This window comes from Parambassis ranga, chromosome 13 (genome assembly GCF_900634625.1).
Source record: "Parambassis ranga chromosome 13, fParRan2.1, whole genome shotgun sequence".
NCBI classification, from domain to species: domain Eukaryota; kingdom Metazoa; phylum Chordata; class Actinopteri; family Ambassidae; genus Parambassis; species Parambassis ranga.
The window spans coordinates 9,749,054-9,820,495 of NC_041033.1; the positions used below are offsets into that span (position 1 = coordinate 9,749,054).

The window sequence follows — 71,442 nt, forward strand, 5'->3', positions numbered from 1 at the left end:
CTCTTGTCTGATGCTGCTGTTTCCAACAACCAAACAACATGTATTAGTGTGTTTATCGAGGGTCTTACTGTGTTCCCAGGTGAAGCTGCTGCTGCTGCTGTGGAGCTGCTGCAGGAGGGGGCAGGGGACTCATGATGGTACTGCAGAGAGACCGGGAAGATTGAGCAGACATGACACACTCAGAGTCTGCCTTATTTTGATGTGGAAATAACTAAATGGTCAATATTCAGACTTTTGTGTGGGTCAGGTGTTTTTGTCTCTGTCCCTGACCTCCACTTTGTGTCTTACCTGTCCCTGGCTGGCTCCAGTGTCCAGCTGTAGGTGGATGTCCGGTGCAGCAGGCACAGGAGGAGGAGGGGGGTCGGATGCACCATTTTGAAGCAGATCCAGAACCGCTGCTTCAAGAGTGGACACAACCTCCTCCCACTCCATCTCCTGCAACATGCGCTCCACTATAGGCCAGAGGTCCATTTTAAACTTTGCTGGTAACATTTGAAACAATTTGGTTGATTTTGGTTTTACATATGTTCAAACTATGGATCAATGAACACAGTGAAATGTATTATAATTCAACAACTAGAAAAGGGCTTTTCCTGAAGAAAATGCAAGTTTGATTGCTGCAGCTGATGTAGAATAGAATAGAATATACTTTATTAATCCCCTTGGGAAGGTCCCTCAGGGAAATTTGGGTACCAGCAGCAATACAACACCGACAGTCAGAGCAAGAGTTAAATAGAACAAAATAAAGAATAAAAGATAAGAGGAATTATAATATGTATTATAATTCCACAATAATATCATTAAGTGGCTTCACCTTAACTTACAAATGAAAATGCTGCATCAATAATACTCCAACATGGTTTAAGAATTGTACATTATACTCAAAGAATATATTTACATGAAACATTTAGGGAGAATATTCATGTACATCAGTTTTAAGAGTATTATTTAGCTGTTACAGAGGTCACATCAGCAAATGAGTCTGAATGAGCTGAAAGTGTCTGTTAGTATTTACCAGATGTGGTCAGTGATGGCTGGTCACTAAAGGGTCTTCTGTCTGTGATGGCCTGTTAAATATATAGACAGTGTGATGTGTTATTATTCAAATAAAATGCTGTTAACATTGATTTTATCTTAATCTGCTACAAATCAAAATGCTGTATCAATGATAATAATCCCATATTTTATTTTATTTTTAGTGATTATCCATAATACTCAAATATTGAACCCTTTCTGTTAGGGATGTCCCTCAAGTCCGAGTCTGAGTCATTTGATTTTGAGTATCTGCCGATACCGAGTCCCGATCCGATACTTTCAGGATTCTCTATAAAGGCATTATAGCTCATTGCAGCAAACCCCGTGTGTGTCTGTGTGTGTGTCACACCGGGAGATTTGACAGACGCAGCAGCTCATCGAGGTCTCGAACCCAGCACCTCTCGCACCAAAAGCAACTGTCATACCCCTACACTACAAGACGCAGCGCCACCCTGCACAGAAGGCATTAACTTTGACAGCCCTAATAAATATATATCCGAGTCCTGATCGGGAGGTAATGTCCGATCGAGTCTGAAATCACGTACTCGGGCCCGATTTCCGATCACGTGATCGGATCGGGACATCCCTACTTTCTGTACTCTTGCATTGATTTAACAGCTGTAGTACAGTTCCTTTGCTGATACAGACGTTACATTATATTAAAAACCACCAGCAGCACTTAGGAAGAATATCTGTGTGTACCATCAAAGTGCATCATTCAGTTGTTACAGAGGTCAGATCACTACATTAGTCTGAATGAGTTTAAACTATCTGTTAGTATTTACCAAATTCAGTTGTTCTGTGGTTGTCAATCTGTTGGGTTTTCTTATCTCTGCAGGAGCTTAAAAAAGCAGCTTCTCTCTCTGTGTACTTGCTGTGGAAATGAACAATATTCAAAACATAACATAACAACATTCTATGGTTACTGTGCTGCTGTGACTTTTTAAAACTTCAAAGCAGTTGCAAGGCAACAAGTCCTATGACATCATTACATAGAATTATTGTACATTATACACAAAAACTCACAGTTAAGAGCAGGAGTGAAATCTGAATCCTTCTGTTTTATGTACATTTTCAAAATTAATGAAGAATTTGTCTTTATAGTTATTCATATACACAAAGTGTTTTAGCTTTAGCTACAGTGTGTAGTGTATGTGTGCATTACTTTCAGCTGGGTTTGCCTGTCATGATGAGGGAGAGTTAACTTAAGTGAACTTCAGGAACTTTGCGAACCAGTGCAGCCAATATTAGGAAAGTGTCACTGTATAGGCTCATAATGCTCAAATGAATAGAAACCTGATGGACTGAAAGGGGTGTAGTTGTGTTGGGGGAGCCCAAAGGATACCTATCAAAATTAAGTTGGGCGCCAAACAACATTTAGCTTGTCACTTTCAAGTTAACTAGTCTAGTCCCACCCCTGCCCCACACTACAAACAAATTTAACAGAAAAGCTGGACTCAGGAATGCTGTGAGCAAGTTATTATTTTCAATATAACAAATAAATCCCAAAAGCAGTAAATAAACAGGCTGACTCAAAATTAAGTCACAAACTAAGGGAGAGTCCAAACTGTTTATTTACTGTTTTTTGGGATCCAAAGGGCCTCCCTCCCCAGGTATTTTACAACTTGTAATAAAAATTGTATTTTTATTCCCACCAGTTTCCATTTGACTAATTTCTTAGTTTCAGTCGTCCTGACCCACCGACACACAAACTCCTGATTCCTGGGTTTCACCCCCAGGTGGTGTTGTTGGGTTCCCAGTTTTACTTAGTTTGGGTGTAGATGTATCTCTCCCCCCAATGACCTCACCACACATTAAAAGCTGAAAAAAATCATCACTTCCTTAACACATCTTTATTTTACCACTGCTACAGCCATGGTTTAAAATAAATAATATGAGAAAATAAACTGACGAAGAATTTACCAGCATTCTGTGTCCAGCACTAGAGAAAATAATCATTTGTATTTGTTGTCCATTTCCCTGCTCATATGTTGAACTGTGTATTCTTATCATGTGTCATTCAAACATGTGTGTATAATTTGTCACCATGTGTTGCGAGCCATATATCCAGCTATAGTCATATACTGTGTGTTTCTGCAGTCTGTCTCCTCAGCAGTTAAGAATGGAGTTGGTCCTCTGGATGCGAATGACCTTCCTTGAGGTGTAACTGTACTCATACTGCACATGTTCATGGAAGAAATACAAGTATCCTGAAAAAGAGAAGAAGAGTAGAATATCTGTTACAGAGCTGAAGAAAAACACCTTCAATTTCTTATATACTTTGCTGAAAGTTCTTGAATACCATAGTGATAAGCAGCAGCATCAACCTCATCATCCATTCCAGGAAAGTCATCCTCAATGGATCGTGGGTAGCCGCTGTCCATTGTGCTTGTTGCTTCATCATAGCTGTGGGTGACACATGAAAGAAACATTGAGATACATAAAACCATGAAGCAAGGTCCTAAAGAAGATTGTAAAACTGACAAAGGTTGTTAACAAAAAATGTGTCCATATACCTCCAATAGTCTTCATCAGTGAAGAGTAGAGTCTTCCCTGTGTCTTTGATGTACACAGCTGCATCTATTTTCCTTATAGTTTTAGGAAGACCAAGTTTGTGTATGTACTTTGGGTAACCATCCACAAGGTTATACCCATTCAAAGCCCACATGCGGATCCCTGATGAGACACATTAGATTGATAAATGAAGTCCACCAATAAAAAACTGCACATCTACAAAAGTGAGACAAAAGCCCAAATTCACAGCAGACATAAACTCACCACTAAATATGATGACTAAGTCCTTCTCTGGGTTCTCGTAAGCTGCATCTACTTTGTTGGGGATGGAGGGCCATGTGGACTTGATCAGTGTCTGTTCAGGCTCTGGCATCTGAGGATGGATACGCCAATAGAATCTGCAACAATGGGCAGCACGTTGACAAACTATAGCCCAAGCAATGATTAGAAAATAACAATAAGAATATTACACACCCAGGGTCTAACTGTACCTGTCTTTGAAAATGATGGTTTCCCCTCTGAGCTCTGTGACAGCATCAAAACTCAGCATAGGGTCACATTTGTTTGGTGCATCAGGCTTTGGCTTCACTTTCCTTGGGTTTGGGTTGGGACCTGTGATTGACATTTGGCATTAGGGTTAGGGTTACTTAGGGTTAGGGGTACTTCACTGATTGTGTGGCCTCATACCATAGAGCGCTTGAATGCCTTCAATGTCATCCTCAGACAGAGGGTAGCCTGTAGCGTATGAGTAAACGGGGTACATCAGGGCACCTGGATCCGTGGAATGTGACATACCAAGGGCGTGGCCCAACTCATGAGCCGCCACAATATATAGGTTGTAAGCTGCAAGGAGAAGATATTCATAAATCATAGTTATTTATTATTTGAGCACATTTTGGGTGACATTTGTAAATAAAAATTACCAGAAGAATCTTTGCTCCAGTGTTCATCCTCATCAAAGTGAGTGTCTCCTCCAATGCCTTGGCCAGGAGGGTAGGCATGAGCCAGCAGACCATTGGGTCCATCAAAAGGATTGTAGTCTCCATGCTCTATTAGAATAAAAGGCATGAAGTAGTAAATACTCTTCTCAGATCCAGTGTAAATCCCTGAACTCACAGTTCACACAGAATGCTTCACACCATATATTTAAATTGTAACTATACATGTAGCTACTCTATCTGTACAGAGTATATTTAAGGTATATATTGCTTTTTTTTACCTTTTGATCCAAAGCTGATCATAATGTCAGCATTGCCCTGGTGCAGCTTCTTAAAGATCAGAGGGGTGACGTCAGCCCAGACATTCAGCGCATTGCGGACGGCTCTATCTACATCAGACTTCGCCAGATCTGGTGTATAATTCAGTATCCTGAAACACCAGGGGAAAAAAGACACAGACACTGAGTGGACAAATGACACTGGTGCTCATTCATACTATATGACTGCATTGTTTAAACGCATACCTGAATGTGACAGTATTGTTGTTCCATTTTAGGTGTCGGGGGAAGTGGTTGTACTCCCCAATATCTGGCACACCACATCTGGCTTGCTTCATCACCTCCAAAGTATTGTCGTCCAGATTTCCAGTCACCTTCCAAAAAAGAAGACACTATGTCACTTCGGCACATCCCATAAAATAGTATAATTATATAGTAATATTAATTTTCCCACAAATTTTAAATTCACCTTGAGGTTGAAAAACTTCTGCATTTCCTTGATCTTGGTCTGAAAGGTTCCAGACATCTTCTGTGTACCTTGGAGACCAGCTGGAAGGGCATAGAAGTGACGAAGGTATTTCTGTTCAAGAAAAAAAATACAGAATTACTTAGTGAAAAATGCTTTCGCTGTTTGTGACAGCCAGCTTACAATAGATACAAATTTACTCAGAGAACTTACCTCTGCTAAAAGCCAGCTGTCTTTGTCCTTAGACAGCAGAGGTAGACCAGAGGAGGGAGCGACCAGCGCCAGCAGCAGCAGCAGCAGCAGAGCTATCATTGTTGTCTCTGTGTTGTCCAAACCAGTCATTGATGTCAAGAAGCTCTGAACGGTATTTATAGTGTTTTAGGTGTACTTTTTTTTTTCAAAGGATCCCAGTGATTCATGTAAAAGCACCTAGCCACTTCCTCCTTGAGTCTGTCAAGAATGTGCTTGTATTTGTGAAACTGCAGTGACTGTGGTTTCAGGATACAGATTTGAACTCAACACAAATGCTCTGATAAAACATTTCCCAGATAACTGTATAAAATGTGTAGTAGTAAAAATAAAAATAGTAGAAAGGATAACGTTGTTGGCACATAGTACCCTAACCTTTTTTTCTTCTTTTAAATGAGGACATTATATGGACATCACATTATAACGTATTATCTCCTACATCTTTTAAAAGAGGATAAATGAATACATTTCTATAAAAAACAGGGAATTTGGGGGAATTCTCTTAAGCTGCTGCTGCTGGTCTCATGATAGTCTGTCTTATTTTAGGGTGAATGTGTTTTAGGATACATGACTAACAGGCACACATCAGAATAAAGAACAAAAGACATGATAAATGTAAAGTTGAAATCCCATAAATGTCATGAGGTTACATTTACTCTGTTCAACATAGCTGTACTCTTTAATGGGAAATAAAATGCAAACTCATTTCCTGTTTGGTTCAGTACTAATTAAAATCAGCTGTCCCTGACATTGCTTTTTCCACATGTTGCCATTTATGTGATTCAGTATCACCAGGATTACACAAAGCCTAAATGACAAATTAAACACACAAAGGGCTGTTCTGTTTGCAATTTTGAGCAGCTGCCTGTGAGGGTTCTGGTCACAGCAGAGAGTCTGAACACACAGAAGCAACTGAGAAGAGTTTGATCACACGCAGAACATTCTGACAACATAGATTCTAAACCACCTAAAATTGGCTTTGTGCTTGCTAATGAGCTTTTGCATCATGTGGTGTTTGCATTTAGCTAAAACACTGCTGTGGCTGAAAGTGCTGCAAGTAAGAGCACAGACTTTTATTTTGAAGTACCGTAGTTGTGGTTCATATACTTGATTAAATTAAATCCAGGGAACCTGCAGGACCTGAACAGATTTTATTCTATAATCCCATGTTCTATAAATACCAGTTTTACTGAATATATTGCAGACAATCACAGAAATTGTAAAGAAATGCTTTGGCCTTACAACAATAAGGAACAGAACTGTATAGGTGTCTGTAGGTCCTCTGGGCAGGTGAAGACATGCTGTCTATTATTGCTCTAATGTCTGCAAGACGACATATAATTATTTGGTCCTGGAGCCACAATGGAATCTTTTACGTCAATAAGTGAAATAATCCAGCTGGTAAATGACCAAAAATATTGTGGCTGTAAATCCTTCATATAACCTTCACTGATCAGTTTGTAAACAGCCCACAAGTGGCAAAAAGGCAATGGCAAATTAGAGTAATATGACAGTGTCACAGTTCCAGTCATTATCAACATAGTGCTGTTACTGAGTAGACCGAGCGGCGCTGTCAAACTGCCGCATTGCCAAAAAAGGGCAACACCTTTCTCTCAACGAAAATGCATGATCAGATCAAATGTAAGACTGAAGTAGTCAATTCCATTAGTGATGTCATGTGCAATGAATGACAGAAACAACAGACACACACCAACATCTCATGGAGACAAATATCTTTGGCATAGCAACATTGTTTAGGTAGTGGTTGACAGTGTCCTTATGACTCATGCCAAGGGAAGTCAGCCGTCAGGGGGATTTTTGTTGTTATTTTAAAATGGTCATCAACAAACACACACACAGATCTGTGTTTTGACCTTCTTTGAGTGGAAAATCATGTTGACCTAAAGACTGCGGTGCACTGAATGACATTTCTGTTTCAGATGGTTAGCATAAACAGCACTGCCAGTAACAGAATCTAAAAAAGTTACAGATGGTCTTGGACAGAAACCTGAGTTTTTAATACTCTGAACCTTGTTTGGTGGAGGAAACATTTTCCTGAGGTAAAAAAGATCCTTGTGGATCAGAATCAGCTCAGCTCACTGTGCATAAGGTTACAATCTTCCTGCTTTATCTGCTTTGGCTCTCCAAAGTCATGACTTAACTTAAAAACTTAAGGACCTTTTGTAAAAACATCTTTTAATCCCATTATATTCTTATGATTTTTTTGTGTGTGATTTAACCTGTTTTTCTGTACTACAACAACCATAATCTGGCTGTGGTTGCTTTGGCTAAGTGGCTTCATTCATTTTTGAGAGATAGATGTTTGTGTCTTCTTATCAGCAGTTTAAATTGCCGGTAAGGACGTAATCTCAGAGAAAAGCTGACACAACAGCTGCGATGAACACTAATAACTTGTGTGTGTTCCTGGAACGTTTGAGCTCATGTAGTCAGATAGATTTGTAAGCTTTTAAAAAGAACAATATAAAAGAAATGTTACCATAATGGTTGATGATTAGAGTTTCTTTGTACAAAATGATCCACCATTGAATGTATGAACATTTTAGCAGAACCTCTATATAAATCAAAATTTTAAGCTGTAAATTAAAGTGCATAAACAAAATGTGTCCACAAAGGAAATGATAACATTCAAACCACAATGACTGCTGTGGTGTCAGGTCAGGCACACTCAGAAAGGCCCACCACAGAAATGTTAAATTCACCAACCGGACACCACTGGAGGGCAGCAGAGTCTCTCAGCAGGAGATCTGAGAGAATAAATGGAGCTCTTTCATTTTTTCATCACATTTTCTGCATTTCTATACAAATACAAATCACATTTTGAGTTGTTTTTTGAGTCAGAACACAAACATGAAGACCCTACCCACCTAAATACAAACTACATTAAAAAATAATGTGGCATAAAGAAGCATGTTTGACAGAAATAAAAAGAAAAATAAATGTCTGGTTGCGTTAATAAGACTCTTTGCCAGCTTGTTTGAAAGTTATGATCCCAGTGATTTATGACTGCTATTTGCAGAGTCTTCACACATAATTATGGATTGTAAGGTCCCAGTTTGTGTACTGCAGTGCAGAGCCGTTTCTTGCTATATGCGGACCATGCAAATGCATAGGGCCCCTTTGCCACTAGGGGGCGCCAAAGCTGCAAGTTCAGCCTCATCTGAGGAGAATTTAAATGATCCCTGTCCGGGATTTGTGCGTCAAACGATTGTGAATGAGTCCCAATGAGAGCAAAATCCCTTCTGGCGCGCGCAAACAGGATTCTATTGTGCACAAGACGGTGAAGAGCGCACGCTTGAAGCACAAACTTGCGCGCCCCCGACTCCTCCTGCGTGCTGAGTGGACTGTCCTGTGAAATATCAGGTACCTTATCATATAAAGCTTGCTTAAATCATATACTTTTTATGTGATACGTCACATCTCTGGCACCGAGAGTAAAACTTTGTCTTTGAGCAAAACAAGTATGTTTCTACGTGTTTAACTACCACAGTGGTCAGAACGGTCTCCCCCAGCCTGTAACCTTGCAGCACCAAACTTCTTTCTTAGTCATCACTAGTGCTTAAAATGACTTCATTACTTCGTCTGTACTTGGCCATAAAAGCCAGAGCGCCACCATTTTTTCTCGTTTTTCTGAGAAAGAGTGGAAAAGTTGCAGTTGCCCTGCAGAGAAATGCTGTCGGTCCTGTAACACTCCACAATGACCAATCAACAGTAATTGTAGCCTTAATTCACAGCAGCACCACCCTTGAAAGGCTAGCCGTTATTTTATTTTGTAAAAAGGCCTTCAATCCACCCCTGCAATTTCACCTCCTTTTCCAGCAGCTCTCTCTTATTAAGAACGTCTTACATGCATTTGCTAAAATGGGACAAGAATGGTCTTTGATGGTGATATTTCTGGAAGCCTTGCAGAATGCGTGGGATTGAGCAGCGCCACCCAGCTCACTGTGTTGCATCAATCTGAGTTTAGTTGGTTGGTTCTACCAACAGAAGTTGTGGAAGTCGTCTAATCTGAGCTGTCTTGTTTTTCAATGATCCACATGTTTACATTCATAGTGACAATAATGAATTCACCTTGGGGAATGATTCATAGGTTGTAGCTCAGTGCTTATTCAGGATTATGTGGGAATCAGCACCCATCATTTCTGAGTAAGGTTTTGAAACCACACACTGAATATTTCATCCATGTCAATCATGATTGGTGCAAACATGTCACATGACAAAAACTGTTCAAATGTCATTTCATTCTTTCTTTTCTTTCTTTTTTTTGGCTGTCTACAAACCCCTCCCTAATTCCATAGTACTGTCTGAGGCTTCCCCCGAAGATTTACAAGTGGCATGAGTCACAATAACCATTTAAAAGGCTTTCTCATTAACCAGAACTTCCATCTCCATGACTTTTAAGTAGGCCACTACAATTCATGAAGTGTTACGTCTATGAAATGCATGTCATGCTGCTCTCTTGCTGTGTCTTGGTCTTCCTCTTGTCCGGTCCATGTTTTACGGCACCCACGGTGACTCCGGAGGAGGACGAGATCACTCCTTCACCAGAACCACAGGTTGACTTCAAGCTGGCCACAGTAAGTGCATAATTGCATGAGCTGCCTTGCAAATGTCTGTGGAGAGGACCGTGTGAGATCTCTGCAATATGCAATAATATGGACGTTTTGAGCTCTGTGGAAAACTTAATTCCAAGGATCCATCATTCCAGGTTTTTATTCTATTTGTTTTTGTGTGGGTGGGGGGTGGAGGTAAGTAACTGCACAGCCCTCCGACTTTTTGGCACTATCAGAATGTTTCCTCATCTTTTTTTCACCCTAAATCCATAAATCTCTGTATTATTGTTCTTTGTAGAAAGCTGCTCGCTACATCTGCAGAGTTATTGTTTTGTTGCTGTGCATGGAGTGGTGCTGCAGACAGAGACAGTGTCATTGGAAGTGATGATTGTTCAATCACTGTAGATGGAGGCTGTTGCTTTCTTGTTACTCATATTAATTGATGATGTGTGATGCATGAATACAGCAGTAAAGGGCTCATTAATCTACCTGGCTCTAATGTGGACATCTTACACCCACTCGTAGGACTATCTTCAGCAGTACTACAACCTGCGGAAAGATCCTTTGGTGCGCATGAAGCGGAGCGGGCCCTCCTTCACTTCTAAAGTAAAAGACATGCAAATTTTCTTTGGGCTCAATGCAACGGGCATGTTAGACTCAGAGACAGTGGAGGTGATGAGGAGCCCTCGATGTGGCGTTCCAGATGTGGAGGAGTACAATCACAGCCAGGGGTCACGGTGGAATAAGAATGTGATCACCTACAGGTACTGATCGCCTGTTTACTGATGTAGCTGCTGTCAGTTTAATTTTACATTTAGAACAGAGTATTTAAATGAAAGATATGTGTTTGTGTAACCTAAAATGAACCTGCAAAAAAAAAAATAAAACAGCATGGTTGTCACTAATATACCAACCCTGCCACTATGTGAGAAACATTTTGAGCCAGCAGGCAATAAAACCTTTGGCTGAAATAGAGAACAGCAACTGTCACAAATCATCATGACTAACTGGTTGTTAGGTTTGGGATTCCTGCCTCTGAGATTCTCTGTGGGCTTGTTGGAGTGCCAAGTTGACCATACATGGTATTACAACTTATGTAACACTGTCTGACATGTCCTTATCCATTTACATGCTCGCTCTGTTTGAGCCAAGAATGCTGGATTACATAAAGAACAAATGTATAATTTAGGAAAAACTGTTTATTGTCATGGCTTTAGAATAAAAGAAACTCAAAGCAACGTTATGTAACTTGTCCTGAGTAGCAGCAGTGCTTACTGTAGTTACAGGAACATGGTGAAATTCAATTTTTTGTTGAGCTTTAATGTGGTTTTCTGCATTTTGTTCTTCTAGGTGTAGATTTTACAACCTCTAAGAAGGAAAAAAAAGTGCTATTAAACACCACTCAATGCTGAGGTTTCTACTAAAACAACCCTGACAGTCAAATAGCACATTGCTTCTGTATGAACTTGCAGTACTGTCTGGCTTTGGTATCAGTTATCAACCTAGAAAGCACTCCTCAGCATTGTCTGTCTTGGTTCTCTGCACCATGAATGCAGCATACAGCACGGTGAAGCTGATGCATCTTAAGATCTTAAATTATTATCATTAGGAAAAACTAAAGCCTATAGCACCGTGCAACTAAAGCTTGCACGGTGCTATGTTCATATTGTCTGCATGCTGACACATATGGAGGATCTTCATCCTCTCTGTGTGGATGGAGGTACAGATTTTTAACAATACTAATAATTATAATAGCAGGAAATTATTTAACTATGTGCACCTGGAAACAACAGAGAAAAAGCTATACATCTTGCATGGATGTCACCATTTTGATTTGATTTAGTGCACATACATATATGGAGGGCACAGGCAGTGATTTGTTGCATATATGTAGCACAATTTGTGTATGTGGACTAGAAAGGACGTTAATAAGAACAACTATGGATATGCAGTGTCTGCAGCTCTGTGCATCTGCAAGTGACTGTAATTGAGGCCTTAGAAGTTATAATGACAGACTGAGTAAAGCTCTCCATCAATATATCGAAGCAACATCCAAAACCACCGTCAAAAAGGGCTAACACAGCCAATCATCTGCTGCCAATGACTAAAAGAGAGTCCAACAACCTGTCAGCTCCTTCCATCAACTTCAGTCTCTTCATGTATGTCATTATCGCAACACTTAGCTTGATTCTCATTGTACCTAAACAAAAACTAACAGTTGTCAATGTGTGATGAAAAAAGATTGAGTATAATGTCTTATAAAATAGCAAGTTAACTTATTTATGTTGCCATTGCAGCATTGGAAGGTACACCAGGGATTTGCCGCGCAACACTGTGGACTCTCTGATTGAGTCAGCTTTCAGCATCTGGGCCAGAGCCAGCAGTCTGACGTTTGTTAGGTCACACACCCGCAGCGCTGACATCATGGTGGAGTTTGTGACCAACGGTGGGTTGGTTTGTCTTTTGTTTCGGACAGACAGAAAAATAAATGACTCGTCAGCAGATTTAGTGATTCAGTTTGTTCTGTAAATATAACAGTGAAATGTATATACGTTTGAGGAACATCAGTAGTAATTTACGTGTTAAACATGGTAACGTCATCTTTCACTAAATGCTGTACTCAACAGGCTTGTTTAGATGAGGTGAACAGAGGCCTGTAATTTGCTTTTTGGCATGAAAGAAAAGGGCTTTCTCTGTGGTTTCTGTTTCATGTTTGGCCTGGATCACATGATGTAGCACACGGTGACTTGTATCCATTTGATGGACCCAGAGGCACACTGGCTCATGCTTTTGGCCCGGGGCTGGGAGTTGGAGGAGACACGCACTTTGATGATGACGAGCGCTGGACAGCAGGAGGAGCAGGTTCTGAACAGGATGACTATGGGGACGTTATATTGAAAAGACAATAAATCTAAGTGTCTTTTTCTTTGTGCTGCTGCAGGTTTCAATCTGTATGTAGTAGCAGCTCACGAATTCGGCCACGCTTTGGGCCTTAAACACTCCAGGAACCCAGAGTCGCTGATGTATCCGACCTACAGATCCTTGCGTCCAGCCAACCTGTTATCCAGAGAAGATGTAGCAAATATCAACGCACTTTACAGTAAACTGGTTTTATTGATCCAAATTCTGGAATTATAATATTTTTGACTATTTTCCTGTCATTCCTAAATGTGTACTGTTGTGTGTCAGATCCTGTCCGAATTCATCCAAATTACGTTTTGACAAGCGGCTCTTCGTTTAACCCCTGGCTGTCGGGATCGCTGTTCCCTCGATTCATGCAGGACAAATGTGCCCCAGACCTGACCTTTGATGCAGTGTCCACGGTTGGGGATGCCACCTTCTTCTTCAGAGAAAGGTGAATACATTATAACAGTAGCAGTAACATTATCTTTCAAGATAAAATGCGCATGACATGAAAAATGTAACACAATAACCAATAGACGATATTCTGTGGTTCAGATATCTCTGGATTAAACATAATGAGCAGTTTGGCATTAAAGAAGGACCCATCACCAACTTCATGCCCAAGATTGAGACCAGTATCGATGCTGCCTTCTGGATACCTCGTAGATCCACTGCTTACCTTATTCATGGTGACAACTCACAATTATTGTGTCACTATAATCACCTCTTTTGATGTATTATTCCAGAATATCTGTTGTTTTGTGTAGCAAATAATCCAAATTTATCCTGTATCAGAGTCCATGTTCTGGACAGTGAAAGGCTCCATTGTGAAGGGAAAGCCCAGAGCACTCAGTCACTTTGGATTTCCAGCCTGGGTTCAGGATGTTGATGCAGCAGTACACATTGTGAAAACTGGACGCACCCTCTTCTTTATGCACGATATTTACTGGAGGTAAGACCACAAATTAACAGCAATTGTTCAATAAAAAGATATGAGACATGAGGCGTGTGGATCACATGTTAATGAGCACTTCATAATAAGTTAAGTAAAATTATACATCACTTACTTTAGCCTAAATTAAATGCTGTAGTAAACAGAGCAGCATGGTACAGTTAAAGGGGACGTGTAGATACGGACAGTGGAAATGTTGACTCAGATCTGACTAAGTCTTACTCTGTCATACGGACCTCACACAGCAATCAAAGGCCTCAATCTGGCCTCTGAGGTTTGGTGACGTGATCACAATGTTGTGACTATAAATAAACATTTTGAATGATAAACAGATGATCCTGTGTCATGACTTCTGACAAAGAGTGTTTGTCTTTTACAGTTACAATGAAAACCGGAAGGTTATGGACTTTGGATATCCTAAGTACATCAGTGAGGACTTTCCTGGAGTCAACACCACGATAAATGCAGCTTTTTATAAAGAGGGTGAGCAAATATTACACTTTGTACAGCATGTTTGAAACTCAGTTTATTTGTTCACCTTTAAACATTTAAATGTTAAAAACAAACCGCTGACATGCATGCACATGACGCTGCTGTGCATGTCAGTGTGGAACCACACTCATATCAGACCACACCAGGAAACCAACTTCAGTGTGTATTGTTATTTTTGTAGTTATTATAACTACACTTAGTTAGTATGTAATGCTTTCAGACCCCGACCATGCGCCCTGATCCAGATGTTGCATTTTTCGGGGCCTGGCTTATTTCTGCAGAAAAAAAATACCACATCCATGTAACAGCAGTATGAATTGCACACATGCACATCTTTGCAACGTGAGACGAAGCCCCACACAGGCAGGGGAAGAATGTGCAAACTTTCCAAACAAAGGCCCGGCCGACCGAGAGGTTTAAACCAGGAACTACAACATTTACATGTTTCTTTTCTACTATTTTAATCACATGGCTTGGCTCAAAATTATTTCACTCTTTTTGTTTACTTTCTACACACACTGTGGTCAGTCTCTATTGTCTATATGTGTCTGTGGTTAGAAGGGCCTTTGCAAGTTGTGTTGTTATTAGTAGCATAGGAATGCTAATTTACATATAACATCAACTCTGTGGAGTTTTTACAGAATATGTGGTTCCGCTCTGTGATTTAAACTGTATAATTAACCACTTATTTCAGCTGCAGGATCAAAAGTGGATATTTTAGTCAATCATCAGTAAAAAGATGCCAGACAGCACAGCATCAAAAAAGGTGAAATATGTGAGTCAGCTTTATGAACATCATACTTTTTTGGTCTCGTTTTAGGTTTTATCTACTTCTTTGTGGGACCGCAAGTCTACAAATATGACTACACGCAGAAACATGTTGTCGGAGTTGAGAAAGCAAATTCCTGGCTTGGCTGTTGAAATGCTGCTTGAAATCCATGAATGCAACAAGGAAATGGATTCAACTAAACAACAACACTGTACGTCTAAGTTTAGAGTCGCGTCTTATTTATCAGTAGTTATATTTAATCAAAATAAAGAATTAAACCTAATATGTTTGTGTTTTGTGTGTTTTTTTTCTTGAGCTGTGCCATACAGTTTTCAACAGATATGCAAGTGCTGCAAACTGACATAAAGCAGACTGCAAATTTGCCTGCATGTTTTGACATGACTGAGTACAAAAAAACATTTTTATTTCTAAACTATAAAAACACAGTGTACGCGTGACTAGCATCATTACAGACAGAGAGCCCAGACGTTTCATTGGGGAGGTTTTCAACCACAAAACCTCCAGAAAATTGGGGCAGATAGACCGGGCTGTAAGGACACTCCGGATTGAGCACTTTTGTGCCATGTGATTGCCCAACAGCCTCCAGTATGCTCCCATATAAAAAATGTGAAACTTGCAGGGAATGAGCATTTAAAACATGGAGATGTTGTGGATGTGGATACCAGTTTTGGGCTCTCTGATGTTAATGGAAATCTCATGGACTCTACCCATTAATGAGGATCAGCAGCTGAGGCCTGAGGATGTGAAGCTGGCTGAGGTTTGTGGACAGATTGTGGAGTTTATATAGGAACCAGATCAATAAGAATCCCTTAAGAAATGCTGGTGAAAATACAAAATATATGATCTGTTGTGCATTTTGTTTCATCCCAAACTGTAACTCTGCCTTTAATTAAAAGCATAGTATTATGAGTCGATTGCTGCTGTTTTCTGACTGGTATTACAAGTAGTAATCTATGCACCACATGGAACCAAATATTACATCATTTTTTACTTAATATATTTATATTTATTCAGACAGACTTTATTGATTGTTAATAATCTTTATTAAACTCTAATGTTTATGGCTGTGCATGCAGTGTAAGTTTTAACACCCGATTTGATTGAAATACAACTAACACTAATACTTTCTGATCAAATTGTGGATTATTCTCCACATAAACAATCAGCATGAGGAAAGACCCTCACTATATGTGTCCATCAAATTACAGAGAAAGTGTGTCTTGTGGCAATGTAGCAAACACAAAACGATATAAAATCTTTACATTTCCACAGGACTACCTGAGCAGGTTCTACAATCTGAACCTCAGACAACACAGAGATGCAGCAAGGAGGGTCAGATCTTCATCAGCCAGGGAGGAGAAAATCAGAGAAATGCAAAGCTTCTTTGGTCTGAGGGAAACAGGAAACCTGGACTCTCCTACTCTAAATGTGATGAGGGAGCCGAGGTGTGGCGTTCCAGATGTGGACAACTACAGCTTTTATCCCAACAGGCTTAAATGGAAAAACCATACCATCACATATATGTGAGAGCTTATTGAAGAGCAGTTATATAACACTGTGACATTCAGATTTTCCTGATCCAGATCCCTCTGATGTCTGTGTGTCCATGCAGGATTTCCAAATATACTCGAGACATGAAGAAAGAGGATGTGGAAAGGTCCTTTCATTCAGCCCTGAAGATGTGGAGCGATGCAGCTCCCCTGAGGTTCATCAGAGTCAACCATGGCAAAGCTGATATAGTCTTCTCTTTCGCCCGTAGAAGTAAATCTGAAGTCAACTTGTCTTCACCAAAAAACAAATGTGCTGGTGATTTTTAAGGCAGTTGGTATTTGTGGTGTTAAAATCATTCAATATGGATCAGATTGAGGTATCCAAGACAATGGCAGAGAAGCTCGTTGCAAGTGGGGGAGGTGTGCCGGGTAACATGTGAACTGGTCTGTTATCTTTAGCAAAACAGCAGTTTATATGTAGAGTGAGGAAATACACCAAAACTAAACCAAGACTCAAATGTTGGAGTCGGGCTATTACTCCAGACCCAACAACCATATTACAAATCGATCTATCATTTAGTACATGTGAGGATATGTTATTTGTTAAAACATGTTTCAGGGAATTTATGAGCATGTAAAATCCATTTACTGTGTTGTATTGAGAGGTATCTCTCTCTGCTGTAGCTCATGGAGATTTCTTTCCTTTTGACGGCCCTCGGGGTGTGTTGGCCCACGCCTTCCAGCCAGGAGAGGGGCTGGGTGGAGACGTGCACTTTGATGAGGATGAAACGTGGACGGCGGGACGGCAAGGTTTGTCATTTTATTAAATGTATTTATTTATTTTATTTATTTTAAAACACCTGAATCATCTGCTGCATGCCTCATGGTGGGTTAGCATTGTGCCTACACCCCCCATCAGTGATGGTGCTCTGCTAAGACTGTGGTCAGAAGTACAAATGAAGCAGGAAGCAGTGTGGCAGCAATTTACAGTGCAGTTTCAGTGCTTCAATAGACATTGTTCTTATTTCAGGTTACAGCCTGTTTGCTGTTGCAGCACACGAGCTGGGACACTCCCTCGGTCTGACTCACTCAAAAGACCCTTCTGCTATCATGTACCCCAATTACAGGCATCTCAGCAGTACACAGTACTCACTATCCACAGATGATAAGCTAGGGATCCAAACCCTGTATGGTGAGGAACAGATTTAACTGTAAAAGGGATCATTTTCCCAATCATGAGCTTGTTTCTCATCTTGTGTGCTACGATTTCTCAGGCAAGCCAAACCAAAAAGTGGAAACCCAAGCAGCACTGAACAAATGTGACTCTTCATTTGACGCCGCAACAATGATTGACAATGAGATAATTTTCTTTAAAAACAGGTACAGTATGCTTTCAGTTATAAGTGCTACTCTGAATTTAAACTGCAGTTGATTGTTGTTGTTTCAATTCAGATTGATGTGGATGAGGACAACGAAGACAACTTATTGGAACCGCCTGACAGAAGGACACATCAGCACGTATCTACCGGGCATCAATTCTCACATCGATGCTGCGTATGACCTCCCTGCCAAAGGCGTGGCGTACATATTCTCTGGTAGAGTAATGGACAGTCTGCAAAGCATCACTTAGCTCTTGTCAGCATGACAGGGCTGGATTTCCAGTATAACACAGCGTTGCACCCAAATTACAGCCTTGTGCAACTTAAGTGTTGCAGTTCATGCAAGAGGCTCATTGAGTTTGGCAGCACTTTGTGGTATGTTGCTGTTTTTTTTTTCATAGTGTCCCAAAATGCAGTAACATGGCTGTGTTTTTCCAGGTCGTAAGTACTTGGTGGTTCAACAGCTTAAGAGGAAAAGTCGTGCAGGTTCCATTTATGAGTATGGCTTCTCCTCCAGAGTAAGACATGTTGACGCTGCTGTGCATGTCAGTGAATACGGGAAAACAGTGTTCTTCATAGGAGAGATTTATTACAGGTAAAACGGCAATGCTTCACATTCTAAATCAAATAGGTTGTGATCCCTTTTCTACATAATAAAAGGCACGAACAGGAAAAACTTGGCATTGATAAAGCTGTATGACACCCAAAGTGAGTTATTTATTCTTAATTTATTAAAAACATAAATAAATCACAGCAATCATTGATTTTCAAATATTTTCTCTTCTTTAAAAAATTATATTTATAAATTATAAATTTGGGCCATAAATTGTCAAAAACATTCGCAATTTTCCAAATTATGCAACATATTGTTACACTGCTTCATATCAGGGTCTATTTTTGTATTCACACATAACCCTTACACACATATGTCAATGTACAGCCTTATTTTAGTTTAGATTACATTTTATTTCACTTTCGATTTCATGTTTTATATACACCAAATAACTAAGGCAAATTCCTAGTAATGTGAAACCTCTTCACTTACATAGCAATAAAAAAAAATAAATTGTGATTCTGATATAGTATACTACTGTCTACAGTAGAATAAGTGATGGAAGGAATAGACATCATGAGACAGACAGACGTGAGACCTTAACCATTTTTTTTTTACTAATCCTAACCATGTACATTTTATTTTTATATGTAATTCAAAATTCAATGCCTAAACGTAATCAAACAGAAGGAAAGTGATGTAAAACAGCAGGACAAAGTTAAAGAAAGTTAAATCATGCATTTGTAATGCACCTGATGATAAAACCAGGTATTATAGTTACCTTGTTATGGTAATTATAAAGTCTGTTTAAGACCATATTTGTGTATAGAAAGAATAATAAAAAAAAGCAGATCAAAAAAATCCTATGTGCACAATGACATGTATCTGTTTGAATGATCCTACATCATCCCACCGTCAGGTACGATGAGCACAAGAGACAGATGGACCCAGGCTTCCCCAGACTTATCCAAACAGACTGGCCTGGAATACCACCAAAGGTCGATGCTGCCTTCAAGTTACAGGGTAAAATGCAGTTTATGAAGTCATGAACTTTGTATAATGTGGACCTGAGTGGCGGGATACAAATAGAACCAAGCTGGAATAGAAGTTGTAATTTATGTTTATACCATGTTTAGGTGGTAGACGGGTGGAGTTTACCGCACCCGACACACGTTTACACTGAAACTGCCATTTCCCCCAGTTTTAGAACAGTGTTTTACTCGAGCACAAACAGCAGAAGCAGGACCTCTGTTGTCCACATTTCATCCAATGGAGTTTCAAACAAAACTGTATGAACAACACTTAAATATATATAACTATAAAAACATATGAAATACAGTAAAAAGGTAAATGTTCATTCATGAAATGTTAAGCATAGTTTGTTTTTCTGTTAACAGGTAGCATCTTTGTCCTCAGCGGTGCAAAATCCTACCAGTATGACATCAGACAAAAGCGAGTGGTGAACATAATTCCTGGAAATTCTTGGCTGGGATGTTGATGTGACACAGTGGAGAACAAGTTACTGAAAACACATGTTATCTACAGTTATACATGTAGTTTATATTTTGAACTCCTTTTTGTATTTACTTCTGACTCTCTGGAATATGTAGTGTTTTATGTCTTACATGCAATGATATATTGTGCTTGTAATATGAAAGACATAAGTGGACTTTCTGCTCAGACATGCATTCATTTCAGATTGCTACAATAATATTTAAATACTCTTCATGTACTTGTGACTGTGTTTGTTGTAAACACATTCAGTAAATCTGAATATGTATAGACCTAACAGAGAACTCAATAAAGTAACTTTCTGTCTATCTCTGGTGCACAGACTCAGATAATTAACCTGAATTTTTTATACAGATTTTTTTTTTATTTTGTAACTAATTATCACAGATATGATGCCACTTATTTTAGGCAAAGTTTAACATTGTGAATTGTGAATTGTTCATTGCAAAGAAGTTTCCGTGTCCTGATGGTAGCTCCAGCTAAGGATCATTAATCAAAATACAGCAAAGGCACAGGTAAGCTAAATATCAGATACAAAAACACAACCTCAGAGGTGCAACACAAAAGGTTTTAACACTAAATATAAAATAAAACAAAAAATAAATATAAATAAATATAAGTGACAACAGCAAAAACTGCTATCTACAGGTGAGAGGCGGGTGACACCCTGGACAGGTCACCAGTCCATCACAGGGCAACATACACATATACAAACAACCATTAACACTCACACGTACTGGGAATTTAAAGTGAGCGAGCCAGAGTAACTGGAAACATTTCCTTGACACATAAAAAAGAGCTGTGATTAGCAGTGTCACATGTTTTCATGACGTGATGTTTGCAAAGGTAGATTTTGTGCAAAGAGGGCATCATTCAATCAATTCTGTAAATAACCTTTGAACTGTTCTGACATCGTGCTCTTGTCTAACCCTAACCCTAAGCACTGAGGATGAATGTGTTTGTTGGAATGTTTTGGATGTTTTGAATTACACAACTATGTGGTACAAAATAAGGACTTGAAATAAACTGCAATTTGACAACATCCTTGAGGCCCCATAAGACTCAAGTTGAAGGACAAAGCCAAAGCATTAGGAAACATTTGAAACCATTTGTTGTTTTTAGTGAGTTCTGAACTGTTTTATTGGGAAATACTCCTGTCATTTGCCTTGATGCTGCAATTTTAGAATTAGGACCACAGGACTTGTTTAGCCACATAAGAGGAGATGTGAATGTAGAAAGAGATCTGAGTCACTACTGTTTCCATGAACATGGATTTTAATTAAGGATTTTATAGTTTAGTGTTGCATGTGTGCACAGAGTGCTTCTTGAGGCACAAACACAAAGCACACAAACAGCCTGAGGTGAACAAGTGCAGAACACAATCAAGAATAGGGCAGTTGCAGAAATGTGTTTAGTAATAGAAATGGAATGGAATGGAAATGGAAATACTCAAAAAACTTCACATACACTGCTTTTAATAAAGAAACATGATCTGCTATACTGCATAAATTTACATAACAAATTATGACCTGTGCAGTGTCCCCAGTTATGGAAATAGAGAGATAGATGGATGACTACAGAATGTTAGTTAGGTTGATTGTTGGTGGAAAAAAAACATAAAGATCATCAGAAATGTTGCTGGTCTATTCTGGTTATATTGTGTTGGCTTTTCAGCAGCATATTTTGGTGTAATGTCATTCTCATTGTAAAAATCATGAATCATGAAATAGTCCTTTCATACAAACATATAAGGGTTGATAATATTTGGAGTAAGGATTAATAACATTAGTATATGAACGACGACAACATTGTAGGTGGTACCTTTATTTTGAGTTTCCAGTGATAAACCGGATATCCGGTAGGTGCTCTCTGTAATAATGTTCGGTGGATTCAGTTCCTTTAGCGACATACTTTTACAGTACATATGCTATACATCGTGATTTTCACCAAATTTAAAATACAAGTGAGAGTTCTGATATGCTACTGAAACATTCTGTGTACATAAAAGCTACTTCGCGACAGGCACTATTACTAGCCGTGTAGCGTTAGCATTTAGTCCTGTATGTAAACAAAGCGAAGGAGATTACTGAAGGTTCCGGTTAACACGGAAACAAACAGTCGGGAGCACGAATTGATACAAGTGTGGTTGCTGCAGTTTCATTTGGGTATGTGTGTTTTACCCGTGCGTCCTTCACTCTTACTCGTTGTAATTAGCAACTGTGAGCAGTTAGCTTGCTTTGTGTGTGACCCTTTATAACCGCGGTAATGCTGTGTGTGTGAGGTGTCTGTATGCGGATAATACACATCTCGGTGTCGTTTCTGCTCACAGGAAAGGGGCTCGTTGGTGTCCTCCATGGAGTCACTCAACACCTTTGAATCTGAGATGGAGCCTGATGGACAGGGGAACTACTCTCTGTTTCCTGCTTTGGACAGCATTGCAAGCTTGTCTGGCACCGCAGAAACTCTGGAGAGGTTGTTTACTGTAATATTATAACCTTTTACAGCCATAGTGTGGAAACATGCAGTCACTGCTTATAAATATAAAACACAGTGTCAGCAATAATAAGGTGTCAAACCACAATACAGGTCAATATAAGTGAGGCTTCACTCTTTTTACTCAAGTTCAAACAAAACTAGTGTTTTTAACATGAAATACATTTAAAGTTTGTGTCTATTTGCAGTGAACCTCCAAGTGAAATTCCAGAGAAGCCAAACCTCACATGGCTCGATGCTGCTCAGGTATTTATTGATCATAGTCCAGTGTGGTGATGGTAATGACATACTCACATTGTTTTTGTTTTTCTGTAATGTAGATTGTTTTAGAGGAAGCTGGACGCCCTATGCACATAAAGGAAATCAAACAGCGAATCATCGACAGAGGACTTGTTCAATCTAAGTACAGCAATTAACATAATTTTTTACATATATCAGTATTGGTTATGTTAGTAAATTTCAAAATATGCTCACTGCCATTGGCTAGATAATGAGTAGAGGGAGGTAATGAGTGCTTACCTTGCTGTTCTCTCCTTGCAGTGCAAAGTCAAGCCTGGAGGCTGTCATGTATCGTGAGGTAAGGAGGATGTTTAAGACTCAGGCTGACAGCAACCTCTGCTGTTGGATATAATAACTTACACCTTCACTCGTTCAGTGGATACAGAACATACCTCATCTGTATTTATGATTGTATCTTTTCATTTGTCCACGTTTTCCCATCCTCCTTCTTTTTTGATTATTTTTATCTGCCACACAATGAGGGTTGCTCTGGTTCCTTAAACTTTTTTTTCTAAGAATAATTGAATCGGAGGAGTCAAATTTAGCTCTTCCAGCCCCATGCATTCGGCCTCAGTCTCACATTATGTTTCAGACACAAAAAGGCAGCAGGAGATTCAAGAGGATTGAAAACAGAAATGGAGTCTTTGCACTGCTGGTGAGTTATCTGGGAAACTAACGCCACTTTTCTACAAAAGCTAAATATGCCATGGGATACGTAAATTCACTTGATTTTGATTAACTGTTGGTTGGGGATAAATACAGGGTCTTGTCAGCAAGAGTCAAAGTTCAAGGAAAAACACAGGTCTACCCTGTGTTGTTTTTGGCTTGGAGTACTGCACAACAAAGATTTTTTTCTTTTTTTCTTTGTTTCAATATGAAAAGTTAGAAACATGTAAAAAACAGAGATACATTCAGAGCAGGAAAAAAATTTCTCTTTATGTGAACACACTTTTTTTCAGTATCTTGTCATTGTTTGTCATACAGCACTTTAAGTGGAAGCTGCATCACTGTTATTTTCTCATCTCCATTACATTCTACTGAAGGCAGCACTAGCATTGGCCTCAGGTGATCCTGATGCATATGAACACTGTGTCTGTCTCCTCACAGAGTGATGAGGAGCGGCAGCAGGCCTTGCAAGCCTTCACTGCACAGTCTTTCCTCAGCTCTCCGCACCAGAGCGCCATGTCCAGTTCTGGATCAGGTGCCTCAGGGCCTGCGTTCCCATCTCCAGCCAGTTCCTCTGAGCATAAGGCCAAAGTGAAGAGAGGTCCGAGAAAGAACCAGAATGAAAAGTACAGGCTTAAATACCTGAGGCTGCGCAAAGCTGCTCGTGCCATGATATTTGTAAGTTAGCTGCATATTGATGGGGAAAAAGCTATTGTTTTATTAAGCATGTATTGAATGGAAAAAGTATTCATCAGCTAATGGTGTACACCCTCAGGAGAACGCAGCTCTCTGTGATGAAGTGGCTCACTTAGAAGAGAAGTTTCTGAGGGCAAAGGAGGAGCGCAGGTTAGTTTCTGTGATTTACATAATGTTTGAATAATTATATTGTATGTTTATGATGCTACACAATGGCTTCATTGTGGTAACATTCTCATGACACTCCTCCCATTTTTTTTATTTGTAGGTTCTTACTAAAGTCCTTATTGCAGTACCAGTCCCTGTCAGAGGGGGAGATGCTCCCTACACCCAGCTCAAGCTCTCATCCACCTGTGCCTCCGGTGGCTTTAAGCTCAGGTCCTGCTGGGGCTTCAGGCCTGTCTGGGGGCCATAGCATTACATCAGTGGTGTCAACAGGGGAGGAAGGACTGCTTAAAAAACCCAAGAAGGAACGGAAGGAACGAGGAAGAGAGAATGGAAAGGAAGAACGTGAGTGTTTATGTGGAATTAGTGATACTGCAGTGCTGGTATGTGGTTTATATTGTTACAATTGTACTTTTAGTCCCAAAGAAGATGACAAAGAAGAGGAAACTAGCAGATGGGTCTCGGAAACTAGTTCAGCCTATCCCTCTCGACTCATCTGGTCGGCCTGTCTTTCCTATTGTACTTGGAGGTTTAACGGTCTACAGCCTAGGAGAGGTCAGTGTCTGCCACGACTCACGGGTTAAAGCTATATCTGGCTGTTACCATCAAGAAAAACAAAAATCACATTTATATAATGAAAAACCACTTAACTAATTTTTGGACCATTCTATAGATCATCACAGACAGAATGTTGTTCCATGATGAGTGTGCCATCTACCCTGTGGGGTTCTGCAGCACACGCATCTTTGCCAGCATGAAAAACCCTGAGCAGCAGTGCCTCTACACCTGTCAAATTAAGGATGGGGGGGCAGGTCCACAGGTAGCCTTCACACAAACACGCACACAGTTGTGATTGGCATTCGTTCAGCTAAATATTTTTCATTATTCTGTTGACACTGCAAATATTGATCATTATAAATATATTGTTTACACATTGTTTGAAAACACACCGCAGTGGTCTGTGTTTTCTTTCTATTTGAGCTGGTGTGTTTGAACTTAAAGTGATTGATTATTATTATTGAAGGAGTGTAACTGTCTTATCTGGGTTTATTATAACTCAGGTTTGTTTCAAATTATGTTACTTGAACATTTTGAACACTGCCACTGTCCTTAGTTTGAGATCGTGCCTGAAGAAGATCCTCAGAATGCCATCGTAGCCTCCTCTGCCCTGACGTGCCATTCCAACCTCCTGAAGGCCATCGCATCCGTAAGGTACCAACATTCCCCACAAAGATTTGGACTGATTGTTATGTGAGAGAGATATGGTGCTCACAGTTATAGTATAACTCTGTTCTAGCCAAAAGCATACTATGCTAGACCACTTTCAGCCAGTTTTTCTTTATGATCCTAATAATGAACTCCTTCACTTTGTCCTTCCATTAGTTCCAAGTCTGCGGCCCCAATTGTGCCCTCAGGAGCGGACTTTTTTGGCTTCTCTCACCCCACCATTCAGAATCTCATCCAGAGTTGTCCTGGAGCTCGCAAGTGTAGCAAGTAAGTTCACTCTTTTATTGTACTTTTTTATTAACTGAACAGGAGCCTACTGCAGCACTCCTGCCTCCAGCCTAACCAACAAGACATCCACAAAATGGGATATTCTTCTCAGATGAATACACATCCATACAAATCCTACACATAGTGCAACAAATTATTTTTATAGACTCCAAATTATCTGTGATAACTTAAATAATGAGGTGATGGGGGTGCAACACTTTTTGCTGGTGTGTAGAAGCTCATTTCTATGCATGTAGAAGTCCATTATCATGATGATAAGTGCTCTTTATGTTGTTATTTTTTTAAATTAGCTACAGATGGATTCGTTTTGAAGTGTGTCGGTCCAGCGATGGCCAGATCCCTCACAGCCTCTCAGAGGATGATGCTTCAGTCAACTTTGAAGCTTACCAGAGACACCAAGTCTTTCAGGAGAACAAGGCAGAGCACATCACAGGTATCTGATATAGGTTTATGAATAAAAAAACATCTACTTCCTTAACAGCTGCTGTCAAAATGTGTGAGAAAAGCAGTGGATCTGCTCAGTTGTACTTTTCTCTGCTGGTTTGTGTGTTAATAACCCTTTGTGCCCCAACAACTGCTCCTCTGGGTCTGTGGTATAAATAATATATCATAAACAGACTTGGCTACATCAGCTGAAAAATAAAAGGTGTACTCTACTAGAGCCTAGATGTTATTAACATTTTACAGAATTCACTATTTTTTACTTCATGTATATTCTAAGACTGACTTGATGACTGCTCAACATGACACCGTCACTCTCTTTCTCCATCTTTCCGCAGGACAGACACCGCAGTCTCCTAGCGCCTCTCATCAGCACCACCTAACCTCCTCCTCCATGAAGCCCTCTACCTCATATTTCAGCTCATGAGATTCAGAGGAATGCAGTGTTCCTTCCCTTCTTTCCCTTCATGGTTCAATAATTCAGGAGTCTTGCCATATGTTTAGGTACCTCAGACCTAAGTTATTTATTGTGTCATCTTCTAGCAAGCTTCAGACAGCATTACTAAAGGCATGTGCTCCCATGGCTGATGCTAATATACTGGATGTGGCTGGTGACGTAGTTCTGTGCTTAACATGCCAATAACAGCAAAAACCCAACACCTGCTATTTAAGCATGTATTTAAACATACTGGATTTTACAAGTCGCAGCTTACATCATCTTATTTAATGGTAATTATGATTAAGACATAACCTGTTATGCTTTGGTGCGTACTGTTACACCGGTTTTGAACTGGTATCTTACTTAAAGTTGTTACAAGTATACCGCCTATAACCTGTGCCCAAAAACAAATTCTTTTGTATTTTGTTTTCAAATTTACTTTGTAACTAAAGTGTTGGTTTTGAATGTAATACACAAAGACAAATAAGTAGTTGGTTATTTGTCATTTATTTGTGCAAAGTATGTCATAATTGAGTTGTAAAACACCCATGTTGTTTTCAAATAAAAACATCTGTTATGATTTCCTACTTTCATGTAGTCCAGCAATTATTTATAGTAGTAATAGCAGCAAAGATTGTGTGGTTGGACTAAATCTGTGACAAAATTACTAAAGTGAATAAGACTGTCTGATCCAAATCACTCTTGTTAGTTCACTAGCTTTTCCAAACGTCCTCTTTTTCTGGATAACGGTTGATAATAAAGGGAGGTGCAGGTAAAACCCTACTGGAGCTGTAGACCGGACAGGCTTTAAAGTCGCAGGGCCAGTCTTTCCATGCGTATCGAAGAGCAGCAACCTCATCAGATGTCTGACACAAAGTGGCAAACACCTGGATAGAGGTCAGACCCGTCTGAAGGATGTGAGCTGGAACCCATCTTGACTTGAACCCGCAAACAGCCTTAATATCCGAGCAACAGACCTTTATTAAAAAAAAGAACAGGAGAACATTTTGTCTTTAAAAATGATCAGATTAAATATTAAGCGATATAATAGTGATATGCTGATGTACAGTTAATGCAGAGCTCTCTAAATAACTCACATTGTCAGGGAATGTAATTACATAGCTAGCAGGCAATTCCTTAATGCAAACGTCAACACACAGTGAATACCAGCCTTACCTCGAAAACATCTTTGGACAGTGTGACAGAGATTGCTTGGTCGTAGGTAACACTGATATCCATGTTATTGACCAGGATTTGGATGGGGAAAGGTCCAAGAAAGTGTACACCCTCTTCATTATAAGCCACTGCCCTTGCACCCAAAGTCAGTCTGTAAGCTACATCCTGCTTGTCTCTAGGATGGATCCTGAAACAGAAAACCACACTAAAAACAGGAGCTCATGTATGACACACAAAAGCAGGTCACACCATTGCCTGTATACTTTTATTTAAGACAAAAAAAATGAGCAGAAAGCCGTTTCTGTGTTGGCGTTTCAGCTTTATATTGATGTAAAAAGAGTTATAAAGCAGGGTCTTGAAAGCACGTAAGGAGAGGAGAGAGGTTCTATAGAGGCTCTGAACAAAAATATTCAAAGAGCAACTTGAAGCAAGAGCAGAAACTTTAACAGAAGTCCTCTGAGCTCTTTCCTCTGATTAAAACACATGTAGCAGAATATTTTTTAAATATATATTCTAACATCAGCTCCAACCTGTCACGGAGGTTTAAAGCAGCACTGAATATCTACACCATCTTGACTGATCTACCTGAAGGATTTTGAAATTAGTGATTTGAATCATTATTGCGCCTGGTAACCCAATCTACCTGGTGTGATATCAGACAAAACTGTCAGCTCGTTTTTTAATGATCGTTTAATGAATCAGAGTTTTTTAAAGATGTGGACTCAGGCTACTGTCTACCACCTTTAGAAAGAACATCTTCTGTGAGCTGAATCCAGGAGCACAATTCTAATTTGTATTTCCTGTAAAAACAGGAGGAATGGTTGAGACTTTAAGTGACTGCTGGTTAAATGTAGCCCTCGTGGACTGCATTCAGTCACTGTGTTACACGTGTTTTGTTGTCTGATAATAGAAATAGCAAAGTATTGACATTATAAACAACTCTAGAATAAAAAAAAATACAGGTGTCATTCCTGCTCAATCTCATCTGAACCACCTTAGTTCAGATCCTCTTAGCTGAGTTAGCATTACACTCTGATGCTTTAAGATGTTATTAATGCAAATGATTCTTACGTGCCAAAGGGTGAAGTTTCATCTGGTAAATCCAAAGCCACGGCCATGAAGGTTTTCTTCATCCTGGGGTTGGGGACAAAGCCGACGTCTGCTGTTTGGTGCCAGCGTATATTTGGGAAGCCGTCATCTGTGGAGTACTTTTTGTAGGTGGACAGCTGCACATACAGAGGAAACATTCCTCAGATGTGAAGTACAGAAACTGCCTATGCTATGTTTATTTTAGTAGTAGATGTGCCACCCAAACACACTCAGAGGGGCCGTCTGCCCCTCTGAGCCCTGGTGAAAGGCCATTCTCCAGTCATCAATCATGGCAGGGAAGGAGCAGTTGTACTTGTCTTGATGATAATCTGCATTTTGCTCACCTGACAGATGGAAAGTGTGTAACTAAACACACACACATTTGATTCCTGTGTAATAGCTCTCCTTACCTTGGTACCAGATGGCTCCGTAGATGGTCATATTGAGCAGTGGGTGGATCATTGCATTCCACAAAACTGAGTTTCTGACTTTAGGGCTGACAGATTGTGACAAAGCAACAGAAAGCAGTGACTTGGATTAAATTTTCCAAACATATATATCTGACTTTGAGTTAGGTGGACTGTGCTGTCTTTGTATCCTTACCTGTCTGTGTATTTTTCCAGTCCACACCGCTGAAGGGCTCTTGAAGATGACCAGGCTTCAACAGGTGTGCCTCCCCAGCAGGACTGCACCAGGCCTATAGGGTACTTCAACTTCTCATACATGTAACGTCCGAAGAGCCAGCACACTGCTGAAAACTCTGCCACAACACCTGGAAATAACACGCTTCATTCAAGTAATTCATAGCAAACACAGACACACACAACAAATCAGCAAGCTTCAATTTAAGGACCGATCAATTACTCAAAGCAAATCCTTAAGGGATACATTTATTGTAAAAACAAGTCTATCAATACATAAAGGAGTCATCATCTTACTGGCTGTGGGCACAGACCAGGGGAGCTCCACTTTAATCAGATCAGTTAGCTCAGATTCACTCAGGTTCAAGGCTGCCATAAAGGTCCTCACATGGGGATACTTGGCTGCCAGGGTCAGCTCTTCTGATGCATTGAATATCTGTCAGAGAAGGAGTACTTTAGCAGAAGTGTCTCACTGCGTTAAAGTGATGTTCTATGCTGGCTCAGCACACCTGAGAGGTTTTAAAGTACATGTTGCTCTGCCCTCCACACAGCCAGATGTCTCCAAACAGCACGTCGGTCAGAGTAGCTGTGCAGCCCTGAAAGGCTGCTGTCACATTGTAGGGACCTCCAGCATCAACTGGATCAAGTGTGACTCGCCAAATACCTGTCAAAAATGTCAATGGACATGGGTTGTAATAAGATGGAGAAAACAATACGCACTAAAAATGATACATGCGTAAAACTGCTGGAACTTCCAGTCCACTGCCTCTAAAACAAAAGTGGAGCTCCTGTCAGCATCACTCACTTTGACCTCTGCCTCCATTCAGTACCCTGCATATGTCAGGATACAGTTCACATCTGGGAACATCTTGCTGTATTTACCTTTTGTCACAGTGACTGCTGAGGGTTTGTGGTTTATTGGTCCTGTCACAAACAGGGTGACCTGGGCGCCCTCAGGTCCGTACCCCCACACCACAGCTCTCTCTGGAGACTTCTGCAGCACCATGTGGTCTCCATAGTAAGAGGCAAAGCGCAACGTTCCATTTACACACACATCGGAGCCTATATAGCAGTCAAGAGGAAATAAACAAACAAACAAATAATAAATAAAATATTAAGCAAACATCACACGGAAATAAAAACATAACAAGGAGTTGGTACACACGTGCTGCAAGTTGATCATTGATCTGTGTATTCAGTGTCAAAGCGTTAGCCTTAATATTAGCTAATGAGCTTTAGCGAATTCTATTAAAACATGCAAACTGTATACTCACCACTGTCGTGAACAGAAGCTAAAAGTATAAAAACAACACAAAGTATAAAAGCCATGACAACAAGGCAGCCCGCGTTAATAACAAGCTGAAAGCCTCTGTCAACAACTGCCATGCCAATTAGCCCCGATGCTCAGTGACATTACAGCAGGAAGCACTAACAAGACTTACATGACTAACATGTTGTTGTGATTTGTGTCAGACAGGGGCGCAATGACGTCATCCAGATGCGCAGCTGATTCCGAACCTTCAAAATAAAAGCACGAACGCTTGACCTATATTTTTTTTTAACGATTTATGCTATTTTGTACAGAAACTTATTCTGGTATGGAAACTCAGATACTACATGGGATTTACAGTTACTGTGACGACTCACTCACTTTTCTTAGTCTTAGTGAAAAGAATTCTTAAATTAAGATTAACTTTACAAATCCACGTGGGGAAATTAGGTCGTTTTCGCAACATATACAAGGAAGTGTTAATAAATACAGTAAATGAATAAATACAAATAAAAAATGCATTAATCATTCATCAATCATTTGTTTTTTACCTAATGGGGGCAGAAGAACTCCACAACAACACAGCTCTGCACTGGCATCCATCTGTGTCGAGCTGTGTTGATCCCAAACCCTGCCTGTATTTAAGAAATATTGTGCTGAGAATGAACAATACAGTACACCAGCAGGTTTAATTTTTATTTATTTCAGTGTAAAAATGTTTGTTATTGCAGCTTTAAAATAAAATGCACATGCCTGTTGTTGTAGGAATGCGTGAGAGGATTTGTAATTTTATTCACGTTACTCTTGTGTCAATGTTTAATTATTGCTCTTGTCATTTACCACGACTCAGCTAAGTGATGATGCTGTGCATCACATATACTGCAGGTCTTATGCAGGTACATCTGCTGTTCGGTGATTACCACTTCAGGTTCAGGTCCCTGTATATTAAATTCTTGTCTTGTCACAGTGAGCGAGTGTTCCTTTGCCTGCAGGGTTTAGCTGACCAGCATTGTTGTTAATCAGGCTTCTTGTTATGTGTCATTAATTCACATTAAAATATATGAGTGCGGGTGGATTTTAATTTACTGAAAATGTCAAATAAACAAGTATATGTTACAAATGCGGATGTATACAAATTATTATATAATCATTATCACATATTAATTTATATTGCATATGTCACCAATTAATTATTGTCTAGTAATACAACAATAAGAGTACATGGATGATGTGTGGGTTTATTGGTCTCAAACATAATCTAGAATTCATATTGTGTCATCTTTGTGTACTCTGCTTTTTCATTTTTATATTTTTTCCCCAGACATCTGTACAACTACCCAAAATAACCAAGAGAAACCAATAATACCTGATGTTGCATAGAAAAATCTAACTTAATTATATAGTTTGTTAAAAACAAGGTGGAGGTGAATCCTTAAGAAGGTCAAAGTAATTAACACCTGTAGACTAAAACAACAGCATGAAAAATGAAAGCAGATGTAACATTAATTATCCAACAGTTTTAGCAGCCAGGTGTTTACTCACCAAAGGATTTCAGTGTGTGCCTGCAGTAAAGACAAATGAACACAAAATATCAGCATTCAAAATAAGTGATGGATATAGGCAGAAAATCTGTTGTTTGGAGCATGTAAGGAGAACTGTAGAACAGTGAATAGTAATGCATTCAATACTTTCAGCTAGAAAGAGGAGCAGCTGTACTTCCATGGCTGGGAATGACGTTTGAAATGGCATCAGCTCCCACAAAGAGTGTGCACACTGTTAACTTGACTTCATACCATTCTCTCATGTATTCACCTTTAACTATCAGCTTGATTCACAGTTTTGTGTCTATCCTCTTTCAGCTCCACTACTAATTGAGACAGTTACCAGATTCCACCACAGCCTTGTTAGAACATCTGTTAAGCAGCCTTTAATTGTATGAACTTCTTGTCTGTAACAAAAAGAATTCCCCCTGGGGGACAGATAAAGGAATTCTGATTCTGAACATATGCCACTTCAGACATGATGAAAAGAAAACCGAACGGGAATTAACTCTGTCAAGTGGTGTAACACATAGAGTGCAACCCTTTGATTCCATTAGCACTCATTGTTCACACTCACTTACTAAAAATAGATTCTCCACACCACTCCAGGTTCCATTTGGTTTCAGACCGGAGGTCCATGTTTTTTATATTTAATTAATAAGCAGTGATTTACTTCTCTACATGAACTCGATCTTGTCTTTGTGGAAAGCTTAAGGTCTTAAAAACCTCATATCACAATACCAGTGACTTACAGATTACAATGTACAAATATTATAATACATCCCTCACACATTCTGTTTTCACACTATCATACAGTTAAATTATCTGTCAACATCTGTAACTCCACATCTGTAATATACCTATCACTGTTCTGCTCAAGCGGACTGAGTCTGTAACAAACTGGTGTGACGCTGCTCTCCCATATGACTAATGCTTCAATATAACCACTCCACTTCAGAGTCCAGCTCAAATTAGATTCTACAAAAATTAGGTTGAAAATGGCCGTCCCTCCTCCAGTGATCCGTGGAATAGGCTCTGGTCTGCTCCATCACATTTTACAGCTAATTTCATGTGGTGAAATGAGAGATGCAAATATGTTTGTGGTTGGTGTGTGTGGTGCACGAACCAAGATTTATGACTGCCGTCTAGGACCCTCGTAGGTCTCTTAACACATCAGCTCCCATCCATCATGTGATAAATCCCTGGAATTACCGCCTCCCTTTAAGTCACTCAACAGCTATTAGGTGCATGAGAGGAGCTTGAGCATCGTCTCTGCAGCTTGCACGGCATCGTGCTTTTACACTTTCACACTGCTGCTACCTAAATCAGTTTACACATGAGACTGCGGTGCCCTCTTTATGCCAAAACAGCCTGCTGAAGAATAGATGTTCTGTACTACCACTGCACATGGACTTTTAGTTATTAGCTAAAAAGGGGACTACAGTTTACTTTATAATTACTTATAGGTCATTTGACATTTTGGTAATGCTTTTTTTACGGGCTTAGCTTAGCATGTAGACAGGAAAACATGGCTGAGGACTAATGTACACCTACCAGCACCTCTGAATCTTATTTATTATTCCACTAGTTATTGAAATCACTGAGGATTTTCTTTGGCCCATGTGCAGTAACCTCAGAGCATCTTGTCATAACTCCAAGCCTGTCAACTCCTTTCATTGCATTTCATTCCTGCTACAAACTATTGTGCTATTTGTCTTTTGTCCAACAAAATGCTATTCCGCCTGAATTACTACACAAAAAACTACCTTTACAACAGCTAAACACCATGACTAATAATAGAAATGTGGGAATGATGCTAATAAGTGAACCACATGACTCACCTCATTTCCCTGAAGCCCTTGATATTTACAGACTTGACAGAGGTCTCCTTGTGTCAGTCCAGAGTTCGCAGTTAGTTCAAACACTAATAACAGCAGGGTGAACATTAGTGAGTGCTCTTTGACAACAACAGAGGATTCCTCTTTAGTTCAAAGTATTTGTTGTCAATGATGCACACATCACTTTGTTTTCCTGTAAAATTCAGTGTACAGTGTATGTGTGTTAAACGACCAAAGCTGACAGGAGCCCTGTTGTTTAACGCCTGTTCCTGTGCTGCACTATGAGTCTAAATAAAATACATTTGTTTAATTATTTCCATCTGATCTGTATCCTACACAGATCTAAACTGATTCTTGGCCGAGGTGGTAAAACATAACTTAATAATGCTTGTTTTATAGAAGGAAATATACATGCACACAAGTAAGTCTGACTGTTTCTGATGGGAGGTATTTAACACAAAGTGAGTGTCAATTACCTAAGCTGCAGCTGAACGAGAAACAGCTGGAGGTAGATGGAGAGGAAAATTATTATGGATAAGCTAATTCTGTTTCTGATAGCACATAACTGTGTGTACAAAAGAGTGCTCTTCATCCTCTCGCCATGATTTTTAAAGGGAAATATCCCATCTCAGAATCTGGACTCCTTGTTATATATACAGTATGTGAAAATGTTTTCACAATGTGAAAATGACAGCAAAGCAAAATGCAAATACTAAAACATCATTAATGACCTTTTATTTTACACTTCCAAGTTAGCAGATCATAAAACAAAGGCTGACTGAGTGTCACTTTAATAAATGGAGGCGTCTGGTTCATCGGCTATTGTAACATTTGTCAATATATTACATTCATTTTTCAAGTGAAACCTGCAGTTTGATAGCATTGTTATATTTATCTAAGATCAGATTTATAGCTTTAAATATTAATTCCAAAAAAGCTTTGTGCTGCTGGACTTAAGGTTAAAACTGCACTTCATTATTGTGTTGTTGTCAAGATTAACGTGTGAAGATATTTTTCCTTCTTTTCTTTGCTCTTTAAAAGCATGTTTTGTAGCTGAATCCTTTGGCTTTTTTATTGTGACAAGAAGATCATTAGAGTCTTTTGTGGAGTTTATTCATAGCCGCTGTGAGCCCTACATTCATGTATCGATTTTTCTTATAAAAATGGAGCATTTCCTTTGCTTCTTTATTATTAAAAGGCTGAATTACATATTTGGTGCAATCAGCAGTGCCTTTAATATCACATTTTCCTTTTGATGATGTAAGAGCTCTATAATAAACAGTAAGCGGCAGATTCGGGGCATTGTCATAATAAATAGTTGTTAAACTAGCTGATGCTGCTGTTTACCTGTCTGTGCTTCCATTCTGCAGTGGAGACAGCAGATCATTGCTGAACACAGTTCAGATCAGCAGGTGGCACTCTTATGACAGTAAAGTCCCCCTCCATGTCTTCACAGTACATGATGATTAATTTAGGTGCAGAAAGTGTTCTGCACTGAGGGAGATGATGTATTTGCCTTTTAGTTTATCTTAAGCCTTTCATAGAGGACAGCTTAGTCGGGTGTGTGGAGAACGAATGGGAGGAACAGGGGCCATGTGGAGTGTTTTTTCAGGTGGTGTGTGTGGGGGGGGGGGGGGGCAAGACAAAGCAGATGGTGATGGACTTTAGCAGAATAAGTCCCCGTCCTCCCCAGTCTGTATTAGTGGGAAAGATGTGGACATAGTCTCATCCTTCAAGTTCCTGGGGGTCCAACTGGACAACAAACTGGAGTGGTCTACGAACACTGAGGCTGTGTACAAGAAGGGCATGAGCAGACTGTACTTCCTGAGGAGACTCAGGTCCTTCAATGTCTGCAGCAGAATGCATGTTCTACCAGTCTGTCATGGCGAGCACCATCTTCTTTGCTGTGGTGTGCTGGGGATCAGGCATTAAAGCAAAGGACGCCAACTGACTGGACAAACTCATCAAAAAGGCAGGGTCTGTTGTTGGCTTTAAGCTTGCCAACCTGGAGGAGGTGGCGAGGGAAAGAGTGGCTAAACTGCTGTCAATCATGAACAATCCCTCCCACCCTCTCCACAACACTGTGGACAGACTGAGAAGCAGCTTCAGCAACAGACTCCTGCTGCCCCGCTGCTCTAAAGAACGCTACAGGAAGTCATTCCTGCTGTCCGCCATCAGACTGTATAACTCCTCTGTGACCGTTAGAGCTGTGCTTACAAACTCGGACTAAAGCATCATCACAGGAGCACTTCAAATGTCTCAGTTACTATAACTGTGTATTTATGCTCATTTGTCTGCGGCTGTGTGTGTATGCATGTAAGAGTTTTACTGTATATTGTATGTATTTTTCATTGATATATGCTGCTACTACAACTTCATTTTCCTATGGGGATTAATAAAGTAAATCTTAATCTTAATCTTAACTTCATTGGTTTTCAAAGATAAACCACATCTGACCAGCACAGGGTTTTTTTCCCCCTTTTACAGACACATGGCTTTGGAATATCGTTGTCGAGTACTTTGTTTATGCACTGGTGGAGGTAGATGCCATATCCTACTTATAAAAGCTTGGATGAGGTCCCAGGCCTAGCAGTGTGAAATCACATTAACATGATTGTTGGATACAGCAGCAGGAACTGAGATAGTGATGCACAATAGCAGTATTCTTTTAGGTGTGCCCTCTCAGAAAAATAAAAATAACATTTGGATGAAGCATGATGTCTAATGAAGGTTATGTGAATACAAACATAAGCACAGATATGCACATTATATGTTTATATATATATATATATATATATATATATATATATATATATATGAGAAATACGAATATGTTTATTAAGCAGCCTCCAACATGTCGCACAGTGTCAAATAATGAAGTTATTACATAACCTAGTTTAGGAGCCTGCCTTGTAATTAACCAGATAATTATTGCAAAATTACAGCTGCAACCTCTACAGCTGCTTTTCTCTATCTTTCAGTGAATATTAAAGCATCAGCCACTGCACACCTGCATGCATCACACAGCCTGCCCCTGTCAGAATAACAACTACAAAATCTATTTCACAAAGTCTCGTCCCTCAGTGCAGCAGAGGTGAAGGAGGGGAGCTGCTGCAGCTTTGCAGCAGTGGTCATGTATCTGTTAGGGCTTACTGACGGAGTCAGGTGAGTTTACAGTTTACAGTGGAAAATAAAAAAATGCTGCTGTGGTCCAGCACAGACCTGCAACCAGGAACCATCAAACCTGAATGAATTAAAGGCAACAAAGCCCCAGAGTGGCAGAGGTCATGTCATGTCCTGGATGAAATTAACTGAGTATTTCCAGGTTTACCTTGAATCTAAATTCCCTGCTGTAAAGACTCATATAAACTTCTAACCTCCGTTTTCACATGCTTCAATGCTCAAGAGACCACTGGCGCAATTTGCTTTATATTCAATAAAATATAGAGAAAACACTCACTGACATCCTCTCCTCATCCTGACACCTCTCAGCATTAATAACCTCTGTGAACATGTACTTCTTCTTTTATAAACAAACCAGCTTTTTTTTAAATGTAGTCAGCCTCGCATGCTGCAGAAAGACAGCATGCAAAAGAAAAAAACACCTAGGGATAAATGCTTTCAAATTGATTTAAATTTAATACTATGCAACATGGAGAGATGCACATTTTCTGACACTTGTCTCCTTTCATTTACAAAGTGAAAGATTCACTTCCTGCACGCACTTTTTTCTTTTAACTCCAACCCTTTTCTTGTGAGATGGAATGAGAGCAGGGGCAGGGATACTAATAGCTTTGTCTGAGACTGACTTTGAACTGCATGTCCTCTGAAAAGGCAGCACACAGATAGTTTTTTTTTATTTTTCATTTCAATCCACTCCCAGCAAGCTTCAATGTGAAGATTTTATTTTAAATGAAATTGTCAAGGAGGCATGAGGCAGGTATGAGGAGTGCAGAATCTAAGAGATTTGTGGATGGATGACCGTCGTGACTGGTTACTTGTGGGCTAATTATCTCTTTGTCTGATGGAATGTGCTGCTTGTGGTAATTAACTGAGCTTTAAATATCAGTCTACACCACACCAACAACACCATCTTTATATAAGACAAGAAACAGGATAAGATACCTATTGGCCTTTGCAGTCTGATAGAACAGCAGGTAGAACTTGCCTCAGATTCAGACAGGATGAAAGGTCTCTGTCTGGTTTTCCCCTCTGTATTCCCATAGAGAGATCTGTTCTTAACTTTTAAGCGCATCTTGTGAATTTACCTTCACATCTTAAAATATATTCAAAATATCACGTTCAGGTTTAGCAAGTCTGCCACAAAAACAGATCACGGTGTCTGCCTGGCATATAACCTGCTGGTGAGGCAGCAGCCCATGCAGAGCGCAGTGCTTGCAGAAATAGTAGCTAGTTGTGACACAAATGACAATAATCATGTCAGCGTTAAGTCCACCTAGCAAAACAAAATAATTAGCTGAAGTTATTCTCTTGTCAGTACACATAGAAGATAGTGGTGGTCACATTGCTGCCATTTGAATTATTTTTCAATTATAGGCTTCCTAAAATAATTGAAAACAAGAGCCCAGGTTTTAAAAATACACAAATGATTGACAATCAGGCTGTCACTGAGAACAAACACCTCCATGCTGGTCTATTGAAACCAATGAGAGGTAAGCAGCAAGTTCCAGTAAAGCTTCTTATAGGTGCATCGAATCAGAGGACGAGGTTTTTAATGTTCATTATTCACCAGCTGACACAATTCTGAACAATTAAATTACTTCACATTGTTATAACAGTACAGTTCTTTTTGATACGTTTTGATACAATCACATTACAGAGACAGGTCAGGAAACAGGAAATATATGTGACAATAAACACACACACAGATTCCAAAATACTGATGTGACAACCCCCTGTTACTCTGATGAAAGTGTCAGTCTTGGCATTAACACAGCTCGGTGCTGGTAAACACACATCCTCCATCACCACCATCAGCGCTTCTTCGACTTTGACTTTGTTCCAATTCGGTTAAATTTAGTGAGATCAAAAAAAAAACATAAATTAACTGTAGGGCAAATACATTACTGGAAGCAGTCTCAAAACATGAGTTATAGTTAGTAGCCATATTCACACATGACAATCCTGCAAATACCACTGACATTCAGAGCCAATGTGCAGGGCAGTGATAAAGTCTGACACTGATAGAATGCATCATAAAGTAAAGAGAAGTCGGGTGAGTTATAACATTTTCATCTCTGACATTTGAGCCTGAGCTCTTGTGCCTCAGCCAGAGTTGACTTTTTTAATATTTAACCATGACAACAGTCTTGACATTAAGAGCTTTTCAATTTCATGCCTAATGTGTGAACGGAAGCCCCATCTTGGCGTATAAATATTTAAAGAATCAAGAATCAAGAATTATTGTCAGCGAAATGTTGTTCAGCAGCTCTTGGCTTATAGGGCACACAGTGAGACAAAAGGCACTCTTACAATATATATAAATAAATATAAAAATACAAATATTGCAGTGTAAAGAAGTCCTAGTGCATTGTGAGTGTCTGTCTCTGGGTGGGAGATGGGTGTAGATATGGATTTCACAGCTCTGTGGAAGAAGCTGTGTCTCAGTCTGTTGGTGTGGGTTTTGATGCTCCTGTACCGCTTTCCAGAGGGAACAGGCACAAACAGTTCATGTCCATGGTGGGCGAGCTATATGACCAGCCCTTGAGGACTCCCCTCAATCCCCCTGTGGATGCCTAGGAGCTTGATGTTTTCCACCGGCTCTGCCTCCTCCCCATGAATGAGGAGAGGGGTGTATTTGATCCTCCTGGATCTCTTTATAAGCAACAGACCAGAAATTGATTCAGATTCTTACTTAGACCATCCAGTGTGTTTGTAAAAAAAACATACTTAACTCAACTAAACTCAACTAAAATAAAATAAAAAAAATGTGAATAAATAAAAAAATTGCTCAATATCAAAATTTGGAATAAAACATATGTTTGAACGATGCGCACACAGGCAGGTAGTGAGTATGCATCAGTAAGTAAGGCAAACACCAAAGCCAAATCTGTGAAAACCCTGGAGTCAGGCGAGGTGGAAAATCGTCCATCTGCTTTTGGCTGATCTTTGGTCCCAACTCATGTCAGCGCAGATTTGGACTTGCATGTGTCTTACAGTGCTGTGCACTTAAGAATATATAGAAGCTATGTGCACATCCATCAGGACTGTAGTTATTTTTAAGACAAACTTACAGTGACGGCTTTCTACTGAACAGGAATGTGAAAAAGTCCAAACTGACCTGGAGATTAACAAGCTTCATTTGTGAAGTTTGAGCTCAGAGTGAATAGGCACATCCACAAAACTCAATCCATAACCATGTCTTTGTATTAATTTAAGAGCTTCACACTTTGAATGCTGCAATTAAAGCCGAATAGTGTGAAACAATCAGTCCTATGTTGAAGGCTGCATCAGATTTGCCCTTTTTCAAGAGTCAAAAATTCAAATGTTTGGATTATTATCAGCCAAACAACCCAACTCCACTTTCCACATAATATATATATTAGAATAAGGCAAAATTTACCAAATACAGCTGTCAAGGTTGCTAAGGAGACAAATGAGACTAGTTGCTCAATGAGAGGGGACATAAATGGAGAAAACTCAGTTGTGGTTTCACAGTTAACGAAGGCCACGCCTTCTTAGAAGAACGCAGCGGCTGGAATAAGATATATATAGACCATGTGTTCATTGTTTAACAATTAATTGAAGGTCTTGTAATGTAATTTCAACTCAAAGTAACCTGGCCTCACAATATGTTTATCCAGACCAGGATCAGACCCTCAACCTTACCAAACATTAACCTAATTAATTAGGCCTACCTTGTTTGGCATATGTAGCTTCATAATAACAATAACAGAAATCTGACATACTGGAGGTAATTGGCTTTATACTGAAATAGATGATTCATGTGTTTCGAGCTTTTCTCATATCTCTTATTATTTCTATATCCAATCCAAATACTGTTATGTATGCAGAGAGGAGAGATATAGAGGGATAAAACAACCCACTGGGTATATAAGGAAACAAGATTTGGGCCATAATCACAATGAGAGTCCCTGCAGATATGCTCAATCCGGCACCAATGCTTTGTCTTTGTTATATCTGACAGCACTATCATGTTGGCAAATTCCACAAACAGCGATAAGCCATCATAAATCAAATGAGGGGGAATAAGCTGGTTGATCCCCAACTAATGAGTCCTGCAACTCAGAAGCCAGCCTGTGATACCTGATGAATTTACATTACAAATTCAACACATGGGAAAAAATGAAACTAGCTCAGCTTTTGTGGTGGTTTCCTGTGCATGCATTGAAATGCTTCCTGGTGACAAATTTCAGCAACTACCAAGAAACAACTTTTTCTTTTTCAGTAAAAGTCCTTTAAATTCCATGGGTACAATGTTTCTAAAGCTCCTTTTATACACAGCTGACTGCACGATATGCTTGCCAACTGCGAAGGCAAAAGTGGGCACAAATTATTATTATTATCCCATCAACCTTTCTATTATGGATAGAGCTTCTGCATGTCATCTTCTCTGCATGGTACTACTTTCTGACGACTGACATTCATCCACTTTCTTCTACAAGCAAGAACACCTCCACTAAGTACTTAAAGCTGGTAATATTCTGTGTTATTGTCATGAAAAAGGGCCCAAACATCAGCCCAAGTATGTCTATGGTGGTGGATCTTTATTTGAAACTGTATATCAACTGCTCGTGTGAATAATGTTACCATGGCAGCCATTAAAATGTGAGATAAACCTGTTACAGATAGACCCGGACTTGCAATCTATGGTCACTATGAAAGTCTATATGTTCTGCCAGTCTATGTGGCTGTCTGCTTGGCTGCTGTGCACTGTGTATACATGGAAGCAGAGGCATTTTATTGTTTGCTCACTTACAATTATAGACATGACACTGGCAATTTACAAGCAGACAGATGCTTCCACCACAAGAGATTTGTGGTCTCAGACAGCATTTTATCTCAGGTAAGATTATTGTTACATTAGGAGGAAGATAACACAGCATTTATCACATCCCTTAAGCTGTTTAATTGGAGGCAACAAATATTATCAAATCATGGCATTGATCAATATGTGTCTAAATAAATTTTGACTATTATCTATTATCTATTACTATCTCAGTGACTGGAGACCTGTGTATTTTAGGCTGGGATGTCCATGTAATACTCCTGGCTGCTGGCTCAGTATCACTAACATAACACAAGGAAGAGTGACAGCTCACATATTGATACCATTCTGTGCTTCTCTCCCACTAATCAAATAACATTCACTGTGCACCGAACAAAAGGGCAACATTTATTACACTATACTAATACATGCTTTTATTGCATATTAAAAAATCAAAAATCAGAATGAGACTTGTTCAATAAAATGATGGATTGCTCAGCTGGAGGATCTGTTTTTAGCTGAAGGTGCAGAGTGTAAGATAAAAATGAAAGCATCACTTTGTCTTTTAAATGATACCATTTTAGAAGAACTACAGTCTCTTACAATGAGAATCAAGATTGTGCTCTCCATGCTCTAAGGACATAGATCATTTTACAGATAGACTGATCGGCTGAGGTATATAGAACATCATTAATGAAGTACTTTTCCATTTGAGAGGCTTTGCATCTCCTGAAAGGTGCAATGGTAGTGCCCATCTCTATCATAAGAAAGAAGGAAAAGCTCCAGTGAACCAAAGCAATGCCAAAGGAAACTCTTATTTTACTTTTTTTCGCTGTGGTTCCTTGCAGGAGCAGGTGGCGGTTGTGGTGCTGACAGTGGTCTCCTGCCAATACCTTTATCATTTGCATTTGTTTCATTCACTGTCTGACTACCTTTACTTCTACATAATTGATGAGAGGGGTTACAGACTGTATAAAAGAGAGATGGCTCTCTGGGCATGAACTACCTTCTCATTTCATGTTGGGCTGATGCTTCGATTACTGTTGCCTCTTCAGGTACAAAGTCACATAACAGAATGAGATAGGGTGGGCGAGCTGATTAACAGTTTTTTTTCTTTTTAATTTTGGAAATAATGACAACATGTATCTTGTAACACGCTGCTGAGTGTCACTGTTCAGAAAAGACCATTATTTGAGTAGCTGCCATTAAAGGGGCCTATTCAAGCTCATGCTATCAGTGGTTGATAAGGAGATTAGCAGGGGGATGGGGGAGACGGCGAGAGTGGGCGCTTACTTAGATAATGTGCCAGCATCTCTTAGCAGTGTGAACCGCCAAGGCTGATAATGAAAGGCAGCCACTAACCAAAAGGTTCCAAATCAATTTACAGATTTAGGCACATTTAGGAGAAGGGCAGTAAAAAGGCAAATGGGGCCATTACTGTGGCTGCCTGTGCAGATGAGAAAGGGTTGTGAATAAGCGCTTGACATTAAGGAGGGAGAACAATTTTCACATTATCATATTTTAAAGCTTGAAGTAGGCCCTGTTTTGTATTTGTTAGCTTTTTTGTTGACTGGTCATTATCACAATTTATTTGTTTAGGTGTGAGGAGTAAAGATGAGGTCAGCCAATGTTCAAGCTGAAGACAGACAATAAAGGGTTAACATATAATTTATTCATATGTACACTGAGCTCTGTGGCACAGCTTAATGAGAGGTACACAAAGAAATATCCACACATATAAATAGACAAAAACACATATTAAATAATAGTTCAGTGTTCGTCTGAGTGACATCAGAGATGTGCTGCACTGAATGTAAAAATGTATCTCCCTCACAGATCTTCTGCTCAGCTGCTTAGAACCAAAAAATGCAAATGAAAGTATAAATCGTCTCTCTCCTGCCCCTCATTCTGCTTTCCAAATATTCCTATTGAAATGCATTATTGCCTTAAAGTTGTGCAGTTAGAATTATGACCACAGTGCTGTTCACAGACTCTGCAAAGTAAGACATTTATATGTTATGACGTGAATAAGAAGTACAGAAATTAAACTTAATTCAGTTTTTAATAAATCTGACAGGGAGAATTTTTCTGTGTGTGGATTTGCATTCCCCACTGTGCCATCTAACTCTCTAAGAAAGAGCTTTTCACTAAGAGCTTAAACAGGCAGGGTGAGCATGATGAGAATATTTTTTTGAGCCACAGCAGCGCTGTTTGTGAAGTTTAGACAAAGATGAAGAACAGCATGCTCTAGGCTGGAAGACTCTGCAGTCTAAGAGATATTGATCTGTCAGGAAACTTCAGAAACTAACGTCTAAAAGCTCATTCCAGCTTCAACATGGCTGTGTTCAGTATAGAGTGCTTATAATATCATGTCTTTTGTGATTGCTCTGTGTTATCTGTCCACTATTATTTGATTATTTAGCCTATGTGCTCAACAGGCTCAGTGTTTTGGGCCTTCTGGTCAGCAGATTTCCAGCCAACAGATCAACTGATAAAAGAATTCCAGTGGCGACTTGAGACAACAGACAATTTATAGATGACATGTACATCTGACATTTTAACAGGTCAACATACACGGCTGTCTAAGATGTTTGAAATTTAAATGACACCATGCATAGAGAACTGTGTGTGCTTCATTTAAACACTTTGGAAAAATAAACATTAGAAAAATGATTTGTTTGTCCAGCCAGTGAAATGTGCCAAAAATGCAGTTTTTTCCTGCCCTAAGCAGGTTTGCATGGAAATAGATCACTGTAGCTTTCAGAGAGACCTGCCTCCAGCACACACTCCTATGTGCACTGTTGATGAATGACTGTAGAGGCATAACACTGAGCACATTTTGATCATTTTCCCATAGTGACAAACCTCTGGAGGGTAGTTAGCCTTATTGAAATATAGGTTTTGTGGATAGATTGAGCCTCTTTTATTGTCATTGATGTCTCAAAGCAATCTTTACTCCTTTTGTGCAGTTTTGTGCTGTTAAACCTTGGCTGCACAAGGAAATTCATGAACAGCTGGCAAGGGGCGTCAGTAGTCAGTCAAATTATGAGAAAGGACAAATTGTGCAAAAAATAATAAATAAAGTAAAATAAAATAAAAATAATTTACACATAGATCTGGCTTAGAAAAAAATGATTTTGATAAAGGACTGCATCCAAAGCTCAAACCAAAGAAAAATGGGAGCACAGCACCTTCAGTCAGTGCCTGTTGAAGCCTGCGAGCCTGCTCTTCTCCTTTTGCTGCAATAACCAGCTGTTGTTGATTGAACCACAATGCCTGGAGGACAGCGCAGGCAGATGCTCTGGTGATAAAGAGAAAGACGAACACCGTCTGCCAGGCATCTGTATCAGCACAAACGTATGAACCCACACACAAGTTCACTCGCATGTGTCTCAGGTGGTACAGTGTTTGTCCACCACATTAAATGAAGGTGGACAATTATACAGACACTCATCAAAAGCACCTTGTGTCAGGACCGGGCTGCTGCAGGTCACTGAAGGGGATAGGTAAGTGATCTGGAGAGGCTTGCTTGATTTGGATTATAAGTGAAACATCTGTATTTTGTATTGTTGCGTCTTTTAAATATATCCTCATAGTTTCATTATAGATCTGTAAGTCAGATAAGGACGGGGAGTCAAACACTGTGATCTTTCTCTCACACACACGTGCATATAGCATACATCTTCAAGAGTCTCTCAAATCACCCTCGAGAGGATGAAGCCGAGATGAAGGTTAACACTCGCCACGCTTTGATCATAAGTGAATTGCACAGATCAGACCACGATCAGATGGAACCTGGAGCCTCACAGTGGGGGGCGCATGCTGAGCTGCATGCCATATAGCAAGTGAGCATTTTTTTTAGATGACATGGCCACCAGTTGTCAAGTTAGAATTTGGTAGTTGGATAATGAATAACTCTAAAAATTCTCTTTGATAATGTGGTAATCCTTTTGGACTGTGAGATCAAAGATCAGTACACAGAGACAGCATTGTAATTGCTGCCACACACTTGAATTAAACCAGCGGGTTGTTCAGAGTAATATAATTACACTGCCACGCAACAATGATGCAACAGTGTTATTTTTTAGTGCTTGGAGCCCCCACTGTGCGATTACATTATCCACACCCAAAGGATCAATGTCAACAATAAATACATGAACAATCAAATTGTTCGGTATGATTTAAGACTTTGACATTAACCAAAAAAATAAAAACACTGTTGACACTTGGACGAGTATATTCAGTGATTCAGTGGAAGAGCTGCTTCTCTTTTCTGTGTCTTGTCTGCTGTCTCCTGCACATCATCCACATCAGCTCTTTCTGCTCAGACCATTGGAGCAGACCAATTGTGTTTTTATCTAAGCTTCCTGTTATTACAGGACACAGCATGCTAGACCATTTCATGGGCACATTAAACACCACTGGACTGTGTCCTTAACACTGCATTTAGCAGCTTTGAACAAGTATTCAGCTACCAATACAACAGAAGAAGCTACTTACACATTCAGTGGTTTCTACCTGGACAGTTAAGGTGATGGACTTTCATTTGAACAAATGCCACTTTACCAATGATATCTGCAGATTCTCAGTGGTCACAGGTCATCAGCTCCCTGCCACACAAAACAACTCCCCACAATTAAGGCCAAAACATCTCGATTGCCCCCTGGTGGCAGGGTACAGTACAGTCTTCACCTCCTAACCTCTGCTACATAGACTTGTTTTCTAACATAATAGGTGAGATATTTTGACCCCACGTTTGTAACTTTTGTTTAGACCTGTATTGTCTGTCCGTCTGTTATAGAGTGAATGGTCTGCACATCAAAGATGTCAGCAATGCATCTTGATGCTTCAGGAAGAGACATGCATCAAAAAACAAATTGCTTGAATGATGTTTAACCATCTATAGCTCACCGTCTACAAGATAGGTTCCTCCAGGTTTATTGAGTTTATTAAGGTTTATTGAAGAACTAGAAGAAGAAGTACTACACCACAAACACATCTGTTTTCATTTATGTGCTTGTCAGTTTTAAACACAGTGAGTGATAGAATATGAAATACTATAAAGATGATGGGTGAATAAAAGTTCACATCAATATCAGATCAATACGTCTTTATGCTGTGACTGTAACAAGATTTCTGATTCACAGCATTATGTTGGTGCTAAAATGTGTGCAGTCAGTATGATTAATACATGCTGAATACCACCATCACCACATGTCTGTTACTGAAGTATTGAACTGCAGTTTTGTTTTGCTAATGATAATTGATTTGTTAGTACATTTGTAGTGTGTTGTAAACACTTGTGGAGGATCTTGCAGCTCTCATTCACTCTGATGCTTAATTACTACAGAGCTTCAATGATTCTGGCTAATGGGCACTGAAAGTTTAAAGTCTGTGTTTTCTTGCTTTAGATAGATAGATAGATAGATAGATAGATAGATAGATAGATAGATAGATAGATAGATAGATAGATAGATAGATAGATAGATAGATAGATAGATAGATAGATAGATAGATAGGTTTAAACTTATCATCTCTTCATCCTGGCAGACGCTGTCTATCTTTAGCTATCATCTAACATTTTAAGCTCTGCCAGGACACATCTCAAAATTAAATTGATTTTTTAACACTCACAGTAACTCTCTCAGCAGTAGTTTTGACACTGACAGGATAAGTATTTAAAAAAATGTATCATTTTAATACACTAAATGTCAGTTTCACAAAATCGTCCTTTATGCAACACCAACATGGTGTTTTGTGTTTTCATTTATTTGACCCCACATCATATTTCATTGAATGCGTGCGTCATATCTCACCAGGCTGTGATGAAGGTGGAGGAAATTAAGAACATTATCAGATCCAGAATCAGAGACGGAGCACAATGCCAGGCTAACACCACCCGTTTCAGTGGGAGCACAGATGTGATTGCTTTTGGCTTGAGCCATGTTTCTGTGCTTGTGGACAACCTCCAGAATAAGCTGTCTATCTACAACTTCTGCCAGATTCTGGCAGTCACAGCAGTGTGTTAAGGTACTTTACCCAGGGTAGTGGGAATATGATGCAGCACATTCTATTTTCAGCCTCTGCACATGAGCTCCAATCGCTGGGAGGGGTGAGAAAGCACAGAGCTGGCTAAAGGTAGAACAGCTTGGTTACACACTGGCGAGTATCCATCTACTTAGTAATCACTGTGCCAGTTAATGAGGACAGATGACATTGTGTTTTCTTTTTGCAACACTGCAATGCATATCCTTTTACTGGAGTGCGAATGGAAACAATATAACAGGCAGCCACAGGAGTTTGTGTCAGCAAACCTAGAAAAGCAGAAACTGCAGAAATAGGAGCGATCCGGAAAGAGAAGAGGAGTGGTCAAGAAATGACAGAGGAATCTATGGATAGGACATGACAGGACAAGGTGATGAAGGACAGGACAGTGGAAGGAGAGGAGGGGAGGAGGAGAGGGCACGCGAGTGAAGGTCTGAGATGGGATTGGACAGGACGGGGTAGGAGAACAGGACTGAGTCATCATTATGGTAATAGAGAGTGGTAGTGAACAGGGAGCAGCCGAACCATGCTGACTCACTCAAATGCACTTTCAGTTAAACATGGAATGTCATAGTGCACCCCAGGGAGAGTGGTATCAGTCCAAGGTTAGAAAAAGCACACAGAACTTCACTGGTCTGTGTTTCAGCTTCAGGCCGACCCGCTGTTACACCAGAAAAATATGCTGTCACCAGTTATGAATGCAGGGCAGAGTATCTCTGTTCTTCAGCCCGGTCTTTGACTGGAACAGAGCTCAGTCCACATGAGACCAAATGATCGACAGTTGATAATATTCTACATCTTCATCCTGAACATTTCTGTGGGCATTTTGGCAGCGTTGTTGTCCTGCTGAATGATAAAAGGTTCTCCAATAAGTTCTGATTGGCTGAATCTCAACACTTAAAATGCTCCGCATTCCATCAGCAGTAAAATCATCAATCAAATGTCAGTGTGCCAGTTTCACATGCACCCATCCATATTCAAGCCTTCACAGAATCACCAACATATTGGACTGAGGAGCTGAGTATTTTTTGGTTTTTGGCTTCTCTTCAGCTTCATGAATATCCCAGACACTTACAGGGTCTCCTCTGATTGATGGGCAGCCCCACATCAACTACATTTCAACTCTTCCTGTGTTGGAAATCTACTCAGACAGTGCCAGGTAGTGTGTGTGTAAAATAAATATCTACTTCTTCAAAAAGGGGCCTGCTGTGCTGAGCTGCAGCTAAGCTAAGATTGGACATTTGCTGTTCAGATTAAGTGCTTCACAGATGAGTAATCAATGGAATAATTATATAGTAGACTGTCAACAGGAGACTGACTGAGACATTTCTTCTAACATTTATTTAAACCTTTTGAAGCTTCAATCCTTCACAGATGTAAAACGCCAAATACAAAGGATGAAATATGGTAAACAGGCTTAGCTGATATAATTGTTGAGGGGATTTCATTTAGACCTTTGCAGTATTTACAAGAATATTTTCATGATATTTCTGCAAGCTCAAATGAACCATCACCGCTCTCCTAATGAGCTGCTAATGAGTGTGAAACAGAGTGTTGAGTGCCAGATGCAGTGCCCCTTTAACCTAATAACTCATAATTGTGGTTCATACTGCAGCACATAAACTGATGATAAGTATCAATAAGATGCCATAAGGATTTTTCTACCCTACTTTGTCAATTAACATACATGATTTCACAGCTGGATGTGATGTTGGTGTGCTGTTCCATCAAACTGAAGTGCCCAGAGAGAACAATTAAAACATTTATTAACATCAATGAAAACTCTCGCTCTCATGTTGTATCCACATGACGTTAAATAACTCAACAGCAACTTAATGTGTTGGACAAAATCTCTTCATCGCTTTGCAGTAAATCATTGAAAACAACAATTCTAAACAGACAGAAGCCTCAAGGAACGCAGGGAGTGAATATCTGAGCTGTTAATGTCTTCACACTGGTTTTATATATAAAATAAAGAGAGAAAAGCAACCTGTAACATCAAATTATTGCCCTCCAATCCTGCTTATACAGGTGATTCCAAAAAATGAATTTGCTGTAAGAAATTACAGTTAACCACTTAACAAATAAAACTTGCAATAAAAGTTCTGAATAAATGTTGAATTAACACAAGTATATTAAAAAGTGTAATACTATCATCTTTATTTAACTTTACCTTTCGTCTTCATTATTCATCATTCTGCACATACATAGATTTGTAGTGTTCAATTTTACTTACTACCGACACTCTTCATTCATCATTCAGTGCATTCTCACCTTCAAACAAAATGTGCATTTTATACATAAATCTTGTTATGATATGATACGGCGTTTCTGCTGATGCAGTGATTTCTCTTCATCTTTCTTATATTCTTCTGCTCTGCTACTGTACATGCAGATCTATAGATTATTTGGTGGAGCTTGGTCAAAGATGAATTGTTGTGTCTGTCTGTCCATCTTTAGCAGATTGGTTCTGATTTGAGAACACAGCTTGGCAGCTCTGTCATGTGTCGGCAGTCATAGGAAGCTGTGATGTCAAGATGGTGTAATGATGTACAATAGTGTAAACAAAAGTGTGTCAGTACAACAACAGCACACTTTGACCACATTAATTAGAGATACTCCCATACAGCTACAGCTACAGGACTGGAGTGAGCAGTAAAACCTGATGTTAAGTGATCTCAGACTTTATATGTGGATTATTCCAGATGTTTGAATGCCACTCCTCTGATCTCTCGGTATAGGATAAAACAAACATGAAGGATTACTTGCAGGTTCTCTGTGACCCAGGTCTTGTTGACGGTCATTACAGCTGTCGATTCTGGTAGCTGTTGACCTTTTCAGAAATAATGTCTATTAAATCCTTCTCTGTGAGTCATTTCAAGACATTTAGAGGGATTTAACTCTGCTGGTGCTGTCATTTGCAAGCGGAACCCTCTTTAGTAGCAGCATTAAGCTGCTGCGAGGTGAGAAGCTGCTTGAGCCCAGGTGGGTGAAAACAGGGACTGCTTGTACGTATGTGTTGCAAGAATTTAATGGGGGTCACGTCCTCACCTTATTGTTTCTCACCTGGGGGCTTATCTGGAATCTGTGTTGATGCAAGGTCACCATGGTGATGTCATTTTGATGCTAACACCACTGGGACGGCTGCCTTTTTAGGTTTCATTCAGCCGGCTCTAAAGAGCACATTTTTCTTTAGACTTGCCTCCCATTATCTGGGGAGAAAGGCTTGTTTAGCCATTTAAGCAGATGCAGATAATGCCAAAAAAACATATTTATCTGTTTGGGAGCAGCTCTGGCCAAACCTCTGCAAACCTCTGATAAACCTTTAATAGCCTTTGCGCTGGTGTGTTTGCAGTCACTGGGGAGCACCTACACATGCAGCCGCATTAAGGAGCATTTTATGAGTATTTAGTTTGGCCAATGACCCTCATCCTAACTGCAAGGCTGTTGACTTTCAGCCAAAAATCCATCCATTTTGTTCTGTCATCCCCTTCACCTTCTAATTTAATTATGAGAAACACAACAGACCCAATAATAAGGGACAAGTTGAAAGCCGCACACAGACACAGACTTTGCATCCACATACCTGAACTGATTTTAAATGATAATATACAACATTCAGTGCTTCTTGGAAGTTTGTGAACATTTTAAAATGTTCTATATTACTGCATGAATATAACCAAAAACATCAGCTGACAAAAATAAAACAACATGTTGGTGGTAGTATCATGGTTTGGACCTGTTCTGCTGCATCTGAACCAGGATGACCTGCCAGCATTGATGGAATACTGAATTCTGAAATTATACCAGTGAATTTGATGAGCAAATGTGGGACATCTGTCATTTCATTTCATTTTCTTGACTAAATTAATAATGAGGTGAAATATTTTTACTTTGTTTGTTTGATTAGGTTCCCTTTTTCTACTTTTCTACTCCATGCTGTACAGCCTTCTCCATAAAAGTGATAACAATACTTACCTGCCATTTTTATCTTGTTCATACTCAGGCCCATGGAGATCCTATCACTGGATCGAGCAGAATTTCCTCCACATCTCAGAGTGACATATTTTTCATCTCTTTGCAGCCAGTCAGAAACTCAACTGAGACATTTTCCATATCGGCTGTAACAGTACAAGATATTTTTGCTGCAAGTTAAGGTGAACGTTGATTTGGGGCTCTGCCACCATGAACACTTTTTACACTTCTCCAGCTGTTGAGAATTTCTAAAGTTTGGACTTTATTTGTTGGCTTTTCCTGTTGAGAGAGGTCAATGCATCAGTTGGAGACCACTATACTACTTTTAGCAAATGCATGAAGATTTGTTTGTAGTCTTTTTTGTAGCATCTGCAGTTTTTGTATCCATGGTTGCTGCCTACTGATAGGCTGCACAATCAATGCATTTAAAAGACCTTTAAGTAAGTAGTTGTTTTTTTCCAGTAGTGGATGATGTAAATGACACACCTGCTTCCTTAATTGAGGTAGAGGATTACAGAAACCGGATTTCTCAGCTAGATCTCCCTAGGAGAAAGCCTAATTTTTTTTTATTTTTTTGGCTGTGTGTCAGCATAATTAGGTCCCTAATTGGCTTTTCATGTGTGAGCCTGTGCATGGCAAAGTCTTTAGACAGGGAAATTATATTCTGTGCAGCAGCATGCGGTGGCAAACATGAAAGACTACAACCTTCTTGTATTTTAATATCTTCCCCCCAAAAAGAGACAAAACCTGACACAAAAGCATAGCCTGAATAAGAGAATTCTCATGTTTTTGTGCACACACACACACACACACACAATTTAAATGAACAAGGTTACCTACTGCGGATGTGAACGCATGTTTTTACTTCCTGAGAAAACTTAGAGTTAGAACTTAGAATTATATTAGAGAAACTTGCAACATTTATTGGGTCATGAATGGAATGCCACATGAGACTCCTAACTTAGGAAGTCATGCCTCAAACAACTCTTGTGTCCTCAAATGGCTCCTAAATAGCAAACGCATTAAACATGAAAGAAAGGAGAAAGTGCCTATCACCTTCAAGAAAGGCAGGCGTGACAAGAGGCGATCAATACAAGACAAACGGCGTTGGTCCAGGGCCCTCAGATCACGGTCTTTTTGACAAATGAGGCCAGCTTTGTGAAACAGACAGTGAAAACAAATACACCGCCTTCTGCCTCAGGCACCACAATTTTGGAGGTAAGTGACATTCCTCCGAATGAGCGGAGACAAAACAAAAGAAAAAAGATAAATGTGTTATTGCACGGAAGAGGGAGCATAGCACGCTCGCAGCTAAATGTAACTGCAGACAGGAGGTGGTAATGCAAAAAAAACAGGGTCTGTTTATGGACGCAAGATCGGCAGGGCGAAATTAGTTCACACCGGGGAAAAAAAAACAATTCTCTCCTGGGTCAAGTGTTTTTGTTTTCGCAGAAGTCACTGTCACGTCTAATGTTTTGTACACACACACACAAAATTATTTTTTCATTTGTTTTGTGAGTCCTTGTGGACTCTTCTGGGCACTGTCCTTGCAGCCTTCTTTGCTAAAAGCTAAATTAAAAATAAACCAGGACAGCTTGTCAGTACCATGACATTACTATAAATTGACTAATTTCATTCCTCCAATCTAATCTCTGTGGGTATTTTGCAGTAATTGCTCAGCAAGCATTATAATCTCATCTGTCAGTCAGGCAGTGCCACACTCAAGGGACCGACACTGTCAGGTGATTGAGTCGAAGCGAACTACACTGCTTTGGAAACAACATGTTGACAAACAGCACGTGCTTCCTGGTGCAGCAGACACTGGCATAAACCTAATCTCATCATCAAGCGGTCCCCTGGCTTGTCCATGACAAAATTAGTACAGGGACATTGAATGTAATGTGTTGATAGGCTTATTTGTCACTTTAATGAGGTCGGATGCAGGAAATTTGTGAACAGCTTTTGTTGCCTGCGCGCTATCTTGTCAACACGTGTGTCTTTGTTTCCTTATCTCTTGTGTCGCTTTCTAGATCTCAGAGATGTGTGCGGCTGTTTACATATCAGTGTTAAAAAGGAGGATTTATTCCTGCCTCTGGTCAGCATAACCACTTCATCCTGAGAGCAATAAAGAGACAGACTGGCCATCTTAATCAATGAATAACCCACTAACTAATTTGATTTATATCAGATGTAAGCTACTTAATATGTTAAAAGTCTTCTAATTGTCTGCCTCTTAAGCATCTGTGACTGATACCCAGAGGGCCAGGGAACACCTCCTATCTACCAACAACATCATTTCATAATGGACTTTTAATGGCAGTATAATAGGTTTTATAGAGTAATGAATTTACTGCAATTGTTGCCTTGGGTGGCCAGAAAACAGCAGCACTGTACAGGAAACCATTTCAAATGGTCCCAGATCACATTCATATTCTGAATGTACAAAACACACAGTCGAACAAAAAAAACAGGAGCAGTGATGCTTCACAGCTGACAGAGAGTTCCACTCTGATTCATCCAGGCTGCTGTGAAATGAAGCAAACACTTAAGCGGCAAAAACTGCAGCTCCAGGAGTGTCAACTTGAGTGTCAACTCAGATCAGAAAGTACAAAAAGTAGGTCAATAGTTAGTGTACATTTATTTCTATATAATGTTTTAGCAATTATCATCTATGATTAATGTTAAGCAATAAAACAATTGAATGCTACTTAGGAGCTTCAAAAAATTTTCTCCTTAAATGGTGCAGTAATGTCCCCCACTGATTGCATTAGTAGTGACAAATGATTGCTGTTGATCTTTTTAATTTTCTGTATATTAATAATGAGTTTATAATTTTATCCATTATTTTAATCAGGCACACTCAAGACACACTCACAAAATTCTAATATGCTTTTGCATTTATTATTTAATTTAAATTCTGTCATAAGAAAACACACACACACACACACACACACACACACACATAAAACAACAGTCTGGCTAATAGAGCAATGATTTTTTTAGGTTGTGTTTTGGATGCCAGAATTAGTTGTTAATCAAACTAACAGTATCTTCTTCAGTATTATATTACATTATATATCAGTAGTTAAAAAGCAGTGCGCTGCCTCACATTAGTGTTCTGTGCCTGCTGGTTAATCAATGTGGTGAGACAGATGCTGAGAGAGCTGATTATGTATCCCCAGCGGCACCATAATACAGTCCGCTGAGCCTGAAGCGGTTGCGGTGGTCACCTGCTTTGGATCATTTTAGCAGAGATTAAACCCATTTTCAGATTAGCACAATTTCATAATTAGAGTGAACTTTGGATGCATCACTTGAAAACGCAGCGTTAGAAGAAAGTAAAGAGATTTGTCCAAATTAAACCAGAGGAAAAGAAAAGCACCATGAAATGTTACAGAAAATTGCTGAAATTACTCTAAACTTCAGGGCAGAAAGACGATGTGTGGTGTGACGATTCCTTTCACTGAGAACATATCGCAGTGATCAGAACCACGCAGCATATACAGTGAACAAAAGAGTAACTTGGAAAATTGTAAGTATCTGCCTGACGAGTGCTATTTAAAAACAAACAAACAAACAAAGACTTCCCGTGTGGGCATTGAGTATGGAATTGGTGTGCTCTGAAACACAATTGAAAATGTAGTGTTTCTATTCTGAGCTCTAACAACCGGCTGTGCACCCATCTGGTTAATAGGGAAAGGGATTTTATTTTCTAGCTGGGTGCTTCGTTTTCAAAAAACACATGCATGGAAGCAGGAAGCCACGTATAGGTGAAGTATTCGATGCATTAACTTCCATACCTCATGCAGTGTAGACACACATTACAGTGTGTAAAGCAGCTTGGATATACATAGTGCATGTTGATATTATTACATACTTAGGACCTTACTTAATGACCAATTAAAGCCTAAATCCCAAAAGATTCTGCATGCATTATGCAGATTAAGATTACACTGTGTTGTTTGAAGCTTTTGATCTGCAGCCAGAGATTATTAGACGCGACATAAACCCGCCTTTAGATCCATCACTTGATTTGTTAAATAACAGAAGCCTGATTTCTAGTTGTAGAGTGCAGTGTAAGGATGTGAGGCGTACTACCACTCAGATATGTAACCACTCCGTCAGCCTCTATGAAGCCCACATAGTACGAACAAGATGCAGCAAGACAATTATCTTTTCTCAAAGATGTAACATCACTTTCTTTGTAAAACACTGTTCTATAATATTCGTACAGAACCTTCTCTGACAGAGGAACTGATGAAACATTCATAATATCCCAGCACCCCCAAACTAATTAAAGTATGTGTTGCATTCAATGACTCCAGTGACGGAATCTCCCAGTAATCAACCTTTGATAGGTAATTATGAACAAAGTCAGGAGGAAAATGTGATTATACATGCTCTACTTTGTAGCCTTCTGATGTCAGGACAACAAACTTTCACCCGCTGCATGTGTGCTCCAAAGGTACATTTTAAGTGCTCTGTTTTTCCCTTCAGCATTACCTTTATAAACAGTCATCATTTATGTAGGCTACCGGTAGGCCTATACTGCATGTATGTATGCATCGCCATGTGTTCTCCCAAAGGAGGAGTGTGTGAAACATCTGCCTTCCATCACACACACACACCTGCACAGGGGTTTAATAATCTCACTCCTCTAAGGTCGACCCACCTGAACATCATGTGGTCTAACACTGTAACAGGAAATCAATAACGTGTTGTGAGTAATTTCAATTATATCATAAAGGAGTCATCATCCATGCAGTGAATGGACCATGTAAAACAATAAAGGAAGGAGTGCTGCAGTGTCTTTTATAAGCCTCAGACTCCGGCTGAACAATCACAGTGGCATAAACAATTACTTTAGGCAGCATTCATATGTAATCACTTAATTAAAGGAACTGTGTATTTTTTATCTGAACCATTTCTAATCTAGACAAATCCATTAGTTTCACTTCCACGGCTCTGAAGAGAGAGAACTATAAGCACAACATTCACACAACAGACTCACAGCAGCTTCTAATTTAAAACTCATTTCACTGACCTCACTGAAGCAACGCTGCATGTGTCAACAAGGAAGCACTTCTCTCAACCAGCATCGTCTATGTGTTTCTGTCCTGATGTTATAGATTAAAAAAAGCTGGCACAAACAGATGCCAGCTTTTTTTTTTAAGAAATTGCTCCTTTGGAGTAGAGCTTGTTAATATTAATTAGATTGGGTATCGACTATGGCTCACCAATTTCCTGTGGTCTTACATATAAAAACTTGATTACCACACAGGTAATCAACATCTGGTCTGATTGGATCTCCTCCCCGGGCTAACCCAGTCTCCTTCCCTGCCCCTCCTGTCTCTTCTCTATCAGGCCAATTGATTTCCTCCGGACCCTTCCATGTGCTTCGGACCAGAAAGCAATGTATTAAGTGCTTGTTTGGATCAATGTAATGTGCAGTGATAGCACATCCACAAACTGCTGACTAGCTAACAAAACTCATTAATTAGCCAGACAATGTTTTCCAGAGTCCTCACTGCTTCATTATGTACATGTAACATTCACAAAACAATACAGCTTGTGTTGGTGTTAACATACCAACAGTAGTCGAGTGACTGAGACCAGCTTTGGGACACCAAAGTACATATTAGGGCTGGTGACTGTTGATATTAAACTCCACATTGATGGAATGGTTAATGGCTGCTGTGTCACCATCTGCATTAACAGCTCTGACTAATGCTGGGTCTTAAATAATAATATTAAATAAAAAAATAGGTCATAGGTCATAGATTTGTTTATGTTTCTTCTACTACTTGAATGTACTTGTTCTCAAAAGGGATAAATACTCACTTCCTCTTTAAAGACGGCTTGTAAGCTGCTGACCTAAAATTTGAGTGTTACTTTGCCTACAGAAAAATACTTACATATAACACCTTTCCTTCAACTCTTCCTCAACAAACACACACTTCACATTTACATTATGCTCCAATTTCTGCTGATAAACTCTTATTTCTAGTAAAGGAATGGTCGTAAAATAGAATTCACAAAGGAGTAAAAGCTTGGTCATTTATTTTATGTCATCATCAACAGTTGCTGTGTGATATTAAAATGACCACACAACAGCAACAGATGGCGTTGGGCAGCTCCAGCATTTATTTATTCATTCAGGTTGTCTTCTGAGCCTTGACCAGCTGTGCAAACATCTGCCCTCACTTAACATGATGTATAGAAACATCGTCACAGTGTTAGGACCTTTGATAACCAATGACTTTGATATTTTAAACTAAACTGAGACGTTCATGTTTCTTTTGGCATGTGTGCAATGAAGCATAAATCAAAGTGTGATTCTATTTATACATGTTTCTCAAAGCTACTTTTAAATGTGCTGATTCATTTGAACACCCTTCATTTGAGCCCTTTGAGAAGCTTATAATACCATTGAAGACCACTGTAGACATGAAGGTTAACAGACAGCATAATTTGAGTCTGTGCTCCTTGCTGGTTTTAAATACTCCATTAAATACTTTGGTGAGACTTGCCAGGGAATGATTCACTTTCTTTGCCATGGTAACTAAAGCAACACATACAGTATCACCCAGGAGACCTCGCTTTAATGGGAGGCCCTACATGAAGAATATATAGCAATATATAGAGAAATATTATTACTCTTTTCTCTGTCTCATCTCTCTCAAAAAGGTGACCTACTGACCTATTGCATGCAAGGAGAATCCATATTATGTTATTTAGAAAAATAAAGGGTTTCTCTATCATTTAGATCATCAAAAATACAGTATATGATCCTACATCTAAATTCATGTGACCGTTTGCGTTGCCGTCTGGCCCTGAAGGCTGTATCCCAGCCACAGCAGGCCCTCTGCATTTAATCAACAGCTTTTGATTGGGTAAGAATGGGAGCATGATTTTAATCTGCAGACGTCACTTTTATGTCCTTGAGGCAGTTTTGGTGTTAGCTATATGTGGTGATTGTATGAAAGGAAAATGCAGATGATGTGCGTCACTGTCTAGACTCTGAATGTTGCATAAACATGATGTTACTAACAAGGATGTTTAAACAGTAATTAAAAGGGACTTCTGTGGCTTATTCTGGCCTTGTTTCAGTGTTTGGAAGTAGCAATGTTTGTACTGTTTAGGTTTCCCTTTTAATGCAAGGCCATGCTTACATTGTTAAATGTTAAATTCATCTGACTCACATAAGGCTTCACATCATGGCTCTTAGCAGCCGTAAAAGACACGAAGTGATCAACAAAGCAGATAACAGTGCAGGTTATTTCCAGCCAGACTCATTTTGTCCAAACATGAAACGACTTTCAGAGGTCACTGAAGTGATTCGGCTGATCACATTCACGCTGACAGAGTGACCATCAACATCCTTGATGATAGGAAAATACCGGTAGTACACACTTCTCAGCCATTGCCGACTGCTGCCCATCAAAAGAAATTACAGACAAGGTAAGCCTGCTAGAGTGGAAATTGAATAGAAGTGTGTTTTGATTGAATATGCCCATCCCAATTACATCATACCTCTCAGGCATCTGAGTTCATTATTTCTGCTTCCATTCAGAGTGTTTCTTCATCGGGGGAAGCAAGTCGAGTGTCACGGTGAAGCTTTGAATTTCATTAATTTTTTTTTTTAGTTTTTTTTTTAATTCTCATACCTGTTGTGTAGTTTCCAAAATTGAAATGTAGCAGTCAGGTAGAGGGATGGCTTAGCTTGCTGGGCTTCTCGCTCCTTTTCACTTGAATCCAGTCATGCAGAATCAGCTTGTCACTGTGTGCAGTAATGTACAAGGGACATACTGAAGGACTGTACAAATAGTGACATTTACTTGGGCATTTTAAAGTTAAATGTCTGTTAATCATACATTTATATGGTCTTAATATTAATTAAAGTTTACTGGTAAAGCTGATGATTATCCTGACACACTGTTTTGCTTTTGAATGTGATGAATGTCTTCTATTCAACTCTAAATATCTTGATGTTCTTAATGTTGAATAGAACCAGTTTATATAACCCAACCTCATAATAAGCAGAGCTGGAAGCATCACTCAGACCTCGCCACCCTCTGTTCGGGACATTTTTCATAAATGCTACATCCCTGCAGTCTCTTGCATTTTCCCACACAGCTCTCCTCTTTCTCTCTTTGTTCCACTGCCATCTGCTCAGAGGATTCGCAGCCAGGATGAGTAACAGTTTCTTTAGCCAGGGTGTCCAACTCCTATAATGCTTACAATTTAAGATGCCGGCAAGTGTCATATCATATTTGTTTCTTACTGAATGTTTCACCTTTGTGCACACACAGATCTTGCGCAGTAGATTATCTGGTAATGTGAGGGGGTTTACAGATGTGGATCTAACTAAGTTGAACACCAAGCTGGTAATGGTGATCATGTAGATTGATCATAAAAGTGGTGCATGCCTCCCTGTGAAATGTGCTGCTTAAAACAATCCACAAACAGCCAGAACTCCTAAGTTACAGGACTGCTGCTACTTAATAGGACACCTTCAGAGGTCTTGTGAAGTCCATGCCTGGATGGGTGACAATTGTATTGGTTGCTGAAGGAGGGCCTACAAGATATCTGGTGTATATATATATATATATATATATATATATATATATATATATATATATATATATATATATATATATATATATACATATATATAGATAGATAGATATAGATATAATAGATCAATGACTATAAACTGGAGCATATAGCTGACTGCATTACAGATCTTTTCCCATTCAACTGAACGGATAATATACTTTTGTTTACAGTGGTTTGGCTCAACTACGTTTTATTATATACAAACACAATTTTACACAGAGGGAGAGCTAAGCCCTTTTTTGTAAGAAAAAACACAGAATGAATTAAGCAGAAAACAAGACTGCAGAGCTGGACAGTGTGCTTCTATCTGAGCACTACTTTCTATTTGTGCAATGATGACCAGAAAAAAGGGCCAGTGCCAAAAAATCAACAGGCCATCCAGCAGAGAGGTGTTACACAGTAAGCAATGGCTAATATGATAAAATATATTCTATTTAATTACTAAATAATTATAACTACAAAATCATTTTTTGTTGTGCTCCACCTTTGTTAATGAAACCTATAAGAGCAGGCCCTTGAGTGCAAAAAAAAGTTATAAAATGGAACAAACAAAAGAGCACAGCTTCTACTCTCTGGTCTTGTAGAGTTATGCACTTGTGTGTGTTGTGTGATTGCAGCTGACATGAAGCGTAGGGAGTCGATGAATAAAACAGAAGAACAAAAACACATTCATTTGGTTTCCAGTGTGTGAATGTGTTTAAATGTTTGTCTGTCCTGTTGGACAGCTGCACGTCCATCCATTCTGTGACAACGATACAAACACATTCATTTACTCTGTGTTAGTTAATAAAATGACAATGACCAGAGGGACTGAAGGGCAGATGGATGAGCCTGATTCTGATATAACCAGTTATTGATGCGTCACAAAGAGACGCAACACTTTGTCTTTTAAAGCTATATTTCACTTTTGTCATGCCCCATTCACACAGCCGGGAGTCCTCTTGAGGTTCATTGATGGTTACTTTATTTAGTTTTGGAAATTATGTTTTGGATGGAGGGATCTTAAAATATCTTCGTAAAGGAATGAATGGATCTGATAAATGTATATTTCAAGCTGCAACATGCTTTCAATTTTAAACTTAATATAAAATACATATATAGAAATTGATATTGTACATAGTGAAGTACTGCAATGACTTATTTATGTCCATGTAAGAATATTTTACTTCCTGGAATAGTCAAAAACAAAGACTCTTGTGGGTCCAAACACAATTTTATTCATAACAAACTGCAACTTAAGTGGACTGTCACAGCCTTTTTCACTCTGTTTATTGCATTTTATTTACCCACTGAGCACAACAATAGAGCCTAATCTCAAATTGCTTATTGACCCATGTACAATGAATTTAGACCATGATGTACTGCAGGCTCCTGTGCTGCTTTTTCTGTCACTGGGAGGCGGTGAGGTTTATCGATTTACCAATTTGAGTATGGATGTTAGTCTCCTATGGTCAAAGCCAAACAAGTGTAGGGCTATATCTGATATATATTACTTTGGGGTTTGCAGAAAGTGGTAGTTTCATGATACCAAATTAATGGAGTGAGTGAACCACCTTGGTCTCCCATTGATTCCAATAAGACAAAGCACTCAAGTGCAAAAAGTATCACAGCTGGCTTTATAAACACGCTGAGGAAGGAGTTTCAGCCTCCTGACCACGGGCTTGTTCACTGTTTACCAAACAGCAGTGATGCATGTACAGTAATGTATTTACAATGGACTCATTACCAAGAAAAATGAACCTTTAATATGCAAAGTTAAAACTGGATTAGTAATGGTATCCATATGACAGTGGTACTACATTATATTGTAGATTTGGAATTAAAGCACTACAGCATGAGTCAGCCCTAACCCAAAATATAAATGAAAACAGCAGAAACATGTATCAGTTTCAGGACTGGTAGGTGTACTCAATACAAATGCTGTTACTGAATTAACTGATTCCAGTTGGCAGACGGTGAGTACACACTTCCATGCATGTGACTGTGCCAGATTCATCCTGCTGTAGCTACTGTTTGATGAGCAGCGAGCCAAAAGCTTTGTGTGGTCCACTGCAGGCAGCTGATGGTGTTATTCAGGAATGAGTGGGCTGATGGTTGACACTGTTATTCAGTCCTTCATTTTACAGTGACACTGAGATTATGTGTCACTAACAAACAATATATATATGACTCAGCAGGATTTAAGTCAGCATTGCAACCTTTGTTCTTTGTCACTGTGGAAATAAAGAAAATATGTTGACAAATGGGTTTGAAAAGGATCCTTAAAAAAACAATGATTTTCAGGGGAGGAAAGCTCTACTAATGTACAATAAAATGTAATTTAATTTTATATAAATTGGGGTATAAATTGAAATGCAATGTGAAGAAATCATAGATAAATGCATTATGTTAAACTGAGCCCAGTCTGTTTAGATGTGTTTACAGAACAGGTGGAATATTCTCACTGAACATTCATAACCTGACAGTGGCCATGATTATCACATCAGGCAAAATACTGGCTCACATTCAGTGTCAGTGCTTTTGTACATTCCATGTCTTAAAAAAAACCATTTCATATCAAATGTGACTCTTGGTAAAACTTATTGCTCATATTGGATATAAGCTTAACTGTTAATGTGTTGCTTCTGAACTTTTAAATAGCTTAGACATCTTAAAGTAATCCACCTATTGCACTGACTGTAAACCGCTCTCTGGGCTTTATGCATGTTTAGTGAATGTTTTCTGATCAATATTCTGATATTTTAAACCGTTTGCTCTGCTAAAGTGGCAAAAAAGCTAGTTTGTTTCTTAAAAAGCAGCAGTAGTCCATCATGATGTGTGTATAATTATTCAGTGTGACGTTAAAACTTAATAACATGACAATAGGTACATAACAGCCATCCTCCTACACAGCTAAACGCAGCTTTCACAAAGCCCTTGGCAACATGTTATACTTTTGTTTTCTTTTGCAATCAGGCTTTTTTTTCTCTCTAACTTATTTTTTTATCATTCCTCATCACCCTTTGCAGACACAGGCACTCAATCACAGCCACAAGGCTTGGCAGAGCTGCTTGAGTACTTGCAAGGGAAACATTTAGTTTTAAATCAACTTTTTCAGGCCTAGAATTGAATAAAATCACTATGTGTTTGTCTGCACCTACACGCAGGCTTCATAATCACCCTGAAACTCACTATTCACATGCTCAGAAGGCAGAAGCTATATGACAGCTGCTGTTCCAGCTGTTATCTGATGCACTAAAGCCACGTGGGTCACATATATATACATCAAAAAACTCACTTTATATGAATATTCATTTCCACTCAAACAGTCAACAATGCTAGATGATGTAACAACAGGATAATATCAGCAATGTGCTTGCATTCCCATATTCGACGAGATATTCTGTGACTCTTTCAGGAGGATCATTCGTTCTCTAGGCTGCAATTTCAACATTAAAGATGGGGACAGTATTAAAGCCTGAAGCTATATACAGTACAATGCATTATGGGCACTGGTCATTATTATTTACACCCTGCTTGCCAGCACAACAAAGAGGTTTTTCCAAGACATAATGTGGGTCTGGGAACAAAAGAAATCAACCACATGATCCTCTTGAACAAAGAGTGCTCCTTCAAACAACAGCAAATTGATTGTTTTATCAGCAGGACCAAAAGCACTCAAGTGTATATTGATGGTTTGCCACCACAAGGCTGTGAGGTCACAATGGGCTATATGTCTTTACATAACAAGGAATATACACGCAATGAAGTGAGAGCATTCAGAGAAATAAAGGACTATACACTTCTACTACACACAAATATATATATAAGCATGCTGAATGAATTGCAGTCGGCATTTGATTGTGAGAGAGACCAAGCAAGCTTGAGGGACATATAACACGGCCCTGCTCTTCCGCTTTCAAATGAACTGAAAACTTTCCTTTTAGTGCTGTTCATCGGTGCATAAAGAAAACCATCTTCACCACATGGAACAAGAAGTTCAATGGGCTGAATGTACAGCTTGTAAAGTCAGCGCACAAAGGCAGCATATGAAATATGAATCAAGAAATGAGACATCTACATGTGTTTTGTCTTAAGGAGAGAACGTCCACTTTGATAGATCAGAATCCTCATGAATACCTAGGCAGCTTGTACAGGCTTTTACTTCCTCTACCTCGTCCATTGTTGTGTCTTAGTAAATGAAAGTAATCTTGTTGAAGCAGGAGAAAACCTGAGACGTTTCAGCACAACACTGAATATTTCATAGAGAGTTGCAGTGTTAGCATGCAGCAGCTAATGATGGGCCAAGCCTTCTCTTGCTCTTCCATGCACCCATAATGCTTTCCCTTTAGATTCTGAAGGGGCCCTGGGAGTAATAAGATTCCTCATCATCACTAGAGTGAAGTACTTACTTTGTTAAGTGTTTGGTACATTATAAAGTATGCTTTCTATTTTCTAACACTGTAATTCATTATCACATGTATTTTTTAAGAGTAGTTCCACAAAGTAATAAGACATCACTAGAAAGCTTACAAGCTTTAAAGAGGCCATTTCTAACAAGAAGAATTCAAATGAATACAGCAAGTGGCAGTACTATTACCTCTACATGCCACATGGTGCACGAGATAGCAGGGTATCTTACTACCTAGTATATTTCAGCAGTACAGGAGCTACAGCATCATAGCTATTACTTCTTCACATGAGGTGTAGGCTATATTTATAATAATAAACAAAAGTTACAAAATGTGAAAATTCTTTAAATGTGAGTACAGATTAAAGGTTACATTGATGAATAAATGGTAGACACAGACACAAAAAGGATATTATATTATACATATTTTATGTATGCCACAACACGCCGAAAAACAAACAAAAGAACAGTCTGCAAGTAAAAACCCCATCTGTCATGTCCCCCAGCTGTAGGTCTTTTTTTCTACCAGAAGTGATGAGACTGTATTTTATCCTCAGACACTCGGTCTTGTCTTAAATGACAAAATGTCCTGAGGCCCAAGCATTCACAGTCTCTCGGTTGTGAGTTTCTACATTCTTATTTGTCCTTCTGTTCTACTTCCCCCAGCATCCCTCAGGACGGTAATAATATTTGGGCCCTTGTGTTTCTTTGATGGAAATTCCTCCTTCATGCAGTGCTCTGGAGTCTGGTCACTCAGTTTCTACACTTTGTGCTGGAGTCATTATGCAAACGGCTCTGATGCCACACAGGTCCTGACCTCTTACATCCTCACTGTGGTCAGAATCTGAGCAGTGCATACAGTTCAGGCACATGCACACTGAATTTATATTTTGTGTCAGAAAGATTAAGATCACTGAAGATGATGTTGGCACAGAACCGTTTTGTGGTGGACTTAGCATATAAATGGAAAAAAAGATTAAATCGCCAACAACTAAAGAGGTCATTGTAAGAGCCTGATAGGCTATGCTACTGCATGCACAGGAGGAAAGTGGCTTTTATTGGTACAACTCCACATATTATACTGTTAGGCAATTAAAACAGAAACCCTCTGAAGTCCATCAATAGGAGATTTTTTACTTCCCTGCAGCAGATATCTGAGAGACGGTTGCTCGTGTTCCCTCATTTGCCGTCTGTTTGTTCCAAGTTACCAATTTGCAGTCTTCAAAAGCAAAGTTACCTTGGAAAGCAGAGCGTAACAGTCAAGTGTGATATTTAGAAAACATCAGCATCAAAATAAAGTCGAGTGGTGAGCACTTTACAGCTTTGTAGAAAGAATATTACATATTGTGTTGGTGGTTATCCAGACCTGTTTTAATAGTTGGGTGAAATTACACCGTGCATTTACAGCAAAGAGAAGAGAAATGAACAACTTTAGGCAATCACTTATAAAGTGTTAATAATGCTGTGGTATTCATTTTTAGCTAGATAGCTGCTTGCCATAACTGTTTTTTTCTATTTCACACAATCCATATTTTCTACATTGTATATAGATAAATTCACTAAAAATGATCAATCAGTAACTATAGAAGAAAAACTGTGCAGCACTAAAGATTCCATATTTTGATGGCATCAGTCAGGATGGCTGTTACCACAATGCATTGTATGTTGTGTTGCTATAAAATGCCAGTACTGTGTGCTTCACATGGTTTCACCTTTTGCTGCTTTGAGAAGGCATTTGAAGTCAATGGCCCCGCCCTTACACACACACTCGCACGCACACACGCACCTGTAGATAGAGATCAGCAGGGAATTTATTGGTGCTTTAAAACAGCAGTAGGCAGGCCGGTGTGGCTCTCTTTGATGTGCAGATATTTCACCTGCTGGTGCTCTAGGTCCCTCTCTCTCTCCTTCTGTGTGTGTGTGTATTTGTGTGTAAGGACAGACTGGAGGCTGTCACCAGAGGCTGTGCCTAAGACACTGTTGCCATAGTAACACAGTCTCCAATTTGATGACAGGCATGAAAGGCATGTTAAGAGATTGAACGTTTCTGTAAGGGCAGAGACACACATCAAGTTTCACCCCAGAGAGAAGAAGAGAGATTTGTGTGTGTGTGTGTCCAGTCTATATATATATAGACAGAGAGAGAGAGAGAGAGAGAGAGAGGATATATAAAGGACCTTACATTTTATAGGGAACATGTGCACATTTTTGTAATAATTGGAGAGATTTGAACCCCAATGAGAATGAGATTTTTATTTAAATGGATAAACTGTTTACAATGCACAATGTGCACTGAGTCTCAGCATGTCCAACATGCTGCCCTTCACAGCCACAAAATGTGGGCATATCAGATCAGATCAATTAATCTTGACAGGCTTTGAATAAATATTCACTTTGATTAAGGATGAGTTGCATTTACATATCAGAGTGCCTTTGTGTGGCTGGCCAACCTGAACCGATTTAATGACAACAGCATAATATAAACTGAAAATAACAAGAAAAGAAGATGGTGATAACTGATAACTAGCGAACACAGTGTGGATTGTTGATTTCTCTATTACTACTTAAGAAGATCTTTGTATTTCTGAATAATGACAAAAGAGTGCACATAGAGAACCTCAGAGAAAACAAACACACTGCTGATTTTTAACACACCTACCAAGACATACACAGTACATTAAAAAAACAAATGAAAACTGACACTGACAATGAAATATCTCATGCCACATTTGGACATTCAATCAGTGTTAATCAGTTCTGATTGGCTCTCTCCCATCATTTTCTACACACAAACAAAATTCCGTCTGATTGGATCTCGACTACATCAGTAATTTTATCTAGTTTTTATTCGTTGACGAAAGTGTCAGTACATTCTGTCTTCGTTTTTGGCATTGTGCGTTTATATTTAGTTATCGTTTCATTTTATCAGCAAAAAAAGGTTGTTAACAAAAACTATGACGAAAATGATTCGTCAACACAACACTGCATTCAATGTTTCAACGATAAAGTTTTTTTATTACAACAAATGCTTGTCCAGTTACTCTCTACCCCTCGATGAGCCTATTATCCACTGATGCAATGAAAGTCACTGTATTTACACTTTTTGTTAAGAGGGTTTCCACCAAAAAACGTTTTGTTTTCTTCTACAGTCCATAGACTGTTAATAAAGATGGATATAACTGCACAGCCGGTGTGAAAAGGAAGACACTTTTGTGCGAAGCTGTAAACATTATTTGTTTACTTTTCTTGTCCTATAGTTGAACAATTTCACATCAAAGTTTAAAGATTTAAAGATCACTTTCTTTGGTATTTCCTTGTATGTTGATGTTTGCCAGATGTGCAAGTGAATGTGAGTGTGACCGAACAAAGAGAAGACTGATAGACTACTGTTTTGGAGATATGGGCTCTACAGAGGTGGAGAGATTGTTGACACTGCAGCTTTAAGAAGATGTGAGCGAGGCAGTGGATTAAACAAAATGGCTTCCACCCATCAGTGCATGAATTAATTCACACTTATGGAAGCAGAAGAGTTGCTTTGAAAATGACCTGAGTCACTCTTTGAAAATGAATAAATAAATAAATAAATGAATGAATTACATATAAAGTAATCAGCACCTACAGCATGCCATTTGAAATTGGTAATAGTTTGTTGAAAGAAGCCAGGAAGCTGGAGCATATTATCATCTCAGGTGAGCTGCACCACTGGCATGGGAATTCAAATCGCTCAGTGCATGAGTATAAATATGCAACGAGATATGTAAATTTGGGATTAGAGATCTATGAGGCTGCAGTCTGTAACTTTGGAGAAAGCCTTGCTTTCGGTTCGGGTTCTTGAACATCCGCTCTGGCTCCAGCCTGTTTATTTCTCAATTATTCATGCCTGCTCATAAAGCAGCATCTCACATCAGTACGGTTTACGGACAGCAGCAAAATCCCAGGTCATGACAAAAGCACTGTGTGTGCAAACATGTCCGTACATACATGTAGGGTTGGCTGAGTTCAGAGATTCACATCCTGGAAACAGCGAGAAGGGTGAGAGTCTAAGACGGCCTTCCGTCTGTATCAGGGTTAATCTAAAGTATCATAAACAGCGCTGAATGTTTTTAAGTAGCAGACAGCTATGCCATATGTCCGACTTATCAAAAAGGAGGTCATTATTAAGCTATAATCACTTCACTCTATTCAGAGATGTTCTACAGAACGACCTTCTGACCTCCAGCTTTTATGAAAACGTATTTCTGTAATTGCACTCTTTCAATAGCTGGAATTGTGCAGACCTCCAAAGGGCATTTATGTCCGACATTTGTATATAACAAAGAAAATAGAAGGAGGTAATAACAGCTATTGACCGGGAGGGAAAAAAACATCCTGGATTTAGTTTTTTTTTCAAGGCCAATCATGGAGATCTCAATTACTGCAGGACTTTTAAGAAATCAAATTATAATTAGGTTTGAGTTGAGCATTCGCATTGATTGTGTCTCAATAGCAAACAGTTGAAGGCTGAATATTTTACTGCTCTGCAGAATACAAGTAGGAATGCACTGGCGCTGTAAGACAAGGAGTGCAGGGTTAAAAGGGTTAAACCTACTGTGCATGTTATCATATGTGTAACTGCATTTATTCAGCCATAGATATTGATGTTTGGTTTCAGCTTGGTCAGAAATGGACACATCAGGCACTGATATCACCCTGTTCTTCTGGGAAACAGTGATAAGTCTATTTTTACTATTCACATGACCACTCAGTAATTAGCTCACTGTAACATGCAGTTTTTAAATTCATCATAATGCTCTGCTTCATGGGCAACTATTTATACTTTTCTACCCTAAGCCATGCTCTCAGGAGGATTCACTGCTGGGATGTGCTTTTCTGCTTGGTGAGCAGCAGCCAAAAAAATGACTGTCTTGAGTTATGTTAATATATTTCCATTACCAAATAGTAGTTTAACATGTAAACATATGTTCAGATTATTTTATCAAACTGGAATGTTAAAGGTAGCATGTATGAAGGAAGCATGATACATTTAGTTCTCCTATCACACATGAGAAGTTTCCTCTGGAGCTTCTATTCTCCAAAGACGACTGCTTATATATGTAATGTATGCGATAGACATACAGCGAACCACTGCATGCACTCACTCTATACAATAATATACTGTGATGGATGCATGGAAACAATGCCGAACACCTTCTTATCTCACTGGCTGAGCCACATTCAGACAGTAGCTACAGTGGGTCAGACAAATATCTGCACTGCATCTTTATTTATGCATGTTCAACGTTCCGTTTAGCTTTTGCCTCAGAAACAGTAGCTGCTATGTGTGGATCTACATCAGCAGGTTAAGCGATTAAAGTGGGTTTCTTTCTCAGTAATTCAAAGGAGCAGACCTTTTTACTGTAAATGGTTTGAGGAGTGTGGTTCACATACTAGCACACTGACCTAAAGCTGCGAGTTTTAGAACAGTGAATCATTCATCAGTGTCTGACCTCAGTGAGCCAGGTCTCAGTCAGACACAGTGATGTATGGAGCCCATCTGATGTTCCTCCCATACTGCATGCAGGAGTTTAAAACATTTAGCTGCATCGCATATCACTTTCTCCTCATATTAGTGTCTGCTTTGTTGCAGGTTTTGTTGTAGGTCACCATTGCTGTTTTGATTTTTTTTTCCTTCAGTGTTTAATGCCTAATATAGTTCTAGTAAATGTGGCATCTAATTAACTGTCAAGACTTTGCCAGAGAGAAATGATGGATAATGTGGAAGGGTTGCATTAATAAAACTCAGCCAAGCGGAGTAAAGCATAGACTTGGGAATAAGGACGCCTCGGCTCTGGGTACTATTGCATGCAGTGGGGCATTGCAGATGGAGGCGTGTGTGTTTCAAGTTTAAATCAAGTCGGTCGTTGTGTGAAAGGATACTCGCTCACTCCTGGGGTGCAGCAACTGGGGAAGAGTTTAACAGCGGTGTGCAGTCACTGTCATGCTGCAGAGTCGTCTGTGATTTACAGTGTAATTGGTGCATAATTTGCCAGCTGGTACATGTTTAATTTGATAAATTATGTTTTCCACACAAGA

At 39.4% G+C, this 71,442-nt stretch overlaps 5 protein-coding genes across 5 annotated transcripts; 3 read left to right on the forward strand and 2 right to left on the reverse strand.

Annotated features, from left to right (window-relative positions):
• Nucleotides 1-2,641: 2,641 nt before the first annotated feature.
• Nucleotides 2,642-5,558, reverse strand: mmp13b (matrix metallopeptidase 13b). The gene is made up of 11 exons (XM_028419213.1): nt 5,445-5,558; nt 5,235-5,345; nt 5,012-5,139; nt 4,769-4,917; nt 4,473-4,598; nt 4,237-4,392; nt 4,041-4,161; nt 3,814-3,947; nt 3,552-3,711; nt 3,338-3,441; nt 2,642-3,245 (listed from the first exon to the last, which is right to left on the reverse strand). Exons 1-11 carry the CDS (start codon nt 5,541-5,543, stop codon nt 3,145-3,147), a joined length of 1,389 nt encoding a protein of 462 aa, XP_028275014.1. The 5' UTR covers nt 5,544-5,558; the 3' UTR covers nt 2,642-3,144.
• Nucleotides 5,559-9,937: 4,379 nt separating this feature from the next.
• On the forward strand, nt 9,938-15,320 carry mmp20b (matrix metallopeptidase 20b (enamelysin)). Its single transcript, XM_028419204.1, has 10 exons — nt 9,938-10,075; nt 10,577-10,815; nt 12,349-12,497; nt 12,788-12,913; nt 12,993-13,151; nt 13,241-13,406; nt 13,511-13,644; nt 13,751-13,907; nt 14,287-14,390; nt 15,220-15,320. The coding sequence occupies exons 1-10, from the start codon at nt 9,938-9,940 to the stop codon at nt 15,318-15,320; spliced, it is 1,473 nt and encodes a 490-aa protein (XP_028275005.1).
• Nucleotides 15,321-15,654: 334 nt separating this feature from the next.
• Nucleotides 15,655-20,109, forward strand: mmp20a (matrix metallopeptidase 20a (enamelysin)). The gene is made up of 10 exons (XM_028419205.1): nt 15,655-15,946; nt 16,462-16,712; nt 16,802-16,950; nt 17,364-17,489; nt 17,710-17,871; nt 17,954-18,059; nt 18,132-18,274; nt 18,497-18,653; nt 19,531-19,634; nt 20,009-20,109. The coding sequence occupies exons 1-10, from the start codon at nt 15,827-15,829 to the stop codon at nt 20,107-20,109; spliced, it is 1,419 nt and encodes a 472-aa protein (XP_028275006.1). The 5' UTR covers nt 15,655-15,826.
• Nucleotides 20,110-22,029: 1,920 nt separating this feature from the next.
• tbrg1 (transforming growth factor beta regulator 1) lies at nt 22,030-27,223 on the forward strand. The gene is made up of 15 exons (XM_028419203.1): nt 22,030-22,288; nt 22,453-22,595; nt 22,805-22,862; nt 22,937-23,019; nt 23,157-23,193; nt 23,488-23,550; nt 24,003-24,239; nt 24,337-24,407; nt 24,526-24,767; nt 24,841-24,977; nt 25,096-25,242; nt 25,537-25,634; nt 25,806-25,916; nt 26,228-26,370; nt 26,717-27,223. Exons 2-15 carry the CDS (start codon nt 22,477-22,479, stop codon nt 26,803-26,805), a joined length of 1,635 nt encoding a protein of 544 aa, XP_028275004.1. The 5' UTR covers nt 22,030-22,288; nt 22,453-22,476; the 3' UTR covers nt 26,806-27,223.
• A 101-nt stretch (nt 27,224-27,324) lies between these two features.
• On the reverse strand, nt 27,325-31,153 carry siae (sialic acid acetylesterase). The gene is made up of 10 exons (XM_028419214.1): nt 30,998-31,153; nt 30,606-30,785; nt 30,233-30,387; nt 30,021-30,159; nt 29,686-29,854; nt 29,493-29,578; nt 29,313-29,426; nt 29,065-29,242; nt 27,994-28,180; nt 27,325-27,794 (listed from the first exon to the last, which is right to left on the reverse strand). Exons 1-10 carry the CDS (start codon nt 31,107-31,109, stop codon nt 27,531-27,533), a joined length of 1,584 nt encoding a protein of 527 aa, XP_028275015.1. The 5' UTR covers nt 31,110-31,153; the 3' UTR covers nt 27,325-27,530.
• Nucleotides 31,154-71,442: the final 40,289 nt, after the last annotated feature.

What these genes read in the sequence shown, in the direction of transcription:
- mmp20a (XM_028419205.1), top strand. Translation starts at nt 15,827, where the DNA reads ATGGAGATGTTGTGGATGTGGATACCAGTTTTGGGCTCTCTGATGTTA. An exon ending in AGGGATCCAAACCCTGTATG is followed by an intron (nt 17,872 to 17,953) that starts GTGAGGAACAGA and finishes ACGATTTCTCAG; the next exon opens with GCAAGCCAAACCAAAAAGTG. An exon ending in CGTGGCGTACATATTCTCTG is followed by an intron (nt 18,275 to 18,496) that starts GTAGAGTAATGG and finishes GTGTTTTTCCAG; the next exon opens with GTCGTAAGTACTTGGTGGTT.
- mmp20b (XM_028419204.1), top strand. Translation starts at nt 9,938, where the DNA reads ATGCATGTCATGCTGCTCTCTTGCTGTGTCTTGGTCTTCCTCTTGTCC. An exon ending in AAATATCAACGCACTTTACA is followed by an intron (nt 13,152 to 13,240) that starts GTAAACTGGTTT and finishes GTTGTGTGTCAG; the next exon opens with ATCCTGTCCGAATTCATCCA. An exon ending in CACTGCTTACCTTATTCATG is followed by an intron (nt 13,645 to 13,750) that starts GTGACAACTCAC and finishes ATCCTGTATCAG; the next exon opens with AGTCCATGTTCTGGACAGTG.
- siae (XM_028419214.1), bottom strand. Translation starts at nt 31,109, where the DNA reads ATGGCAGTTGTTGACAGAGGCTTTCAGCTTGTTATTAACGCGGGCTGC. An exon ending in AGCTTCTGTTCACGACAGTG is followed by an intron (nt 30,786 to 30,997) that starts GTGAGTATACAG and finishes ACTGCTATATAG; the next exon opens with GCTCCGATGTGTGTGTAAAT. An exon ending in CGGAGCCATCTGGTACCAAG is followed by an intron (nt 29,427 to 29,492) that starts GTAAGGAGAGCT and finishes TCCATCTGTCAG; the next exon opens with GTGAGCAAAATGCAGATTAT.
- tbrg1 (XM_028419203.1), top strand. Translation starts at nt 22,477, where the DNA reads ATGGAGTCACTCAACACCTTTGAATCTGAGATGGAGCCTGATGGACAG. An exon ending in AGAGGACTTGTTCAATCTAA is followed by an intron (nt 23,020 to 23,156) that starts GTACAGCAATTA and finishes CTCTCCTTGCAG; the next exon opens with TGCAAAGTCAAGCCTGGAGG. An exon ending in CGGTCTACAGCCTAGGAGAG is followed by an intron (nt 24,978 to 25,095) that starts GTCAGTGTCTGC and finishes ACCATTCTATAG; the next exon opens with ATCATCACAGACAGAATGTT.
- mmp13b (XM_028419213.1), bottom strand. Translation starts at nt 5,543, where the DNA reads ATGATAGCTCTGCTGCTGCTGCTGCTGCTGGCGCTGGTCGCTCCCTCC. An exon ending in AGGCATTCAAGCGCTCTATG is followed by an intron (nt 4,162 to 4,236) that starts GTATGAGGCCAC and finishes TGTCAATCACAG; the next exon opens with GTCCCAACCCAAACCCAAGG. An exon ending in ACCATCATTTTCAAAGACAG is followed by an intron (nt 3,948 to 4,040) that starts GTACAGTTAGAC and finishes CCATTGTTGCAG; the next exon opens with ATTCTATTGGCGTATCCATC.